The sequence below is a fragment of the Hibiscus syriacus genome, unplaced genomic scaffold, assembly GCF_006381635.1.
Source record: "Hibiscus syriacus cultivar Baekdansim isolate YM2019G1 unplaced genomic scaffold, ASM638163v2 tig00110369_pilon, whole genome shotgun sequence".
NCBI classification, from domain to species: domain Eukaryota; kingdom Viridiplantae; phylum Streptophyta; class Magnoliopsida; order Malvales; family Malvaceae; genus Hibiscus; species Hibiscus syriacus.
The window spans coordinates 32,343-104,431 of NW_024062706.1; the positions used below are offsets into that span (position 1 = coordinate 32,343).

Here is a 72,089-nt window from a genome sequence, read left to right on the forward strand (position 1 = left end):
GCTTCCTTTCTCCTTTTTTTGGTTGGCCTTCCAGGCGATCTTCTCAATTCTAGACACAGAATAGGCTTCATTTCAGTGACAGGAGTCCATTGCTTAGCACCTATTAATAAAAAAGAAAGAATTTATAAAATTAGCATGACATAAATTATTTAGGTATATGTAAATAGTTGAGTAGTTCACCTTTGAAGGGACAAATGAAATTAGAATATATTGCAAGCTGTGTGGATTTGTGGTAGCATGTATGAACATAAGGTTCAAGTCGATCATTGTGCAGTTGCATGACTGCTACTGTATGGATAAATGAGATGCCTGTCAGGTCCCATTTTCTACAAGAACAAGAGTGGGAGCCCATGTCCACCACATGTTGGTTTCCTGGACCACATTCAACCTGATATTTCAACCCTCCAGCATGTGTAGCCCAACACCTGCATATATCAATAAAAACAACATAGTTCGACAGAATATTTAAACATTCATAATGGTCTGTACATCTCAAATGGTCTCAACATATCTCAACATATTTCAACAACATATCTTAACATACTTGATAGCATATATTAGCATATCTCAATGAAATATTAAATTTGAAAAGAGTTACCTAGTTGCTTAATCAATTATAATGTTCAACTTCTTCTGAATATTTGGACATAATGGCCCATTAATCTTTTCAGCTGCTTTATATCTGCAAACAATTATTCTCATAATTTTGGTTCTAATTAGCTCCATCATAGTAAGGATGGGCTTGTCTCTAGCTTCCAAAATGATCTGCACAATATATAATTTGTTAAGAGTTATAGAAAAATAATATATATATAAAGAATACTATAATAAGATTACCTTGTTAAAAACATTCACAAAGGTTATTGAGAAGCATGACAGATTTAGTAGTGGTAGAGAAGTGTGCTTTGTATCACTGTTAAGGGTTAAGATGCTTCAGCCACTCAAATGCATCATTAGAAAAAGTTTTCAATTCTGTTATGGCATCTTGGAATTCTCTACCATAAGTTGCTCTAGCAGCTCTCCACAGTGCATCCTTAAGAGCTTTTCCTTTGTGATCTTTTTTTAAGTTGGCATAAATATGCCTTACACAATTCTTGGCTTCAGCATTAGGGAATAGCTCTGCCACAACTTCAACAAGTCTATACAAGGATAACTTAATAAATAATTATGATAATAGGCTTACTAATTTATAATAAATACAAAAGTTAAGAACATAACCTTTTGTCTATCAGACATAAAACACCATCCATATGAGTTGTCAATGTCCAAGTCTCTTCCAAGAATTTCCAGAAACCATAACCATGAATACTGATTCTCACTCTCCACAACAGCATATGCTATGGGATAGATTCCACCATTAGCATCGGTACCAACTGTTGCTAGTAAGTAACCAACATAATAACCCTTCAAGAAATACCCATCAAGGCTGATAATCCTTCTACAACCTGCTTTAAACCCCTCTTTGCAAGCTTGAAGACAATATACATTCTTTGAAATAGTCTATTATCTAGTTTGCAAACAGTTGTAGTTCCAGCATTTGTATTCCTTAATTCAAGTAAATATTCATAGATCTTTCCATATTGTTCTTTCAATTTACCTTGAATCATTTCTAAGGCATGCTCTCTAGCCCTTCCACATTTAGTCAAAGGACAAACTGTCCCATAGTCAGTCATCACATCTTGTTTGAGGGAAGTCAAAGAATAATTCATATCAGACATGAATTTCTGAATATATTTCATCCCAATGAACCTATAACTGACATTCTTATTTTTCAACAAATTAGCACAAGTGTGTTCGGACTCGTAAGTCTTAATCTGCCAAGTGTTCGAATCAGAATCATGTGAATGCAATGGGGAAGCCCATAATTTCCATGGATAACTCATATGGATGGTGTTTTATGTCTGATAGACAAAAGGTTATGTTCTTAACTTTTGCATTTATTATAAATTAGTAAGCCTATTATCATAATTATTTATTAAGTTATCCTTGTAGTTACTTGTTGAAGCTGTGGCAGAGTTATTCCCTAATGTTGAAGCCAGGAATTGTGTAAGGCATATTTATGCCAACTTCAAAAAAGATCATAAAGGAAAAGTTCTTAAGGATGCACTGTGGAGAGCTACTGGAGCAACTTATGGTAGAGAATTCCAAGATGCCATAATAGAATTGAAGACTTTGTCTAATGATGCATTTGAGTGGCTGAATCATCTTAACCCTCAACAGTGGTCCAAAGCACACTTCTCCACTACTACTAAATCTGACATGCTTCTCAATAACCTTTTTGAATGTTTTAACAAGGTAATCTTATTATAATATTGTTTATATATATTATTTTTCTATAACTCTTAACAAATTATATATTATGCAGATCATTTTGGAAGCTAGAGACAAGCCCATTTACTATTATGGAGCTAATTTGAACCAAAATTATGAGAAGAATTGTTTGTAGATATGAAGCAGCTTAAAAGATTAATGGGCCATTATGTCTAAATATTCAGAAGAAGTTGAACATTATAATTGATCAAGCAACTAGGTAACCCTTTTCAAATTTAATATTTCGTTGAGATATGCTGACATATGCTATCAAATATGTTAAGATATGTTGAAATATGTTGAGACCATTTGAGATGTGCAGACCATTATGAATGTTTAAATATTTTGTTGAACTATGTTGTTTTTATTGATATATGCAAGTGTTGGGCTACAGATGCTGGAGGGTTGAAATATTAGGTTGAATGTGGTCTAGGAAACCAACATGTGGTGGACATGGGCTCCCACTCTTGTTCTTGAAGAAAATGGGACCTGACAGGCATCCCTTGTATCCATGCAGTAGCAGTCATGCAACTACACAATGATCGACCTGAACCTTATGTTCATACATGCTACCACAAATCCACACAGCTTGCAATATATTCTAATTTCATTTTTCCTGTCAAAGGTGAACTACTCAACTATGTACATATACCTAAATAATTTATATCATGCTAATTTTCTAAATTCTTTCTTCTTTGTTAATAGGTGTTAAGTAATGGACTCCTGTCACTGAAATGGAGCCTATTATGCCTCCAGAATTGAGAAGACTGCCTGGAAGGCCAACCAAAAAAGGAGAAAGGAAGCTGGTGAAGGAAATAAGAATGTACCTAAATTAAGTAAGAAAGGTTCGATGGGAAATTTCTCTAAGTGTGGTAAACCTGGACACAATAAGAGTACCTGTAGAAGAGAAGTTGGCAGTAACAGGAGTCTAAACCAACATGAATCATGATCCAGCCAACCACATACACCTGACCAGCCATCCCAACACTCAACTACAATGCAACGACAAGCTCGAACCATCCAACCTACAAGGCAGCAAGTATTAAGGCCAAAATCTACAATGAAGCCACTTAATCCACCTACAACAGTCCATTGGATGATGCCACCATCTACAACAGACCATGCAATGTCTGGCAGTTAAGAATCTTATGTTTCTAACCCTCACAATCAAGATTTGCACACAACATCAAAAGAATGAAATGGGTAGTGTTGATGGAACTTTTTGTGTAGTTTACCTAGGAACTTGACTTACTTTGTCATATACCTGCTTCTGCTTGATTGGCTTTAATGCTTAGCCATTCTTTTTGTAAAGTTTACTTATGAACTATCCATATTTTGACATGAATTAAGCTTTAGGCTTAATGTCATATTGAATTAGAGCAGGTTTGACAAATTATTGTTCTTACTTGTATTTTGACTTGTATCAGTTTATTGATAATGAAATAGATCATATTTTGGCATTTCTTTATAATATTCATTTTTTAATTATTCTTGTAGTTCAATGCAAAATGAAGAAAAATTAAATGCACAATGCAAAAAATCAAAGTTTATAGACATACAAAGGAAGAAAAATCATTGCAAAATAATAGAACCATAAGAATTAATCTGGAAACACATACAAACTTCCATTACAAAGCTTTTAATCCACCATTCAAATAACATCATTTTCATTTGCTAACCCAAAGCTTATAGACACATAAAATCAAGATAACAAGCCAAAAAAATCCTCTCATTTCTCCTTTCCCTTTCGACTTTTCTTAATTTCTTCAACAACCCTAAGCAAATAAATCTTGCCCAAGACACCATGGGAGGATCCATCCAAACAAAAAAACAACATTTGTACTCATCTTTTTCCCATAGTTTTGGCAACCAAAAAACCTCATCCCATAATTTTCATTCGTCCAAGTCGTCACCACCTTAGCTGGTTGTCCACAATTACAAAGAGGAACTTCAATAGAGTCTTTCATCTTCACCTTAGCTAGCTTTTATCTTGGGAAGGATTTGAGAAAAATTTCAACAAAGAAAAAATATGAAGGAAAAGAGGTAGATTAGAGTTAGGGATTGGTTTTATTTAAAGGGGAGAAGAAAATGAATGTTAGAGTATTTCTCTCTTCCACCATAGCATTCCAGGTAAGCATCTAACGTTCCATGTGTGTTTTCCGTGACGGCTCCTAACGGCTATTAACGGCCAGTGACCATTTTGTGACAAACGATAACGTTAGTAACCAATTTGTAACTTTTTAAACATTAGTGGTGAAAATGAAAACTTACCCAAACATCAGTGACCATTGGCGTAGTTTACCCTTTTTTAAAACAGTGCCCTGAACTAGATTTGTTAGAAAAATACCTCAAACTGTATACGTAAGACTATCTCATGTCCTAAGAAAATATATTAAAGGTCTCGCGTTGTACAAGACGCGAGGTTTATCCAATGTGGATACAGCTTTTAGAAAGTGCAATTTAATATTTCAATTAATGAACTCGTGTTATGCATAGCGGGAGGTTCCCGAGTTATCGAAAAAATATTATTTTCTCAAAAGATTTGAAATTTAAAATTTGATTCCACAACCTCGCATCTTAGAAAGCACGAGGTTCTTCTACGCGTATACAATGCGAGTTTTCTTTTACCTCGCTTCGAGGTGCGAGGACCCTTATAAATAAGGCCCCAAAATCGAATTCCTCACACCTTTCTTTCAAAAAAATCTTTTTATCTCATATTTTCTCTCTTATCTACTCCATTACAATTATTATGATGAGATTACTGAGGGTTGATCGAATGCATGCATTCGATTATTGACAGACAAATCTGGAGGTAATTTTTTGTTTATTTATATATTTTGAATAATTTATTTATGTATTTCAAAAAATTTATTGATGTATATATTTATTTCAAATAATTTATTTATTTATTTGAAGGGGTATGGACGTTCATTAGTGTGTTATATCAATCGTTTCACGAACTCTAATTAAGATATTCTTTTGTATTGACACGAAGCTGGTTTTAGTTATGTTAGCACTATAATTGGTGGCATGAAGTTGCATCCTTCACTGAAAATGCATTGCTAGAACAGTAAAGATCATAGACGCACACATTTCATTTTCCTTATGGGAACCCTTGAAGATGTTGCATTCATCTTGGGTTGTCAGTTGATGGAACGGCTATTACCGGTATTATTGATGGATAATAGGTTAGCTTGTGTGAGGAATTTCTCAGACTTACATCGACATATAGCGATAATGATGGAGGGAAGATCAAGATTAGATTTTTAGACGATAATTTTTCGCATTTACTCGTCAATGATGCTCCAATAATTAAGAAAGTAATTTTTGGAATCTACCTTTATTTATTTTGATTTTTTATTTATAAAATTGAAATTTTATTTTAGTTTATGTTATTGTAATTTTTTACCATAATTTTTAAATTTATTTGCATTATTTTTATTTTGTAGCGATTTACTCGTGTTCATATTTTACGAGTTATTAGGGGATCTTGATACATAATAAATCTCTGAACAAAGTGCATATGATGTGGTTGTAACATCTACATATTTTGTGGGACTTTAAATATAAGAGTTGGGGATCGACAATATTGGCTTTTTGTTCTGAAAGCTATGTAAAGTTTTTTAGCGGGACAAACAAGTAATTGGAGGTTGTTTGATATAGTTACAATCATGTACTTGATTTCGAATATCTTTTTTACAGTTGATTCCAATATAATCAACCCCATTTGAATTTACACTACTTCGAAGGTAATTAAAAATAACTATGTTTATATATTTAGATTGTTATATGTTTTTTGGGGTTTTACAAATAATTATATTTTGTTATATAAATGATAGGTGGATTGTTACAGTAACTTAAGTCCACCTACAAAGAATTCTACTTGATTTTAGATTGTTAATCGATAAAATGACAGGTGAGGTAATCAATTTCATATTTTGTAAGTTAAAATTATTTTTTAATTCATGTTTATCTAACTTAGTTTAAAAATATGGGTAAACTACTTCAAGTGTCACTCACCTTTAAGCTCAAACTCGTTTATACCACTAACAGTTCAATTTTACCGATTTTAGCACTAATGTTTACTTTTAAGTGTAATTATGTCACGCGGCCGTTAATGATCTATCGAGACAATAACATGGCAGTCGTGCGTCATGTGACATTGTTGATATGACAACATCACCAAAACGACATCGTTTTAACATGACTGTGTTTAGGGCTAAAAACCCTAAAAACATAATTTTATTTTGAGAAAAAATAATAAAATTGTAAACTTGAGGGGATTTAAACTTAAGACCTTTAGTTACAAAGGCTAAGCTTAACCATTATGCCAATTTAAATTTTTGATATGATTTTACAAACAAAATATATATAACATGAGTCACGTATTTCAAATATTATTTTCTTAAAAACCCATAAGATTATTAAAATTCCTAAAAAATGTCTTAAGTTCCAGAAAATCTCAAAAACTCCTAAATTCTTAAAAGTTCCAAAAAATCCTATATTATTGAAAAATTACAATTACTATTATTATTATTATTATTATTATTATTATTATTATTTTCAAATGTTAAAAAATATTTTATATTGATTTTATAATCAAATTTAAATTAAACTCTATATTATTAAATAAGAAGATTTGATAAATCGATCTAAATTTATAAAATTTTATCTAGAGCTGGACTCGTACCTATAAATTTATCGAATTTTATACATATTCAATTAGAATTAGAATTAGAATTGAACATTTGTGAACATCCTCCATTCTCTTCCTATATCAAAACCTACCTCGTCCAAAAATAATAGTTTAAGGTATAAGGTGCTTTTAAACTTCTAAAGAAATAATTTTTTTATTTGTTTCTTCCAATTGAGTATTTAAATTAACAAATTTCATTAGTTGAGTTATTTAACCAACAATGTTTATCGTAAATAGCTATTACATTGATGCAATTTTTTAGGAATTTAGGAGTTTTTTAAGATTTTCTGGAATTTAAGGTTTTTTTGGAAATGTTAATAATTTTATGGGTTTTTAGAAAATAATATTTGAAATATGTGACTCATGTTATGTATATTATGTTTGTAAAATTATACTAAGAATTTAAATTAGCACAATGGTTAAGCTTTAGCGTTTGTAGTTAAAGGTCTTGAGTTCAAATCCTCTCAAGTGCACTAATTTATTAAACTTTCTCAAAACAAAACTGTTGTTTTGGGGTTTTTAGCTCCAAACACTTTCATGCCAAAACGACATTGTTTTGGTGAGGTTGCCACATCACCAACGTCACATCGCACGACTGTCATGTCATCATCACGTTAGATCATTAACAACATAGTGACATAATTGCACTTAAAAGTAAACGTTAGTATTAAAATTGGAAAAATTGAAATGTTAGTGGTATCTGAAGTAGTTTACCCTGGAAATATTTGTGTAATTCTTTTTGACGCCATACAACAATCATGTTATTAGATCGTGTACTCCGGTTGAAATAGTTCTTAGTCTAGGCGTTTGGATATCAATGGTTTAGTTGATAGTCTATGAGATAGTCAAGCGGCATCCTATTGATTGTGTGTTGCTGCAATTTAACTATGTTTAAACGATTCTATTGCCACCACATGACTTGGACACCTTGCATCAGGTAACACGACAAGGGAAGACAGATGTTAATTGGGAGATACATCAAGAGGAATGGGTGATGTAGTGGACGACGATATTAAATAGACGACCAGTTTTTCAATCCATCTTTGATTACAGTGTTTCAAATGACTACATGTTGTGGTACAAACAATATGGGAAGCCACATATACTAAATGAAGAGAAGTGAACATGAGAAATTTATTTGTCTCCCCAAAACTGTTTGCAGGAGGGGAATCAAACTGGAGTAGAAAAAGACATGCTACATCCTCGTCATCAGAAACGACACATGCACCTGCATAGTCACTAGCAAAGAATTAGATACCGCTAACACCATTTGCATTCACCCACTCGACTCAGTCAGCATTTTAGTATATGCCGACTTTGACGGAAGATTTTTTCACCAACGCATGATGTTCCTGTGCAGCAGTGGTTGTCCCTTCCTATTGTCTTTCTGTACATATTCAACCATATTATCTTTCACTTCCATCTGCATCTGTTCCACCATTGGCAAAGAACTTCAGATGCGGCAGTTTTGAGCAGAAGTTGTTGCAGAGCACGTTCTACATCGGTCTCAGTCCCAATGCTAATGGAGGTACTGGACATATAGATGGCGATGATGATGATAATGGTGGTGGTGGTGATGGTGATGATGTTGATGATGATGATCATTAGTTGTTGTTTTTTCTTAAAATGAAAAATATGTAATGTTTGAAAACCTTATTGTAATTTTTTTAGTTAATCGAACTCCAATTTCTCTTTTTTTAATCGAACTTGTAAAATATATTTAGTTAATTGAACTCCATTTTTTGTTAATCGAACTTGTGATTTTTTTAAATAGTATTGAAAAATTATAGCTTTTTATGTTTAAAATTATTAATTTTTTAAATAGTATTCGAATATAATGTTCAATTTTTTTAATTATTAATTAAGTTTTGATAAATCAAATATTAAAAATGTCAATCAAATTATCCTTCAACAATATGATAAATTATTTAAATATTGATTTATAAACATGATAAAAAATAACTACGTGAAGTTACGGTTAATTGAAAATGAATATAAGAGGAATCAGAAGATGTTTTTTGTATTATGTAGAAATGTCTGATGAAAACAAAGATGCTTCTTCCACTTGGTCATGACGTTAATAGGTGTAACATAGCAGAAATGGCTCTTCATCATCTTTGTCTTGGGACAACCGAGTTGATTTTGTGTTACTTGATGAAGATGTTTCTTCCTCAAATTTTACAGTCAACTCAATGTTCATACCACCGACACATTTGTAAGCCCTAAACATATTTCGAATGTCCTTCCTATTTGATAAGGTTAGCATGTAATGTGCTTCAAGATCGGGCTCATCAACGAAAACTTTCGCTTGTAAAAAAGAAATAAGTCGTGTTGTAGATATTTTAAGCTTTGTTGAGATCAAATCATACAATTCATCTCTCTTGATCTTTGTGTTGAAGGTAGTGTATGAATACGTTCTAGAATAGAACACAGTTGCAGAAAAAAAATCTTGCCATTAAATTATTTTTTACGAAGATATTCGTCTAAGATGATTATCATATCATTTATATAAGTAGATAAATTTAAATAGCCTTACACATTGCAGAACACGAGGCCCATTTTCAAGTCATATGTGTACGGTATGGGTGCTGCCATGTCAAGAATCTATGCACTTTTCACTTTATGCATAATGTGAGGTCTCTACCATGTCAAGAATCTGATTTTTATTATTAATACTCGATGTTTAAATTATCCTTCAACAATATGATAATTAGTTGTTTGGTTTGATGCATAAATACTTTGGGAACTATCACATTTTATGAAATTTATTTAAATATTAATTTTTAAATATAATAAAAAAGAACTAGACAATGTTCTAGTTAGTTGAAATGAATAAAAAAGGAGTCTGATTCCGTTTCTTTATAGTTTAAAAAAATATCTGATGTTAAGTTAAGTTCCTCAATTATTTGTTCTTTCTCCTGATATTTATGAGTGTAACATAACAGAACTGCCTCTTCGTCTTCTTGGTATTGTGACAACTGAGTTGCTTCTACGTTACTTAATGAAGATACTTCCTCAAATTTTACAATCAAATCGATGTTCACACTACCGACTCAACATGTAATGTGAACACAATTGTAAGACTTAAACAACTTCTGAAGGTCGCTTGTATTTGATAAGGTCAATATCTAAGGTGCTTCAGGGTCGGGCTTAACAACGAGAACTTTCACTTGCAACGAAGACATATGTCGTGATGTAAATTTTTAATCTCTGTTGAAGTCAAACCATATAACTCATCTTTCTTGATCTTGGCATTGAAGAAAGTGTAGAAATAAGTTCCTGAATGGAACACGGTTGCAGAAAATCTTACCACTAAATTATTTTTTATAAAACTATGCATTCAATATGGTTATGGTTCGTATTTATAGATTTTTTATTATAAAATCTCATGCCTTCCATACCATGAGGTCATCAATATGTCAAATCAGTTATGTATGCTAGGGTTCTACTACATAAGGAATCTTTGAGGACTTTGTGTTCTACGAAACATGAGGTTTTTATCAGGTCAGAAATCTCAATGGTACTGCCACGTCAGGAATCTCTGCGTATCTCACGTTATACAAAACACGAGGTGTCACTTTAGGTCAGGAATCTCAATAAAAATGCATTTTACAGAGCACAAGCTTCTTGCCTATATAATGCATCCTCTTTTGGTGGCATTCTAAATTATAATATGGGTCTCTACTTATAAGTGGCTCCTCTTCTGGTGGCACAACTTGGCATGAAACTTTGAGATCCTTATGTCAATATCGGTGCTATAAGTTATGTTACTCGAAGAGTCATTTATAAGGATGTCACCTTTTGAAATTCATGGGCAAATCTTTCACATTTTTCCGTCAAACATGACTTTCTCGAGAAACTTCTTGTTTCATCAAAATCGCATTTCACATGGACATGGTGGGTTTTCATTTAATAATTCCCTTAGAAATCATCTTCTTCTGGTTGCGTCCTCAAACCGACCGTTAATCCAAACAAAAAAGTAATTTGAGGGTGTCTGATTTACTCTCCATCAAACTTGTTGGTCTCTTCAACCTTTTTCAAAACGAGTAACATTTTCTTCTCGAGAAACTTATCGTTTATCAAAAGACATCATCTTCTGCTGGCATCCTCTTATTCTATCAAATCGACCATAGATTTGAACAAACAAGTTATTGGAGGGACAAGGTTATTGTTGTAGTCGTGGGCATGATTTATGAATTCTATTTTTACGACCGATTCACTCTTCATCAAACTCGTCGGTCTCATAAACCTTCTCCAATACGAGTAAACTGACATTCTCGGGAAACTTATTGTTTCTAAAAATGCATCATCTTTTGGTGGCATACTCCTTTCAATAACCTAGGGACTCCTTTATACATGAAATTTGGGAAACTTCTAAGGAAACTTCTCGTTTTATCAAACCCACTCGAGAACATATAACTTCCCTCGTACATGGAAGATTCGGGAAACTTCTCATTCCATCAAAACTAGGATCAATCACAGCAGAAAATATTACGTTGTTTGCAATTTATGTATCATAATCATGTAATTGTATTTTATAATATTGAAATTTATGTTATTTTAATTTTTGGTATTATATTTATTGTTATGTTATTTTAATTCTATGACTAGGATTTATTGTGATGAGGATTTAGTCGAATATAGAGAAATAACTGAATAGTCGAAATTATGTATTACTTTTGTAATTACAAAAATATATTCGTTAGTTTTCAATATTTTTTTTGGTTTTGAACCATTTTGAACATGATTTTTACACTGTTTAGAATGTCTCCTATGTGTCGATACTAACCAAAATTGAAATATAAGTATCAATACTACACCTCTAATCTTATAAATGACGAAAAATTTCAAACTAACTTCCGAAAAGTACTCCCCGAACATGTCTATCAAGTCATGTTAGCTTTTTCTTCATGTAGAAAATCAAGCTCTGTAACCATTTTGAACGTGATTTTTACCCTGCTTACAATGTTTCGTATGTGCCGATATTATCCTGAATTGAAAGATAAGTTACAATATTATGTCTATAATCTTATAAATTCTGAAAATTTTCATATTAACTACCCAAAAAAACTCATTGAATATGTCTATCAAACCATTTTAACATTTTCTTCATACACAAAACAAGCTTTGGAACCATTTTTAATGCGATTTTTAACCCGCTTACAATATCACATATGTCTCAATATTGGCATCAGTTGAAAGATAAATTCCAATACTACGCCTCTAATCTTATAAATTACGAAAATTTTGAGATTAAATACTCGAAAAGTACTCCTCAAACATGCCTATAAGCACTTGCGATTTGGGCTGGAAAACTACATACCTCACGTTTTGTATAACGGGAGGTATGTTAAATATCACACGAGATAAGTTTCTCGGGATTTTTCAATATCTCGGGAATCTCACGTTTTGTGTAACACGAGGTCATTAATTAAAATATTAAATTACATTCTCTGAAAAGTGTATTCACGTTGGAGGAAACTCATGCCACGTATAACACATTGTCTTAACTCCCCTTTTTTAAAACGTGAGATAATTCTACGTATGTAGTTTTAGGCTATTTTTCTAACAAACTTGGTTTAAGGGTAGTGTTCGAAAAAAATAATTTATAGGTTTTTTAAAAAGTAATAATACCTCATTTTCATCTCATATTGCTGAAAGAGATAAAGTACTCAACCAGAATTCTTTTTTTGGGGGGGGGGGGGTTGACACTGTTGTTTCAGTTACCCAACGGTTTTGTATTTGTGTACCTTTCCATGTGATATTGTCAAGTTTTGTATCGGTTCCTGTGACTTTCGATTATATTATGGCAGGCTCTGCAATCTGCATGTGGCATTTGCATTTTCATATTGTAATATTTGTTGTCAGATATAATGTATATTGGGTATTGGATTCACATGAGGAGGTCTAAGATGTCACATTCCGTTTGGTTCTTGGAAATTGAATCATGAGTGGGATTGATCCATTGTTTAGCAATATATTGCTGGGAAGCCACAGGCTGCGCCACGCGTTACCACCATTTTCCCACAATAATTCCGCTCACGCTACGAAAATGATACTTCATTTTGTCTTTTGGTATTAACCCTATCATTCCATTTCATAAATTTACTCTCTTGTAAACACTGATTGTGGGGTTTTTAGGTAAATATCAGGATCTTAATTTTAGTATTAGCATTCTTGATTCACCCATTTGGAATGTCTAAGATTTTATCAAACTATTTTAAGTTTATCAATTAAGCTTGTTTAATAAGTAAAAAAGCAATGTAGACTCTCATGCTCTATCTCAAATTAAATATTTATTCTTAATAAAATTTTAATTCTAGCTCTAATCTTAAACTTTAAATTTTGATTAAAAAAAGTAGCATACAAAAATATAAATGGCAATTCTAAACCTTAATTCTTCAACTATAACTAGTACCGGAAACAACTATATCCGTATCTCCTAAACATATATTGATGAAATAGAGTTTAAATGACTTGAGTTAATTATTTTAAGTATTTCAAACTAAATTGAAGTAACCCACAAATTTATTATACTTTCTCAATTTTGGTTGTCCTTTTTTCCCATATGTATGGGGTAAGGAGAGGTAAGATAGTAGGCTGCCCCCAATACTAGGTTGAGAGCAACTTCCGTAGGAGACCTCCGAATTATGAAATGCCCTCCGTGAGACTCGATCCCACGACCTCAATGTTAAGAACCTTGTGCTCTACCTCACTCATTTTGTCATTCAAAAAATAAATTTTAATTAATAAAACTTACCAAAAATAGGGATACTGTACAGATGACTCAATTATAATTTAAAATTTTTATTATTTTATTAATAGGTATTTAAATGGTACAAAAAGTTAAATTACAACTATATTTTTTAAAATATAGAGGTCTAAACTCACGCATTCATATAAATTACGCTACTCAAATTTAGATTATCAACTAGCGAAATATCTTTAAGGATTTTACTCGAGGACGGGCCTAGACAGGGACGGTCGTCCTTGAAAATTTTAAATTTCTAAATATTTTAGATATTTTCTTTGTAGTTTTATATTGAAAATTTGTTTTTATCCTCTTAAAATTTTATACATTTATTCTTTCAAAATTTTATAAGTTCGTCAAGCTAACATAAATTTTGCGTACATCCCTTATTATACTACTATATTGTTTACACTTTGGTTTAATGTAATAAAAGATTTACATTTGAATTTATGGGTCATGTATCCAAACCTCAACCAATAATCTTTATTAACTTTATTTAAAATTATATAAAATTTAAAATTTAAAAAGAAATCTTATAATAATATTAGTGACCCTTTGAAATAAAATAACCTCTGTAATATACAAAAAAATAATTTTCTTTTTTAATCAAATCTTAAGGTCAATAGCAAAAATCAAAATTTATACTATCTAATTACTATGTTAGCACATATTAAATTATTTAAATGGTTAAAGGGATTGTTATTACCCTTGTAGATTCTATGTTAGAACATCAATAATTACAAAGATATTTAAACACTCTTTTGTCAAATAATTAAGAATCTTTCGAACAGATACTATCACTTATAATCATCATAAATTAATACAAAATTATCTTGTTATATCAGATCGAAACTCAAAATCAATAACAACAATCAAAATTCATAAATTTTGAAATAAGATAGAGCTGAAATATAAACTTTATAGTAGTTTTTCTTTTCTTTTTTTTACAAAATGTTTAAGTCAGGAGTGGCTCTTTAAATCCAAGATCATAATATACCTAAGATCCAATTGAGATTTACATAAGATTTTACAGATTACTCATCAAGATTGACAGTAATAAGATTCGAACTTGATCTTATAAGATCAAATTTTTAAATTTTAACCAATTATATTAACCCTCGCGGATAACTTTATAGTAGTTTAACTGATGGTATAGCATTTATGTACGCGTGCTCCATTCATGCTTTAGCATTTATTGTCGTCACTATCCAAGTCCAACCAACAACAATGCCCACTACATCCCCCAAAATATTCAGGCCATCACCACCGTTGTCCTCTGAAACGTGGACAGTATAGATTATCCCAATTTTCGACTGCTTAATGGTCAGATCTCACATCATAGCGGCCCGCTCTTTTCCAATTTGCCCACGTTGCGGGATCAAGCTGGCCCCATAAATATTACTAAAATATTACCTTAAAAGAATAAAGTAAAAAAGACAAAGGGACACTTGGCGGTAGCCAAGAACCAGAAATGGAAATAGGAAAAAATGTATTTCCGTTAATCTTTTAAAAATGATTATATAACAAATAAGTACTTAAAGTATATCCTTTTTTCATAAAAGTATCTTAAGTATTTTTTGTCAAAATAAATACTTAAACTTATATTTTTAGTTAAAATAAGTATCTAAAATATTTTTTGATCAAAATAAGTATTTAAAGTATTCAATTTTTTTCATCTAAATACCTAAAATATTCTTTAATTAATGTCACATGTCAACTTTTTTAGAACTTAGATGTAATTTTTTGATATCGATTTTGACATAAAATATTTTAGATATTTATTTTGACAAAAAAATAACTTTAAGGATTTATTTTGATCAAAAAATATTTTAAATACTTAAATGAAAAAGAATGTATACTTTAAGTCATTATTTGTGAGATAAGCCTTTAAAAAATATGTTTACTTTTAAGGTAAACCATACAATTAGTCACTAGAACTTTCTGTTACTTGTATTTTGGTTATTAAACTTTTAAAATTTGTAAGACAATCATTAAATTTTTAATTCGCTTCAATTACCATCAGTGTCGTTAACTGATGTTAAGAAAAATCGGAATGACACGTTAAAGTCTATCCCAACATTGTTCATCTTCTTCATCACACTATCCTCCCCAATTTCTCGAGTTCCATCAACAGTATTCATCTTATTCATCACTCAAATAGTGCTTGGATTATCAACATCTTCACTGTCCAATGTCGATGATCTGAGAACTATTTAGAATGCAAAGACAAAAAAATCATTTTCACATATTGCAAATACAACCAGATTGTTTAATGATAACAATAATCTGAAGAACAATAGGCGATAAAATGCAAACTTCATAAACGTTCAATGACTATTTGTGTAGTTTACCCTAATTTTTAATTAATCAACTAATTTGTCCTAATTATGATTAATCTATTTTGGGTTTGGTGGGTTCGGATCTTTTCTGTTTTCCTTCAATAATTTGGTACGTTATTATTTGTTCTAATTAAAAAGCTTACGTTTCCATTGAGATCTTCAAGTTGGTGATAATTTTTTGGGGGGGGGGGGGGTTCAAATTCAAGTTGCTTATTGTTGAGAGTAGAGATTTGTTTCCACACATGAAAATGTCGGAATTTACCAGCACTTGATGAAAAGGGAAAAAGTTTGATTTTGATGGCCTTTCTAAGTTAAAACTGGTAAGGATTAGATAGTTGTTTTCATATGATCTCGATTGTTTAGTTTTATTGAAACGTGAACATCCCAAATATAGAAAATGTTTCCTAATATAATTATATGGGAAATTTCTTATTTACTTGGTTCAACTGTATTTATAAAGTTTCCAAACATATATCTTGACTTGATCCCATTTTGTTTACACTACTTTATCCATATTTTATTGGGGGACAAACATGAACTTCAAGAACTTTAGAAGTAACCAGCCGCCGACAGCTGACGCCGGCGGCGGTGGAGGTGATTATAAGCCTCCCGGGAATTATCCAATAAGTAGGCAGCCATCAATCTATTCTCTGACCTTAGATGAGTTCCAAAGCACAATGGCTGGAATAGGCAAGGATTTCGGGTCAATGAACATGGATGAGTTGTTGAAGAACATTTGGAGCGCTGAAGAAACTCAAACAATGGCTTCTTCCAGCGTTGGCCTGGAGGCAAATGGCGGGTTACAAAAGCAAGGGTCTTTGACTTTGCCGAGGACGCTTAGCCAAAAAACTGTGGATCAAGTTTGGAAAGTTATGTCAAAGGAGTTCTCTGTAGGGAAAGACGGGAAGATTGGAACCGGAGTGACTGATAATATGCCACAGAGACAGCAAACTCTTGGGGAGGTTACATTGGAGGGGTTTTTGGTGAGGGCTGGTGTGGTTAGAGAGGATAATACCCAATTGTCCCGGAAGCTTAATAATGTTAATGGCAGCTTCTTTGGGGAATTACCTCAAGCAGGGAGTAATACTGGGTTTGGAACTGGGTTTCAACAAGGTGGAAGAGGTCCAAATTTGATTGGGAATTGGCTTCCTAATGATGGTCATCAAATTGTTATTCAACCTTCCAATTTGACTTTGAACGGAGTTAGATCAAACCAGCAGCAGTTACCTAATCAGCAACAACGGCAGAGGCAACCGATTCTTCCTAAGCAATATGGTTTGGAATATGGAAGTCAGATGCCTTTGCAAAATGGTGGTCAAGGTCTAATTAATGGTAATGTCCAGGGTGGTGATGGAGAGATAGGTTTAGGAAGGGCAGTTGGTGTTGCCACTGGATCACCTGCTAACCACCATCTTTCATCTGATGGGATTGGGAAGAGTAGTGGAGACACTTCCTCTGTTTCACCCGTTCCTTGTGTGTTTAACGGAAGTTTGAGGGGTAGGAAATCCACTACTGTGGAAAAGGTTGCAGAGAGGAGGCAGAGAAGAATGATCAAGAACCGAGAATCCGCTGCCAGATCACGAGCTCGAAAGCAGGTCAATATGTTCTTGATTTCATCTAATGTTTCCATCTTTATAGCTCTTTAGTACATCTTAGAGTAAGGCATATCACTTGGAATATGTAGTATCCAAAACTGTTAGTCTATTCCTTTGATAACGTGCCTATGTCAACTCTGGATCCTATAACCCAGAATTTTTCCGGCATCACCGTAGTTTGCGAAATAGACTAGACTTCACCGGAATTCCGCATTAAGAACTTGTGTTTAATATGTAGTGCCAAGATGTCTCAAAGATTTTGAACTCTGGTTTTGATACACTTCAAGTTACAATTCCCACTCAGTTTGGTCCTGTTATGGCTTTATGAGTTTTCCTAGCCATTGATAGCTATCTGACATGACAAGAGATGAACAACTGAGAAGTCAAGATCATGAGAAGTTATAAGGATCTTTGTTACAACTTACAAGGTAATGGAGCATTTTGAAGCTCCATCATATGAGAATCAATGAAAGCATTGATGTTAATTAACACCCTTGACCTTGTAGATTTTATACTAAAGAACCAACTCTAGCAAAACAAAACAATCTCATCAAATGGTCGTCTGGAATTCGAGTTTCTTACCGTTTTTGCTTTCTTTGCTTTTCAACTAGGCTTACACAACGGAATTGGAAGCAGAAGTTGCAAAGCTAAACAAGGAAAACGAAGAATTGCAGAAGAAACATGTATGTCATTTCCCTTCTTTGTTTCAGTGCATTCAGTTCTTGGCATTACTAATTATTGGTTATGGCGGACACATGCTTACATTCTTGTTGACTGTTCTTGGTTGCTGCAGGCACAAATGATGAAATTACAAGAAAATCAGGTGCCGAGAAGTTCTCTTTCCATATCTCTTTTTATTTGATTACAATTTATTTGATGCCCTACACAAATACCAATAAGCATCGTCGTCCACACCATGTTCCATGGCTGTTCTGTCAGCTTCACTTTGTTTTTATCTATTACATTGTCATTCTCGTTTCACTTTACTGGTATGGTATGGATATCTTATATCATACTGTTTTTATGATGTATGGTATGGTATAAAACTTCTTCGAAGCTCCACGTATATGATTAGCTATTTGTCATGAATGTTCTGATTTTTGTTTAATTGAACACTAATATATATATATATATATATATGAATGTTCATGAGATGAATGTTCTGAAATCTTTACTTAAATTGTTTGATTACCACAGGAAACTGAGATGATGAAAATGCAACGAGGAGCAAAGAAGCGATGCTTGCGCCGAACACAGACAGGTCTATGGTGAATTCAAAAGGTTGTACATATTTAAGTCGAGGGATAATGAACTAATCGGGTGTCAGACTCAAATACTTATTTTTTTCCCCCTTTAACAGTATGTGTTTGCCATGGAAATAGAAACGGAGCTATCAATCGTGTCTTTTACACTATTTCTTACAAGTTATATTGAAGAGTTCAAATAAATTACTATAAATCATCTGTTTTCATTGATGTCATCAATCTCTTGTAAGTTGGTTTACAGGTAGTTGATTATCCGGCAGGGTTCCCAATCGAGTGGAATTGACAATCTTGAGGGGAATGAGCAATCCTGGTATTATTAATCCAGTTACTCCCAACAATCTCAAAAACTAACCTTACTTAGTTTGGACCGTACATGTAAGGCAAAATGAAGCCCCTATGCTTTCACCACCTTCGGTATCACCCATAGCAAAGAGAAGTAATTCTTGTTCGTTTCCTCTGGCAAAACCTGCAATGCCGAAATCAAAAACGTAAACACGATGCATAGTAAACATGTTTAAAGAATCCATTAAGCAATTAAGAAGAGAGTGTTATTATCTCTAGAGGTTTTGAGTTCAATCAGTTGCCTCTATAGGATGTGTTCGTTGTTAATGATTAAGAAATATTATGATAAACATATTTTTTTTAAAAAATATATATAAAGATGTCAGGAAATCGTATTTGTGGCATACCTTTCCGACGTAGAAACTATTGAAGAAGAGGTAAGGTCCAAAATGCTTAAACAATGTGTTTTTATCATCGTAAGGAACCCTAGGGACCATGTCATTGCAGTAAACATATCTGAAATATTTGGCATCAAATTTTCTCATATTCTCCATATATTCCTCAAATTTCTCGTCCCCGATCCTTGGTTGACCAAAGGTGTAAACCCCACCCAATCTGTCTAACAACCATTTCTCCTCGTGTAACATTAGCACTGAAGGAAACAAGATTGCTAAAGCCCCATCCAAACTATGTCCCGTCAGTATAAACTTAGCTTCTTCGTTCTCTTGCAGAATTTCCCTCGGCTTTTCTCTAAGAGTGTAGTAAGCAAATTGGTGTCCGCCATTGTTGACTTGATCGATCTTCTTAGGCCAACCCTTGTTCTTCTGCAAGCCGAGAGCTTGCATGAAATCGTTATGGGCCCTGGAGTTACCCATGGCTTCAAGCTTGCACCAGGAAAGATCGGCGTCGAATGGGCTGGTGCCTCTAAATGCTACCACAAACAAGTTTGGGTTTGCTTGTGTGTCTTGGAGAATGAACTCTTGGGTCGAATCACGTTCTCTGTAACCTGCATGAAGCAAAATGATCAAGGATCAGCATTTTTAATCAATAAACAGCACCCAACACGTAGGGAAAAAACAAGTCATCGAACATGCCGATTTTACAACTACATATTTTTTACATTTTTACTATATTGATTTGACCTTTAGACGGCCGGGCTGGAAGAAGACCTATTCAAAGGCCTAACCCATATTATCTTATACAACTTGTTATAATATATATATATATATAAGCAAATTTTGTCATATAAGAAAATTGTTTTTTCCTGAAATATTTTATTTAAATTATACTTTTTAATAATCTGAAATGATTATTTAATAATATAATTCGTTTAAACTTATAATTTTTAGGAGAATAATATTATTTTTATTAACTCTAAACTATTTAATAGGTTCTACTCTTATTATACTTATATAATGTTTCATTCTTTATTTAAAATGATTGATTTGTATATTAATTAAAAAGAAAATTTTAATTGGAAAATAAAGTATACATGTTTAAATAAAGAAAGTTAGATACATTGACTTAAAACAACAGTGATGTTTATTAACTTATAACGCAAGTTTAAAAGATACTTTTCGTAAATCATACGAATTTGAATGGGCATTTTTCCCGAAATATCACATATATCCTATATTATTTCCTGTCAGGCACCCTTCAGACTATTTTTCACGATCTAACATCCTTTGCAGTAAGGCGCGCCCCTACAGCGCGTTTTACATTGATATGGCGCCACGTGGGGTAAGGTGCGCCCTCTGCAACGCGCTTTACGTTGATTTGGCGTCACGTGGGGTATAGCGCGGGGCAGGGGTCGCGCTTTACCTTTAATGCTGACACGCGTCAGAAAGGCGTGTCCCCTGCGACGCGCCTTAGGTTTAATTACCCACCTACCCCGGTCGTTCACACCCCACCCCCTCCCTATAAATATCCTAATTCTCAATCACTTTCATACCACCAAATCCTCTCAACTTCTCTCAAATACTCTTATATTCTATTTTAACTTTTTAAGGTATATTTTATTATATTTAATATTTTATTTTTAATTTATTTAAGTATATAAAATTTTTAATATTTTATTTAATTAATTTTTTTTTGCATATATAAAATGGAAGAGGTCTATTTCGCTTGGATGAAAATCATATATCGCAACATTTTATTGATACTGTAACATTTTAACGTTTTAATATAATTTAAATTATTAGTAATAATTTATTTATTTATTTAATGCATTATTATTAGTTTAAAAATTAATTTGTGTAATTATTTAATTTTAGGAGAGGGACCGTGTATTAGATCATTTTATTAGGAACCTTAAGTAAGTGATACCTAGCCGTGTCTTGACGTATTTAGTAGAGGTTGGATTCTGTCACGTAGGTAGATATGAGGGTCACTATAAGATATAGCTAGACCTTATTTCTGCCTTAGTGGAGCGGTGGAGGCCGGAGACCCACACACTCCATCTTCTATACGGAGAGTGTAAGATTACACTTGAGGATGTTTCTATGCACCTGGGGTTTTTGGTGGATGGAGATGTGATATCAGGGATGTCGCACAGTTCATGGACGGCTTTGTGCCGGGACTATCTAGGACGTGTCCCGGAAAGTTTTAACGGTGGTCGGATACCGTTAAATTGGTTAGATGACAATTTTCGGTAGTTGAGCGAGGACGCCTCTAATGATGAAGTTAAAATGTATGCATGGACATGCATACTGCAGCTGATAGGAGGGTTGCTGATGCCAGACAAATCGCGCAACCAAGTTCACTGTATGTGGTTGCAACATCTTGGCAACTTTCATCTGGCCGGATCACTCAGTTGAGGCTCAGCAGTTTTGGCTTTCCTGTACAGGGAGATGTGTCGAGCCACTGACTACAAGAAAAATGCTATTGGCAGATGTCTCCTGCTGCTGCAATCTTGGGCATGGTATCGATTGCCCTTTTTATGTCCCGTTGTCAATAACCCATTCGTATTTCCGCTACTATTGAGGTAATTATAAAACTGATTTCGTATATTAATAATTTTATACAGTGTGTAATAAATTTTATTTTCCTTGAATAGGTGGTCTACTGATAAGAAAAATCATCAGGAGCTACCTGATGATTTAGAAAAAATTAGGGTGTTAATCGATCAGAAGGTTGACACACATATATGCATTTTAATGTTTAAAAATTGATTTTAGATTATATTTGTATAATTAGATTATTATTTTGATAAAATTTATATATATTTGTTTTAGTTTGAATTGGTGTCATATTCTAATGATGATGTGAGGATGGTGATCCCACATGAGTTGAGGGGGCCCATTAGATGTTTGGATGGCGATGTTCCCTTTGATCTGTTATGCGATCGTCGAGTGGCACTCCACTGATCATGTGCTCCGGCAATTTAGTTATTTTCAACCAATTCCGGAAGCACCTCGCAATATGGACTAGTTGCATAGCATAGATAGATGCGGCAAGACCGATATAGATTGGCTGGTGAGGCATCATGAGTGGGTCGTACTGTGGGAGGATCGACATCGGCGCCTTCCCCATACAGAGCCCATTTTTACTGACCTCTTGATGGTTTCTGAGGGTTATTATGAGTGGTTCAACAGTAATTGGAAACCATTTCTGCTTTCCGAGGATGCACGAGGGCAGACCTTTCAGCGGCGTCGACAGAGACGTTCACCGACACAACACCATCATCCCCCGACTTGTGGACGGAGAGCAGGTGTTTTCGGTTTATCCTCAGCTACACCAGTAGGACCTTCACAGCAGCCACCATCTACAACGACTTACATACCGCAGCCATATGTAATGTCGCCACCGCCGTTCTCTTACCCGATGCTGTCGCCACCACCGTCACCTGGTTTTATGACAACTACATCAGTTCCTCATCAATTGTTACTTGATGACAGCAAAAGTGAACATGTTTTTCTAGTGTGTCCTGGGTTTCTATAATACCCACATCTTCTGTCTTGTCTAGATCTTTCTCGAATATCCATATCACAATGAATTCGATTGGATTTTGGACGACCACGCTCCCTCAATAAAGATGGATTTTGTATAATCGGAAGCCAATCCTGAACCTCATCAGGGTCTTTGTCATTACCTATAGAGGGGAACTCAAATTCGTATACCTTAAAAACTTCAGATAATAGGTATACAGGATTCACAAAACAGTTATAGTCTTAACGTGTATGCGAGCAAGCTGCTATCACATGAGAGCATGGATACTTCAGAGCTTGAAAAAACCCGCAGTCACACGTTTTGTCCCGTAGATTTACTCTTAATGACGTAGCTTCAATCCCTTGAAGAGGTCGCGGTAACTCTGTGACACGAAACATTTCATGTCTTCTAGAGAAGCGTGTTACAGACATTCCATTTGATGCAGCAATTTTTTTTTGTAGATCTGCAACTAATCTAGGGTGATAGACATGACCGCCTTGCATCCAGGTTTGAGATTGTCCCCCGAGCTTCACAAGAAACGCCCCCAAACGAAAATATATAGTTTTTACCAAATCCGCTACAGGTAAGTGACATGCACTCTTTAAGGTTAAATTGATTGCTTCAGCCAAGTTGGTTGTCATGTGTCCATATCGATATCCACCATCATATGCGTTCATTCATATTTCTTTATCGATGAGGCTGATGTAATCGTATCCTTCCTCGTTTTTCGCCCGCAAATCTTGAAGCATTGATTCAAACGTTTGAGGAAGTAGTTCGTAACCTGATCAAAAAATGTATAACTTACTAACTTGCTTTATTTGCAAAATTAAAATGATCGAAAGAAAATAAACTACATCAGTTTCACTTACCCATGCGCACAATTAATTGTCGTTCATCATTCTTCTTGTACCTTCCATGGTAATTCACAACAATGTGTCGGAGACAATACCTATGTTGGACAAAGGGTAGTTGCCACATTGGACCCAAAGACTCCATTACTGCTTTGATCCCAGCTCCGCGATCTAAAATGACACAGATTTTTTTCCTCGTGATAACATGTGCACGTAAGTTTCGGAGGAAAATGCCCAAGAATATGTATCTTCTCCTTCAACAAGAGCAAAAATAACTGGAAGAATGTTGCGATTGCCATCTTGGACAATTACCAATAATAAAACTTGCTTGTATTTTCCATACAAGAAAGTCCCGTCGATCTGAACCACAGGCTTGCAATATTTGACAGCATTAACGCACTGTGGGTAAGTCCAAAAAACCCGGTAGAATTGGCATCGATAGCGAAGAACTCGATCATTATGGTATGCATAGGAGGTTTCGTAGTCCACAATTGTCCCATGATTCAACCTCTGCATCAGCCTAAACCAGCCTGGAAGTTCGTTGTAAGATGCATCTCATTCGCCATGGATTTTGACAATGGCATTTTGTTTTGCCAACCAAGATTTTTTATAGGAGACAGTGTACCCATACTGCGATTGTATAGCTAAAATCAACACAACAACAACTATATGAGAGCTTGATTTTACCATGGACATGATGGTTTGGCATATCACTTCAGAGTCCAAGTTGGGATGATCTTGGTTGACCCCTCCAGCACAACATGTGTGAGGACCGTTGTATATTGTTTGTTCTCATCTGTTTTTTTTTCCTCTTCCTCTTCGATACACGAACCATCCAATTGCATCCGTTTTCGTGTCGGGCACAGTATCATACGTATTTTTATGTCGTGGAGCGGTCGACTCTCGATTGAACATAATTACGGATATTGTAATTTTTTATAGCCATCATCGCTTTTTCTTTGCTTGAAAACTCCATGCCTAAAGATAACTCACCATTGGGCCTGTAAATGAACTGAATGTTCAGTGAACCGTTCATGAATCGTGCGGCTGGAAGTTCGTTTATGTGCGTTTATTTATTAAATGAACGAACATGAACAAGATTTTGTGTTCGTTTAATTAAATGAACGAACATGAACATAGGTCTCGTTTGTTCATTTACGTTCGTGAACGTTCGGTTATGTTCGTTTATGTTCGTTCATTTATGTTTAACCCAATCTTCTTAAATCAATTTTGGTGACCAATTTGTAAGTATCTTAAAAATATTAATTAATCTGATATTCTGATTACCAACTCCATAATTAACCCAATTTTATTTGGAGTTTAAATTCAATATGTTAACACATGAGGCATATCACACCTATATTCATTTTCCCCCTTTTTTCCCAAATCCTAGTGTCCACTGAAGAGTGGAGACGATCGGTGAAAGCTTCAAAAAAAGTTATATTATAGTGCAATCTGAAGTTTTATAGGTTTGTTTTCATCTCTTTCTCTGTTTTATTTGGCTTAATAGTTGATATGTAAAGTAATTGTGGGTATCTTCACATCTAAAACTCAAGAAAATATCATACTTCTTTCTAGAAATAGATGGGAAGATAAAGGTAACAATCAGAAGTATATGAGCATCAGTAAAGAGAAAAATATAGAGAATTTGCCAAAAAAACAAAACAAATGTTTCTATGCAATTTCTGAAAAAGAGTGTAATAGCGGAAGTAATGGGTTTTCAAGGAAGAACCCATTAAAAAGTAGAAAATACACTTTGAAAATGAACTTTTGTTTTCATAGTTCTTGTGTGACCTTTAGTTGTGGAGTAGACTTTAGGTACGTTAAAATTTTGAATGGTGGTTTAGCAATAATATCAGTTAGATATGTAGCATCGGATTCGGATCTATGTTATTGCCTTGTAGTCCAATTTGTACTGTTCGAAATCTTCATGCTGTTAAATTTTCTACTCTGCCAATGGAAAGGATCATTATTAACAAATTTCACTAAAGTCTGACATTGATGTCACAAAACTTTTAGCCGGCGAATTTATTAGAATAACGTAGTGGAAAATTATTGTTCATATGTAATCATGGACCACTAAGATAAATGTTATAGCGTTAAATTAAAGTCGTGTGAATCATTTAATATCTTTAAAAGATCGATCAAAATATCTGATATCTTCAAACATTTCATCACTGCTAATCAGCTCTTACGCTATTTATCACTGTAGATTTGGTTGATTTGCATTATCGACTATTTTTCATGAAAGAACAATGGAAGAAAGGGTCTCCAACGTTTATGTTCGCTTATGTTCGTGTTCGTTTATGTTCGTTTATTTATTAAATGAAGGAACATGAACAAGCTATATTCCTTAATGAACGAACATGAACAAAAAAAATTTGTTCATTTATGTTCGTGTTCGTTTATTTATTAAATGAACGAACATGAACATACCTCTGTTCGTGTGCGTTCGGTTCGTTTGCAGGCATACTCACAATTATTTATTGATGAGTAATATCCATAGTTACCGAGATGAGGCATATCCGCAAATTCTGGCTCGTACATTACACCCTAATCAGCTTCATACATGTATGCTGGAGGGTCAGTTTGTGCTACATTTAATGGAACTTCATCTACATTATCATCATCATCGGAGTTGAATTACGGTGATTCTGGGTGAATTAATAGTCTAGTCTCAGCACCATCCGCACCAAGCTCACGAAGCGGTTCTTCTGGTGGAGATGATGGTTCCTCCATGCTCTCCACATTTAGGTCGAAGAACCTACTACTTGCAATCCTTCCCCTTGAACTAGAAGGCATATCGACATTGAGATCGAAAAAGCTCACAGTCGAATGCCTCCCCTGGATCTTGAAGCCATCGTGTCAAATGGAAACCGCACAGATTGTTGCATCGATTGCATCTCCATATTAAGGTCAAAGAAATTTGCAGGACGCGATGTTGCCATATGGATTATTCGTGGACCCACATCGGTACATATCGTAAGGAGTTACGGATGAATGTCTCCCCATTGAAGTTGATGTGATGGCACCATGATGCAGATTTCCCATTATGGCGTTAAAATCATTACACATTACTGTAATCGGGCTATCAACTTGATCAGCTTGTTCAGCCAACCCATAGTGGGAGCTTAATGACTGACCCCGAACAACACGCACTTGAACAAACTTTGCATACATCTCAATATCACCGTCTGAATAATTACTTTGAGAATCAGCCATCATTTCAACATCATCATTGTTCGATAGTTCGAACGCTGTATAAGTTAATGGCAACAATGATGTTGGAAATCTGTACTGCAACAATGACATTTTTCTACTACTTACAACATGAACCTTCCTCGAAATCTTCGTTATCAGCTCCTCAAGAGTTATGTTTCTCTTGAATGATATTTTAACATGCCCATTTGATACGAAAACAACGCCGGTTTCATCTTCTTGAATTTTTTTATCATAATAAACAATAGCTAAAAGTCACGTCATTCTTAGAGTTTAAAAGTGCGACAATATTATATATGTAAAAAAACAACTGAAACAAACCTAATTAAATAAATAATATATGAACGAAAATATAACACAATAAATTTTTTACGCATAAACGTAAATAAATTAAAATATATATTTTTCTATTATTACCTACACCGCAAAAATATTTCGACGTATGCTCCCGCTTTCCCCTTGAACTGGCACAAAAATTAATTGAAAATAATTACTATAATATTTTTTTCAAATTATCATAATAAACAATAAGTATAATGAAAAATATTATAACAAAGTTACCTTATAACGAAAGATCGAACGAACTTCTGAATTAAATATAAGAGGATTGTCGGGTGTTATTTACTGGTTGAAATGATTGTTGTATTAATTTCTCGGTTGAGAGGGAATTGTGAGAGAGTTTACGGGGAGAGGGCTATTTATAGCCGAGAGAGGATGCTTTAAAACCGAGAGGTCGAGGTAAATAATGCAAGGTGTGGTCCTTGCACCGTGCCTTGCATTATGCATGTATGATAATTGAGCATGTGATAATTGAAAAGCGCGGCCCTTGACCCGCGCTATAGCCCTACGTGTCGTAAGGAGCGCCCTATGGGCCGCGCTTTAGACACGTGTGTCCATGTCAGTGTAAAGCGTGTTGTAGGGGGGCGCCTTACCCCACGTGGTGCCATATCAGCGTAAAGCGCTGCAAGGGGCGTGCCTTACTACAAAGGGTGTTAGATCGGGAAAAATAGTCTGAAGGTTGTCTGATAGGGAATATTATAGGGTATATGTGATATTTCAGGAAAAACACCATTTAAATATGCAATGACAATTTATAATTCTAAAATAGAAAGAGAGTGTAATCTTTTAGACGCAGTCTGGGAATTACGACCGATCCTAGAAGATCACATGTCGTATTCAGAAGTTCTTTTCATATTTAAAATGCAACTCAAATCCATCTCAGTAAATAAGGACTATGTAACGGAAAAATACTAAAAATAACCATCATAAAAGTTCATACGATAAATATACAGGATAATGATGTCGGGATACAAAATATCGATAATACATGATACTTAGGTAGTAATAAACACATGTCACCTAAAATAAAAAAGAAAAGACGTGAAAAAATATACATTAATACAAAACTGGAGAAAGATCACTCCTCATGATACAAAGTATGCTAGATCCTACCCCCATTCGAACACCAAAATGTGTAGGTTCCCCTGAACAATACACCCACATGTACACCCGGTAAGGACCTTATACTGATAGTATAAGGGCATACAGTAAGGACTTACCCTGTGCACAAAGCAAGAGGAGCTTGCGGTATGGTCTTACAAATAATATACTAAGCCTAAGATACTTTCTCCAATCATACCCCCCAATAATAATAAAAGTGCATGTATTTGAGTAAGAATAGTAATTTTAATTATTTAATATTAAAACATGTCATTTATCAGAATCAGATACAGAAATACAGTAACCAGAGATCATGCTAGAAGCATTCGGTAATTTAGATATCATGTGATCGAAATATAAATCTCATAATTTTTAAATAGTTCAGACAAATAATCAAAACAGTATTGTGACAGCAATAGGAATACACTTGAATCGATCTGAGTAGTCTGAGACGGTCACCTACTCTCGGGTCTACCTATCGTTTCTATAACAATGCTAGATCCTATGAATCAGAATAAGTAAAATAAGAATATTAATTAAATAAGTAATAAACTTTAATCGAATAATTTACAGAAACCTATAAGTAGCTCTCGAAGAACTCGGATCGGGCGGTTTTGTGGGGTGGGTAGTGACAAACCTAGACGGCCCTCGATCAGGGGTATCTCATATACCTTCATAAAAATATAGCCTCGGATTAATTTCATAATCAAATCTTGAATAAAAGTGTAGTAATGCTAAAAATACTAAGCATTTTTGGATTAACGGGCTCGATTCGTGGCTTTCGTATGAGAATTTGGCAAAACGGACTGCAAAATCAGACTCAAGATGTTGAACAACGTCAAGATTGAGGTTTTCAAAAAAAAGTCAATGCCAGTCAACAGTCAACGTCGGCGATCAACGACTCGACACGACGCGACTCAGCTCCGCGTGGCTCAGCTCGATCCAGTTCAGGTCAGTTAGACCAATTTGGTTCAGTTCAAAAATGACTGATCTGGTTGGGCCGGTTCGGTTGGGTTTGGGCCAGACGAGTGTACGGTTTGGGTCAGATAAGGTTTATGGGTCGGGTTGACCCGCTTCTAGACAGTCCACCATGCGATGGATAAGCCCCATGTGCAGAGGTAGCACGTGCGACGATATTTTACGACGGGAAAAAATATGAAAAAAATCCTAAAAATTATTTTAAGGGATTTTGAGTCACTTATGTAGTTTACCACGGTGAACAACGAAGAGCCCGATTACGCTTCACCAAAAAATTATTTTGCATCACCCCTCAACACATCTATAATTTAGACGATAAAACAACCACTATTGGACTCACAACGATGCAAGGAAACTAATGGTATAGGTGGTGTCATTAACGAAGTTTCGATCATCGACGAAATAACGTTTGAAGATTTTAGAGAGAGAAAATACTAAATATGGAAAATTAAAGAAATAATGAGAATAGTTTCCAAAATGGAAATTTTCAGGAGAAAAAAGGTTTCTATACCCAATAAAAAGAAAATGGTGTAATTACACCTCAAGTCTTCCAAATTTTAAAACTTTCAAATTTGGACCCAAAATTTATTAAAATTTAATTTTGGTCCCCAAATTATAATTAAATTTCAATTTAGTTCTTAAAATTAAAATTAAGAAAAAATTAAGCCCTAATTTAAGGTGTGACAACTCTCTCCCTAAAAAGAAAGTTAACCTCAAAATTTATTTAGCCTAAACAGATATGAAAATTGAGTCTCCATCGACTCTAATATCTCTCAGGTAGCCTCTATAGGACCACGATTGCTCCACTGAACTTTGACCATCAGGATCCGCCTATTTCGAAAAACTCTTTCATCCTGATCCAAAATCTAAACAAGCTTCTCATCGTAGGACAAATAAGGTCTCAACTCTACATCCTCGATCTAAACGACATTACCCAGATCCGAACGGTATTGATTCAACATAGATACACAGAAAACATCATGAATGCGGCTAAGCTGGGGAGGTAGTACAAGCTTATAAGCAACAAGTCTGACTCTCTTCAGAATACTATAAGGCTCAATGAACCTCGGACTCAACTTGCTCTTGTCTCCAAATCTCAACATCTTCTTCCACAGAGATACTTTCAGAAATACCTAATCTCCAACCTTAAACTCATTATCCTTCCTTATTTGGTCAGCATAAGATTTTTGTCTATCAAAGGTCTCTTTCAGGCAATAACGGATCAATCTGACAGTATCCTCAGTCTCCTGGACTAACTCTAGACCCAACATCCTCCTATCATGTAACTCAATCCAATAGATAGTAGTATGATATTTATGTCCATACAGAGCCTCATACGGTGTCATGTGGATGCTAGCCTGATAACTATTATTGTAAGAGAACTCGACTAATAGTAAAAAGTCAACACAACTACCACGAAAGTCAATCACGCAACCCCGCAGCATATCCTCAAAAACCTGAATCACTCTCTTAGAATGATCATCAATATATGGATAGAAAGTTGTACTAAAGTTTAAAGGATTACCTAGAGCAGATATAACACTTTTCTCTATAGATATAGTGTCTCCAAATCTTCAAAGCAAAACCCACTGCAGCTAACTTCAGATCGTGTGTGTGGTAACTGCACTCATATGACTTTAAATGATGAGACGCATAAGCTACAACCTTCCCATCCTGCATCATAATACATCCCAATCCAAAGTAAGAAGCGTCACTGTAAACTGAAAATTCTTTCCTGACTCAGGCTAAATCAACACTGTGGCTTCAGTCAGAACCGTCTTCAATTTCTCAAAGCTAGACTGTTGAGCTTCAAATCAGATAAACGGGACCTCTTTTCTCAACAGCTTCGTCAAAGGAACTGCTATGATGGAGAAACCCTCGACAAACAGACAACAATAACCAACTAAACCCAAGAAGCTGAGAATCTTTGAGACATTCTTGGGTTGCTTCCAACTTAGAATAGCCTCTATTTTACTCGGATCCACCCAAATACCCTCAGTAGATACGATACGTCCCAGAAAAGTCACCTCGCTAAACCAAAACTCACATTTGCTCAACTTGGCAAACAAATTATTCTCCCTCAAGGTCTGTAGAACAATCCTCAAATACTCATCATGCTTTACCCTGTACACAAAGCAAGATGAGTCTGCGGTAAAGTGTTACAAGTAATAGACTAAACCTAAGATACATTCTCCAATCATACCCCCTAATGATAGTAAAAGTGCATGTATTTGAGTAAGAATAGTAATTTTAATTATTTAAATATTAAAACATGCCATTTATTAGAATCAGATACAAAAATACGACAAGTAGAGATCATGCAAGAAGCATTCGGTAATTCAGATATCATGTGATCGAAATATAAATCTCAAAAAGTTTAAATAGTTTAGATAGATAGTCAAAACAATACTGTGACATCAATAGGAATACACCTGAACCGAACTGAGTAGTTTGGGACGGTCACCTACTCTCGGGTTTGTCTATCGCGATCAGCGACAGTGCTAGATCCTATGAATCAGAATAACTGAAATAAGAATCCTAATTAAATAAGTAAAAAACTTTAATCAAATAATTTACAGAAACCTAAGAGTAACTCTCGAATAACTCAGATCGGACCGTTCTACAGGACGGGTAGTGCCGGACCTAGATGGCCCTCGGTCAGGGGTATCTCCTGTACCTTCATAAAAATATAGCCTCATATTAATTTCATAATCAAATCTTGAATAAAAGTGTAGAAATGTTAAAAATACTAAGCATTTTCAGCTTAATGGGCTCAATTCATGGCTTTTGGATTAAAATTTGATAAAACGAACATCGAAATCATACTCAATATGTCAAAAAAGTCACGAGGAAGGTTTTTGAAAAAAGTTAATGTCGATCAACGGTCAAAGTCAACGTAGGTCAACGGTCAAAGTCAATGGCTAGACTTGGCTCAACTCAATCTGGTTTGGTTCAGTTAAGAATAGACCAGTTTGGTTGGGTTGATTAGGTTGGGTTTAGGCCAGACAGGTGTACGGGTCGGGTCAAATACGATTTATGGGTAGGGTATGCGGGTCAGTTGACTCGCTTCTAGACGGTCCACCATGCGGTGGACAAGCCCCACGTATAAGGGCAGCTCGTAGGGGCACGTTCGACGCCATTTTGCGACGGGGAAAAATAAGAAAAAAAATCCTAAAAATTATTTTAAGGGATTTTGAGTCGCTTACCTAGCTCGGTTCACCACGGTGAATGGAGGAGAGCCCGATTACGATTTGCCGAAAACTTGTTTTGCGTCACCCCTCCACATGCTGATAATTTTAACAATGAAATAACCACCGCTGGACTCATAACGATGCAAAGAAACTAATGGTATATGCGATGTCGTTAACGGAGCTCCGATCGTCGACGAAATAGCGTTTGAAGATTTTAGAGAGAGAAAATACTAAAATGGAAAATTGAAGAGAGAGGGAGAACAGTTTTCAAAAATGAAAATTTTGAGGAAAAAAGGGGTTTCTATACCAACAAAAGGAAAATGGTGTAATTACACCACAAGTCCTCCAAATTTTAAACTTTCAAATTTAGACCCAAAATTTATTAAAAATTCATTTTGGTCCCCAAATTATAATCAAATTTCAATTTAGCCCTTAAAGTTAAAATTAAGAAAAATTTAAGCTCTAATTTAGTGTGTGACAGAAAGAAAACTTACCATTCCTCAAATTATACAACTTTACAAATTTCATCTGCACCAACAATAATAAGGATCTCTGTTACCTTTTTTAGGAAACAAAAATTTAATAAACCCCACACACATTTATGAAATTTTAAAGTAGAGTATTTAAATTTGTTTGAGATAAATATTTTAAATATGAATATTTAAAGAAATCCAAGCAACGTATATATAAAACCATTATAAGTGGTAAACGAACCTTCCAAAGTTGGGTAACTATGGTTTGGACGAAGGCTTCATTCTCATAGGATATCTTGGAAGCCATTGCAGACAGCGCTGCTTTGTATTTTGGGTCATCTGCTTTAATGCTTTCATCTAATTCCGTGCGGATGTCAGCGCTTCCTATGCTCGATGTAAACATCGCCGATGATCTCTTTGGCCATTCTAATTTCCCTGTACCATAAAACCGAGTCTATGAATGGTTGTTTTTTGACCTTTTAAGCGACAAAAACAAACTCAGCTTCATCCAAGATTGATTAGATATTTTTTATAAGCTATAATGAAATGATTTCTTAAAGAATATAGACAAAGGCACTACAAGAAAATATACCTTTAATGACACACGAACGATGACACACGCTAATTTATGACTTTCAAAACATGTGTGTCATAAAAAAAATGTAATGTTTTTTAAAATCTGAACGATTTATGACTTACAATGATGTGTGTCATATTTAATAGTCATAATCTAAAAAATTTACAAAAACACGGAGTATAGATGAATTTTGTATGTCATCTTTAGGAGTCGTATTCTAATTCCCCCCCTTATTTTTCATCATTTCCCGCGCGCTTGATCTTCCTCCATTTTTCATCAGTTCACGCCGTGCTTCCCCCCATTTTTCTCTGTTTCCCCTTTTGTCTTTGCATCCTCCCACCGGTTTGGCCATTCACCACAACGCAGTCGAGGGAGTCAAAAATCAAGGGTTTCCACAGGTAATCCTCGTTCTCTATTCCAACATTTGTGGGTTTGTTGATTTCTATTTTCTCTGATTTAATGGGTTTGATGCTTTTACTTCATATATGTTTTTTTTGAATCGAGATTTGTTGCATGCATGCTTGTTTTATTTTCTATTATTTGTTTAATCACTACTGATTTGTTCATTTCATTCTTCGTTTAAATGGGTTATTTCGATTTTTTTACCTCAAAAAGAATCTTGTATCCATTACTCTCTTCCGAGTCCAAGCGATATAGGTCTGAATGACCCTACAATAGTATATATTTCGAGGATTTTTGGAAGGTTATATTATGTTTGGGATTCTTTTGTTTAAAAAAATGAGTGAGGGAGGTGCCTCTGCTTCCCAGTTCCCACATATGTATTTCATTCACTAACTAGAATGGTTCCAAGTTTTACCTAATTGTCATGTTTCAGATGGATTTACTTTTGGTTGCTTATGGCTGCGGTTGTTGACTTTTCATTAGTGAAGAGGCTTTAAATATCTGGTTCTGTCCTTTGCATTGGTACTTAATGTTTCACTAACACAACTTTTTCTGCCTTTTTCTGCTTTCTATGTTGTTTGGATTCTTCTTTTCATTTGAAGTATCGGTATCTGAAATTTTGTGTCGGACATATAAATATGTGGATATGACCTCTAATGATCTTCTAAATGCATAGAAATAAATTTAAAAAATCTAATAATACCTGTATTTGACACTCATACTTACGTTCGAGTAGCATAGTTTCCTTTTTATTGTTTTGCTAGTTTAACTAAACATTCGCTCTTGAAATTTAATTTTTGTTTTTGATAAATGTAGGTTGGCATAAGTTTGGCACGGATGTTATCATTGGATGGAACATGACATTCCTTTGCTGAGTCTCTCTCAAGAAATGCCCCATACATAATATCCACAGTTCTTTGGGTATACTGGTTAGTGGCATCTTATCTTATTATTTATTTTAGTCGAATTTTGTAACTATATGTTGCTCCGACTTTTCATTCTTTTCTTTAAGTGTTTATTTCTAACATTTTTGTCTATCATATGGGTACTAGCAAATGACTTTTAAGAATCTTCTGTCCAATATAATCGTTTCAGACATGTACTCCAATCTGATGCTCACACCCGAATTCAAGTATCGTAAAATACGATTATTAACTTAGATTTAGGCAACATTCTTTAAATGATGATTACGAATATAGGCAATGAGGCTTTCTCATGTTACAACCATGTGCTTCACAAGACAGAGATTTTGAGGCTAACACCAAGAACGTTAGAAGATATCGAATAGGCTAACACCAATAATTTATCTAACATTGTTAGGGTTTGTTCCAGTTTCAAATGGGTTTTCTAGATTTTATGAATAGGTCATGACCCTTGAACATTGTTCTATAGCATAGTACAAAATGAATTTGTTAGGGTTACTTTGTACTCGGTAATTTGGGGTAAACATTTTGTTCTTCATATCTTACATAAATATTTCATCAATCATCAGTTATAAAGTTGTAGTTTTGCTAATACTTTATAATTATTTAGGTTGGTAAGTAATGGTCGATGGATAAAGCATGGATTTCGTCTGATAGGTTATCTGATGCATATGAAGTGGGTGTAAACATCTTTCTAGACTTTGCACAAAGTAATGATCCAAATTCAAATCTTATTCGATGTCATTGTATACATTGTATTAATTTGTGGCACCACTCAATTCAGACCGTGCGCTATCATCTGTTTGCCTATGGCTTCGATGAAAGTTATAAGGTTTGGTCTTTTCATGGAGAAAGACAGCCCAATCTTGATTCTAGATGCCCTAACAAATCTATTCCTCCCGACTTTGATTATACAAGAGATATGCTACATGATGCCTTCAGAGATGTAGAAAAATAACCTGATTCATTGAAGTCACTTCTTGAAGAATGTGAGAAGCCACTTTACGTAGGGTCAAAGTATAATGCACTTAGAGGATTATTGAAATTCCAACATATCAAGGGTCAATTTGGGTGGTCTGAGGCTAGTTTTGAAGTATTATTAGGTGCCCTAAAAGATGTCTTACCATTAAACAATAGAATACCTAACTCCCTATATGATGCCAAGAAATTGCTAAAAGGAGTAGGTCTACAATATGAAAAAATTCATGCATGTGAAAACGATTGTGTTCTATTCTGGAAAAAACATAAGGATGCTTCTCAATGTCCAACTTGTGGCACATCTCGTTGGAAGAAGAATACCAAAAACGTACCTTCAAAAAGTTTTGTGGTATTTTCCTCCCATCCCCAGATTTAGGAGAATGTTTTCGTCACCATAAATGGAACAAAACTTAACTTGGCATGCACAAGGTCGGGCTAATAACGGTATGCTAAGTCATCATCGAGATTCCCCCTCTTGGAAGCTTGTTGATAGATCGTGGAAAGAATTCAGAGAAGAAAAATGGAATCTTAGATTAGCCTTGTCCGCTGATGGTATCAATCCTCACAAGTCATTAAGTTCCAAGCATAGTTATTGGCCGGTTATCTTAATAACTTATAATCTACCCTCTTATTTTTGTATGACAAGAAAATTCATGATGTTGACTCTATTGATATCATGTCCAAAACAACCTGGTAACAATATTGATGTCTACTTGGCACCATTTGATAGCAGATCTAAAACTCTTGTGGGAAACTGGCGTGAAGACATATGATGCTTATATGAAAGAATACTTCAATCTAAGAGCAATTTTACTTTGGACTATAAATGAATTTCCTGCATATGGTAATCTTTCGGGGTTTGTTACCAAAGGTTATTATGCGTGTCCAATATGTTCAGAGAATACTTGTTCACAGTGGTTGCCAAATTCGAAAAAAGTATGCTTTCTTGGTCATAGAAGATTCCTGCCACTTCAACATCCTCTTCGTAAAAGAAAAAAATATTTCAACAATCAACAAGAGGATGGTGTTATAAAACAACCATTATCAGGTGAAGAGATTTACGACTATCTGACGGGGTTTGAGACTTCAGGGGGTAAGAAGACAACGTCTAAGAATAAAACATCAAAAAAGGAAAAAGAAAGCATCGATGAGAGAGCTAAATTTTGGCACAATAAATTGATTTTTTTTTAACTTGAATATTGGAAGAAGTTGCTCGTTCGTCATCAGTTAGATGTTATGCACATAGAGAAAAATGTGTGTGAGAGTGTTTATGGGACATTGTTGAATTTGCCTGGCAAGACGAAGGATGGGTTAAGAGCACGACAAGATCTTGAGGTGATGGGCATTAAGCTTGAATTACAAACTCAACCAAGAGGGAATCGTACTTGGCTTCCGCCTGCGTGCTACACATTGAATACCACGGAAAAACACCAGTTTTACGAGACCCTGTCTACCATAAAAGTGCCTAATAGGTACTGTTCAAATTTCAAGAATCTCGTGTCTGATGATGTATCAAAGATGAATGGTTTGAAGTCTAATGATTGTCATGTACTGATGCAACAACTTCTCCCTTTTGCAATAAAGGGGGTGTTACATGTGAAAGTGAGGAAAACAATCATAGGTTTGTGTCATTTTTTCAACGTGTTGTGTAGTAAAGTCATTGATGTTAATAAGCTAGGCAAGTTACAAAGTGACATCGTATTAACTTTGTGTTTGTTAGAGAAGTATTTTCCTCCTTCGTTTTTCGATGTCATGATCCACTTGATGGTGCATTTAGTTAGAGAGGTGAGGTTATGTGGCCCGGTTCATTTTAGGTGGATGTATCCATTTGAGAGATACATGAAAACACTCAAAGGCTATGTACGGAATCATCATCGACCCAAAGTTTGTATTGCATAATGTTATGTGGCAGAGGAAGCCTTGGAATTTTTCTCAGACTACTTAAAAAATATGAAATCAATTGGCAATCCTCATGAACGTGTTGATGAAAGAATTCGCACCGGCAAACCTTTATCACGGGGTACAGTCGAGGGTGTAGATGCTAAGCTACTTGATGAAGCTCATCTTTATGTATTACGAAATACTGCTGATGTGGAGCTGTATATAGAGTAAGAACCACTGTGTCTTCTTTGTACTCTATGTAATGCATTAAACTTTTTCTAACTTCTAATATGATTCTATCTTCAAATATTATTTAGGCAACATATGTTGGAATTGAATGATCATAACCCCCGTGCCTCTCGAAATAGTAAATGGTTGCAGACTCAGCGCAGTCGAACATTTATTAGTTGGCTTAAGACCAAGGTTGATACACATTTCGCTAACGGGGAAGACATTTGTGAGAGTGTTCGTTGGTTGGCCAAAGGGCCAAGTTTTGCTGTGAAGAAATATAGCGGTTTTGCCATAAATGAGTATCGGTTCCATACAACATCTCGAGATGAATCAAGAACAACTCAATGTAGTGGAGTATCTCTAGTTGCACATGTTATGCAGATTGCTAGTGCAAAATATTCCAATCCCATGTATGGAGCTGTTACTTACTATGGTCGTATACAGGAGATATGGGATCTTGATTATCGCATATTCACTGTTCCTGTTTTCATGTGTGATTGGGTTGATAGTCGTGGAATAAAAAAAGATGACTTTGGATTCACAGTGGTTAACTTTGCTAGGCTTGATCACCAATCTGAACGCTTACTTGTTATATGATGTAAGTGCATAATTTTAATTTTATTAAAACACAATATATTTAATCATCGTACTTGTCTAATGTTAATATATAGGTACTTGTTTGAGGAAATCAAGAATGGGCCAAAAAGAGATCATGGAATTTGTTTTATGAGCCCGTCTGCAATCTCGCCATCAGGACGTAAGGCAAAATTCAAAAATAGCGATGAGGCAATTCGAAGCGTTGCAGATCGATTGTCTCTATGAAAGGACAATGACATCGTCCTAGTGCCATATAATCCCGGGTTTGTTTTTTCATTTGATTTTTCATTTGATTATCAATATATTTTAGTAACTTAATTTGGTTTTTCGTTTTTATAGAAGACATTGGGTGTTGGCGGTGATATATATGAAAGCAACAAGTTGTTATTATCTTGATTCCTTAGGGCCTACCAATATCCATCAACAGTTGAAGCAAGTTATTGATGCGTAAGTAACATAAATTATCGAAACATTATAGTATATTCTTTGATATATTTCATCAATTTTTATAGGGCAATGAAATTGTACAATGCTCAAAGTGGATCTAATAAAAGGGTTAGCCTCAATTGGATCAATGTTTTGGTGAGGACTTCGAACGATCATTCCTTGTTTAAATTGCAGCTTTCATTTTGACTAATCGTTTATTGTAAACTGTTTGTAGTGTCCCCGTCAGTCGGGAGGTACCGAGTGTGGATATTATGTTTGTAAGTTCATGAAAGAGATAGTCGAGAACGGACTTCAAGTGCTGGTTAATAAGAATGTAAGCAAACTTTTCTGATACACATCTGTCATATCATACATACACATTAGTCACAACTATCATATGGACTTGAAGTAGGATGATATTATTGGAAATTCATCTACGATAACATCTTGTATATTCATATTAATAAGAATTGTCATGCTTTTTTTTTATTTCTGCTGAAAAACTCATAGTTAGATGCTATTATAGACTTCTAGTTATCACCTTGTAGTTTGAAATGTTCTTTTATTTTGATGATTCATGTTTCTGTATGGAATGGAGGTTATCGTTTATAATTTGAAACAAACTTAAAAATATTGTGAATTTAACTTAGTGAAAGATTACATTGATGGTAAACTTCTTGTTATTTGCTTCTATATATTGATAGATTCTGTTGTAATTAATGAGTGAATTCTTGAATCTAATTACACGTTTTAAGCATGTGGCAATCGATACTATTTGTCGATATATGAATCAATGTCTAAAGGAACAATTTGAAATGTTCGGTGGAGTTGTGAAAGCATTTGACACGTAGTAGCACTTAAAATCCAAAATTTGATTTTGTCAAGTACTATAGACGTAACAGGAACTCTCTTTTGGTTATTATTTGTGATGATATTGTTGTGAACAAAGTTGGAATTTTTTATAATGCTATTGATTTTATGACTTTGCATAATGTTATTATGCTTCAAAGAATGCATATGTAAAATTGGTCATTTTAGTACTCTTTAATAGTTCATTATATACTTCACTTTAAATAAGTATAAATTATATACTTATTTCATATTTTTTACTTAGGTTGGCAATGGGAAAAAAGAATACACGGATGATGACATTGATGATATTCGCAAAGAATGGGTATCTTATGTGGCAAACTTTATTAAGCCTTGATATTTTGTATCGACATATGATTAATACAATATTTTTGATAACTTAATGTAAATATATGTATGCAAATGGATTGCTTATATAATATGGTACATAGATTTAGTATTATAAGGCATTCAATGTGATTTAGTTTGATTATTTGTTAATCTACAATATATATATATATATATATATATATATATATATATATATAATTTCTGAAATACAATCACGACACACGAACGTTTGTCGTCTTTTTAAATGACGTATGCTTCAATGACACGCAATGTAAGTCATATATGCGTGTCATAAATTTATGACACACAAATGTATGTCAAAAGATTTATGACGGGGGCTTCAATGACGCGCAATGTAAGTCATACATGCGTGTCATAAATTTATGACGCACAAATGTGTGTCATCTTAATTTATGGCGGGGGCTTTAATGACGCGCAATATAAGTCATACATGTGTGTCATAAATTTATGACACACAAATGTGTATCATATTAATTTATGACAGAAGCTTTAATGACTCGCAATGTAAGTCATACATGCGCGTCATAAATGCGCGTCATAAATTTATGACACATAATTGCGCGTCATAAAAAATTCATGTCGGTGGCTTCAATGACAGGAATTTGTGTGTCATCCGCACCCATAGATGACGCACAATGCACGTCATTAAAGGGTATTTTTCTTGTAGGGAGGGAAACTCGGGTCATAAAATTGATCAACTAGTTTACCAGTTGCAAGATTTAGTAGGAAATGAGAGGGGCCAGCGTTGGCAGATAAGAGATTAAGCCACATCTCGATGGCATCCCCCATAAAGGCCATAGGCTTGGTTGCCCAAAAGAGGAGTTTCTGAACAAGAACAGACACGAAGATGGTCCACCGCTTTCGAAAGCTTCGATGTTGGCTCCCACTCCCTGGACAATCTATTTTTTTTTTTTTGGTACACACTCCCTGGACAATCTATGAATCTTCTATTTTCCAATTGAGGCGACAAAAGTAGGCTCAGCAGATCAAACAAACTTGCCTTTTCTAGTTTAAGTAGAAAAGCATCGTTTGCAAAAACGTTGTTGAAAAGCAGCCATGGCTTCCAAGCAAATGAAGAAAGATATTGTTGGTTGGTGTCCAGGATGAATTAATTCGAGGGAATAAGCAAACTATTTATATAAATGGAGATGCTTTAGCTTATATTTATCTTTCCTTCATTGTTGGCATCCGTTGAAGAATCATATATCAAGTAGCAAAGCGTTGACTAAGTCAAGGGTCCTTTGCGACGACTGGGTTGTTGACTTTTCTTAGATTACCGGTAAATTAAATATGGAGAAAGAAAGCATAATGTTGGAATGCCCCCAGCTCACACTTTCTCTACGATATTACTATTAATTGATATTTATTTGATTAGTCATAATTATAAGAACCACTCTTAATCTAATGTATTCTATTATTAAAAAATTACACAATAACTTAACTTTTTACATTTTATAACTTTTCTTGACCCAAAAGTGTTTTTTGCTCGCATTCTGTTTTCCCAAGGAACAAGGAGAAGGCAACCCATGTAGCATGACCAGGCTGCTCATGCCTCAACAAGAGCCTATGAGCCCAAAAACAGCTGGAGTATAGGTCATCTTGGCAGCCCAAGCAAAGTTCACTGTATAAACGCTCCAAGTCCGGATCCATTGTCTTACTCCTATATGATCATCAAGTATTTGTCTAACAATAATGGTTTAGTCTTGAGATCCATTAATTAGTTAAGTGTTTAAGGATATTGATACTCTCTTACCATATATGGGTTTATATTATCTCTTTATTTAATTAGAACAGTTATCATCAATATGATCACCGAGATACATTTAATAATGTTTTAGTGGAACTTGGAACAAATTAAAGTTTAAGCAAGATCCATCAACACATTGTATACTATATATTAAAGGGTGGAAAGTATTGTGATAATTGGGAATAAGAAAATAAAAAAATAAAAGAAACCCCCTACTTGCATGATTGAAATCCCACCCAATTCACACGTTTCCTATTCCATGCCTATTTTCTTTTTTTCTAACTAAACAATGTCCAATATACGGAATCCTACACCGTCTCCTTTTTTTAAGAGCAATTACACAATCTTCTTGTTTCGAGACCATTTTTGTTCATGGCCGGTTGCATGAGTGATGGGGACCTAAGATGATCCGAGGATCTAAGCTGGTGACACATCGGTGATGTTGTGGCTATGATTGTGATCTGCTTCATATGTTACAACCAGCATCGTTGGGTCATCTAGAGCTCGCTCTACATGTTTCCTTGCAGCGCAGCCTCTGACGCTGCTGCACTTGTAATAGCCCCTGAAAGTTGTCCAAAGAAACGAGTCAGGCGGGGTCACACAGCCTTTACAAACGAATTAACCCGGTAGGCATAAATAAAAGTCAATGGCACTTGCTGTTGAAAACAAAAGGATATTAAGTGCAGGCTTGAATTTATTGTGTATTTGGGGCATTTGGTAAAACAGGTAACCGGCTAGTTAAAAAACCCACAAGAAAACATAAAATGTAACAAGTTTTGATCGGTTAATTGAAGAGGGCAAGAGCAAAGTACTAATCTTTACGAACCTTGGATGAGGGGAACCCTTGATCGGTTTCTGTCCATATTTTCGCCACGAGTAATCATCAGGAGGTATATCGGCTATCTTGCTGCTAATTGCAGCAACTCTGATGACCTTCTTCACTCTTGACTTCCTAATGAAAATTGAATCAAAAGGTTCAGACTTGGGAATCAAATCAATTGAACGATTCAAATTGCACCTATGACCCCAAAAAAGAATCTCAGAAAACCAACCTTTTCTTGGAGCAATGGCAACGGCCATAGGATGAACCACAGTTAAGAGCAGTAGCATCCAATGAATTACACTTCCTTTTCAAAGAGGAAGACATAGTTGAATTCCCAGCGGACAAAGAACGCGAAGATGAGAAATTTATGGCACTAGCCGATTCATTCTCTCCAAAACACCGGTCTTTGCTCTCAAATGAGTACTGCTTTTTATGGAGGCGATTTGGAGGCAAAGGTGGCAAACTACAGCTTGGGTCGAACAAAAAGGCTTGAAAGCTGACTCTTGATATTTGGTTACTTGGAAAGGAGACCCAGACTCTTGAATCTTGTCTACAGCTTGTTGTGAGTCTTGTTTTTGGTGAAAAACAGGGGCTCGTCTAAATCGAGCATGGCCGATCCTCGGTCGACCTAGTAAAGAAATAACCTCTTTGAAAGAGTTAACAGTCTTGTCTGTAACAGCTTGGATATCCATGGCCGACTCCGAAGGAGAAAAGGTTTTCAAAGGAACATCTTGATCGAAAAGCTCTCGACTTTTAGACATCAAATTTATCAATTCTTCAACAACTTGAATCCCAGAATTTGAAGCTTCTTTCAAAGCAGTTTCCACCATTTTTCCTGCAATATTACCACCGCCGGCACCACCGTATACCATCATCAATTCAACAGTCATCTCTGATCAACAAACAAAAAGCTCAAGCCCACCACAAATTTGATAACGAAGAAGAACCAGAAGCAGATTTCGAGATTTATAGAGAAACAAAAAACTCGATATCAAATGGGGGGATTAATTGAAATAATGTCAAAAGAATAGATAAAAGAAAAACTCAAAGGAGCAGAGGGTCAAAGTAAATGCCCTATGTAGATCAGTTACATGTATACCCAATCAACACATTCCACGTGCTGAATAAATTGTCAGCACATTGACCAAGTCGGATAAAACAACCGTTGGATGGGTGACCGAATCATACGGAGAATCTCATTTTGGTTGGAGGCAGCGAGACAGCGGTGTTGACTTTAAATCGCAAATGAAGAAAATAATGTCAATGGTAGGACCCGCTTTCACCGGAAAGAAGAAAATAGTCGTGTTGGATTCTAAGTAGGGGCCACCACTGTCGTTCGATTTAAGATTAAATGAATATTTTCATCATCATTTCTTACCTGATATGACTTCCAGCTGGGCTTTGAAATGTTAAGGAGACTAGAAAATTTTAAATATATTAATTGTTACTATTATTAAAGAAGACTTTGTACAGACATTAAAATTGGGGATCAAGTCAAGAGTTTGCACCCTAATAATCCTCAATTCGGCCATTTTATTGGGCCGGTAACAGGTCTATTGCGCTCATATGAACCTTTACTTTTCTATGTTAAGGTTTCAAGCATGACTTCAGGGATGGCCTTGGGCCTAGGCCCAACAAATGGTAAAATTCTATTTAAGCCTCTATAAATTCATTATTTAGTAATGCAATAAATTTATGATCTAGTAAAGTAATAAAATTATAATTTAATCGTAAAATTATCAATTAATGCAATAAAATTACATTTTAAATTCTGCAACAATTTATAATACAACTTTGATCCCTTAAAAAAATCTCCAACTCATCCCATAATCAAGTAAGATTAAAAATTAACAAATAAATATATAAAACAAAGGCTTGATTTATACATGAACTTTTGGTCAGACGGAGTGATTAAAAATATTCAAAACGACCACAAATTTGAATTCTAGGATATTAATTATTTCCTTTCACAAATGCCATCTCCCAAACATTGGGATACCATAGTAGGACACCTACTCGTATGCCGACTAAACGTGACGAAATTCAAAAAAGGCCATAAAATATTCTTCATCCATACATTGATTTTTTTATACAAATCCACACACCATTTTATCATTGTTACGATTTACATCATTCCGTGAACTATTTGTCTAGGGATAGAATTTTAATTAAATATTGAGGGGGATAAACTTTCTATGTTCGAAATAATAGAAACTAGATAAGTATTTAATTCAAAATTTAAGAAGGATTAAAAACTTAATTTGATTTAAGTTTAAACTAATGTAGAAACTACGATAAAATAAGTTTTTGCGGCGTTTTAGTAGCGTTTTAGGAGCAAACGTCACTAAATTTGTACACATCGTGGGGTTTATAGGTAGAGTACAATAAAATAAGAGAAAATAACTTCAGTGACCGAAAATGCCTTATAATATACGATTTTAACCAACTTTTTTTTGATTTGCCAAATGTAGACACCAAATTTCGACCGATTAACATTATTATATTGTATAATTTCAAATTATATTATATAATAGTGTTTATGTTTATTTTGTTTTTTATATACTACAAATTATATTATATAGTTTTATTAATAATATAATTTACATTCATTTTACAAATTACAAGGACAAACAAACAAGCCAATCTGGTAACCTACACAGACCCGTGAACCAGTCCAAACTGGTTAGGGTTTTACAACCTTAACCCCATCTCGCATCTCCAAGCATCGCATCTCCCCTCAACAGCCACAACAGTCGTTCGATCAACGCAGCCCCGTTTTCTTTCGATCGTTCCTCACGTTTCAACAATACCATCAACAACGTGTGTACCTAGGACTCATCCACAACCAAGCAACAGAAGTTCAGTTCGATTAGGACTCAAAAACTGAAGTCTAAAAATAGGAATTCTAAACTATAAATACTATGTGTAATCAACACCATTTGGGGGGACAGGATTCACAAATCGTTAATCATCAGCAAAAATCATCAGCAGTGCTTTGCATGTATTAGAATCGGAAGAGGAGATACGAAGAATAAGAAAACTTTTCTTACTTGTACGCAGTTGTTTCTGCCCTCGGTTGCTGGAAATTCTTTGGATTCCGCCGAAGCATCGATCAAAGCATTACCCACTCTCTGATGCTTATGGGTTCTAATGCTCGTCTCTCTGCCTCTGCCTGAAGCGATGAATAATATGATTGAAACCCATGTCCTTTGCTAATTGGAGAGCATGACACACGACTATTGCTTCAGCGGCAAAATGGAAAAGTTATTCGCCAGCATCGAAATTTACCTTTGATTATATCTAAAGGATGAGGTTTCCAATTTGTTTTGATTGCCTGACTAGGGCCTGCAAGCTTGGTTGTAGTCACGTGGAAATCATTACACTGTTCATGAATTTGGGCTTATACAAAACGACCCCTCAATTCCTGGTTTTATTATTTTAGTCCTTTCTTGTTTTGTTTATATTATTTCATTTTTTTCATCATTTAATTGATACTTCTTTTATATTATATATATATTATTATTTATTTATTTTTTAATTTTTATTACTTATTTTTTGTATTATATATTTTATATTATTTTAATTTTTTATTTTCTTTTTATTTTATTTCCTTTTTTAAACTAACCTACTTTTTTTCCTTCGTATTATTTTTTATTTTACCATTTAACATTTTTCAACATTTTCAGTGGTAATTTCAAACGATCAAAGGTAAGCAATTCGAATCGAATATTTTAAATTTAATTTTAATTTTTAAATTTTCGTAATTAAAGACAACCGAAAAATTAATTGGTATCGAAAGGGCGATTCAATGGTGCTAATCCTTCCTTGACCGTAACCGATTCCCGAACCCGACACGTTTCTGGTACAACGCAGATCATGTAAGATGGTATCCGACCCGCCTAAATTCATTTTAAAGTGGTCGGTGGCGACTCCAATTCATTTAATCCAAGTCGAAGCCCAATTCCGGGCCCAACCGAAAGACGGTTCCGTCAGCTTGGCGACTCCGCTGGGGATAGGTAAGTGAGTCAGGCTGAAATTAATTTCCGGTTGATTTTTTAAGTGAAAATTACAAGTTTAAATTTTAATTTATTTATTTGATTCTTATTATTTATCTTTGATTATTTTTTCAAATAAATAGTTGTACTAACGTTTTTTAATGATTTCAGATATTTTCAAAATTTTCATCTCTAGCTCTATACCCGAGCTCCAAACCCTTTTAAGTGGGGGCGAAAGCGACGTCTTCGTGTGAATTTATTCATTGTATGGGCCTAGCAAGTAACCTTCGGGATTCATATACCTTATGCATTCGTGTGAATTTATTCTCCGTATGGGCATAAGGGAATGTTTCCTCTCGAGTTTAACTTAGTCCACATAAGCTTGTAATAGGCTTAGGACTAAAGGTCTGGCAAGCCCATGGGGGCACCGGCAAGGAGAACTCGAGTACCTTTTTTAGAACTTAAACCGAGAGAGTACAGGGAATTAGAGCCCACCCCCAAAACCTCATTCCAAACCCTAGGCTGTTTTGTTTTCTGCTTTATTTTCTGTTCAAAGCATGCAAATTAGACAAATATGCTATTAGGATTTGTTTGAAATTAGCATGCGGGATAGAAATCATGTCCGGGTAGGAATATTAAGCATGTTCGGGTAGATATCATGTGGGTAGAACTTTTATTTTTCATGATTATTTTGATTATTTTACCTCACTAACTCTTTTTTTTCTCTTTCATTTTATTTCATCACTTGCATCATTTAAAAGAGGTGTTGATCCACCAAAAGCGTGTTTACTAAACATAAATAATCTGCATTAATGGACAAAGGGGTTGTAATACAAGAGATAAAAATGCAGAGGACAGTCTACAAGGAGACTATGTATCACATTTAATCCAGAAGACGTGGTGCCCGCAATTGAAGAGTATATATTATACTGCATTATAAAGGACTCAATGAATCGGGTCTACATCAAGCACAATGAAAGTCTATCTTTGAAGAACTGACTGGCAGAAGTTGCAGGGGCAAGATGAAGACCACTGATCTTAGGAGTCACTTCAAAGACGACAATGGAAAAATGATAACTGAAATTGGAGACCATTGCTGACGAATTCAAGAAATAGACAAATGGACTTCACATAGTTCCTATCAATTAAGGGCTTCAATGACGTATTCGTTGGGAACAGACTCAACAAAAGATAAATGCCGGAGGTGCAGTCCTTCGAGACTTTTTTTGGGGCAAACTCCAGAGAAGCAAGAGCGGTTCGACAGGTTATTCAACCGGTGACGGATGAAGGCGGAAGACTAGTCATCATGTCAGAAGCTGTCAGAATATTTTTTGTCTCTTAAAAGATAAAACACTTTTGTCCCCAATAAGGATTATTTCTAATAGCAGACACGTTTTTGGATCAATGCCTCGAACATTGCATGCATCATGAATTCCTGCATATTTCGTATTATTTTTTTTTACATTCATATGTCTCATAAAAAATGAGAACATTTCGATCTCATGACGTATAAGGAGCTTTCCAAACAGTTGTTTGACGCACATGTGGTGTCACCATATCAAGAGAAATTCATGAAGTCCACATACCCCAAGTGGTATAACAAGAATGTTCATTGTGAATATCACGGCGGTGTCCCAGGGCACAAAATTAAGAACTGTTACGCATTCAAGAGAGTCGTACAGAAGATGCGTAACCAGAATTGGATCGACTTCAACAACTTGGGAGCATCCAAGTGAGGAAGATCATTTCATCATTTGAGGCATTCTGTTTGAATCTGTTTTTTTTTTTCTTCATTTTTCTCAAGTTTTTGTAAGGACTTTTTAAAGAAATTTATGTTACTTTCAAGATGTTAAGCAATGAATCACATTTGCAAACTTGCAATTCTTTGAATATCATTTGAATTAAGAAACTCTGTAAATGGTTCAAAGTTACAGATCTCTGACAAAGTAACATGATTTAAAATAATGACTTTCTACCTTACCCAGAATATACACTCAAACACCGTACCCTGCTTTTGTAATTAAACCTTCTCCTTTCATAAGGTACGGACAACATGGGGCATCATTTGCATATGAAAATTACTATACTTTTATTTAAGACGTTCAGTGATGATAACGATCTTCACATATGGAATAGTCGAGTAGGTGAATCTAGTTTAGGTCAGTTGCTTGGAAATTGAACTCTAAAGATGAGATTCATTGACTTTTAAAAAACACCTATACTATAGCAGGTTCTTCTTGACAATCTTAAGAAATTAAATCCACAAAAACTGAGCTATTCCGCTAAGGCAATTGGTTATAGAGGAAACTCGAAAGCCCTGGCTTTATGAATAGATTGCGTTCAAACCATGACATTGCTCGGACACTTGGCAACTCGGTGTTTGCTCCACTGCTATTGTCCGGTCGAAGACTTTGTGATGAGATGAACCCTTTAGTGAACTTGATAAAACCGATTATAATATTAAGTTGTCCCTCTAAAGCAATTGGTTAAACGCCCGGCTTTATGGATTCAGCTAGCCAGATAACAGCAAATTAAATCAAATTTATCTAAGCGAGAAATTTTCGGTAATGATGGACTAAGAGAGTTAAGGAACACCTGTTATAGTCAACTTCACACGAGCACTCAAGAATTTCATTTTAGACCGATATTTCTGTACTACCTTTGTTAGAGGAACTTACAAAACTTTAACAAATGGAAGATTTCAGAGGACCGAAATAAATGGTCTAGTAATTGATCATGCTAGTTGTGTCTTTTTATATGCACCCAATTAAAATGCCAAACCAAAAAAGTAGTGGCAATATTTCAAAAAAATGACATTTTTGGGTTACCGAAACCTTAGAAATGATGCCAACCTAAAGCCAACTCATTCATTTGAACATTTGTCAAAGAGCTGTAACTCTGAAAGCATTAAAAAAGCTCTTGATTCCTTTGATATTCTTTGAACTCACATTTATAATTTGATTCAATTGCGAACAATATTTTACAACATTTTTATCATTTTCTCTCCTAAAACAATAAAAACGAGAAAAACATTTTCAAACAGAACAGTCTCAAATATGAAAGGTCTGTAAAGCCAAAGCTCGGGAAACAAATGGGGCACGATCCATTCCAAGGACCAGATTGACAGGCCAAACACGAGACTCCATCCAAGAAATAACACATAATTCATTCATGTTGCATGCATCTTAGACATACTTAGGTGCATCACATTCATCATTTTAGCATACATGATTTTTACAGCTTTTAGAGTCAAGTTTCGACTTCAAGATGAAGAATACTCGATTCAAAAGCACCTTTAAAGATCGATGGTGGTTGTTTAACTCAGCAGCAAGAAGCTACCCCTCAAATAACTTGACAGATTACAAGATTGACAATCAACTTCAGATGAGTTCGAGAACTTATTCAGAACAAATCCAATTCAGCTCAACTCAACAATGAACAACATGCTTCCAGTTAATGTCTTCAAGCCAGATTTCAATTCCACAACGGAAGATATCCGGCTATCAGAATTTATCAGTGGACTTTTCTATGAAGAGAAGTCATCCAAAAATTATATTACTTGGTTCAGACCCGCTCAGGGGAACCACCTGAAGAATCATGACCGGCTTAGACCCATGAAAGGAAGCCATTTTTTTGAAGAAACTATTTGCAGCTTAACTCAAGGCCAGAAGGGCTATCTGCCAACCAAAGACCTTCGAGTTCAACTACGCTCAGCTCCAAGGCACATCATTTGCAGCATATCTCAAGGCCAGAAGGGCTATCTGCCAACCAAAGACCTTCGAGTTAGACTACGCTCAGCTCCAAGACACATCATTTGTAACATAACTTAAGTCGAGAAGGGTTATCTACCAACTAAAGACCTTCGAGTTTGACTATACTCAGCTCCAAGGCACATCATTTGCAGCATAGCTTAAGTCGAGAAGGGCTATCTGCCAAAGCCCCTCGAGTTCGATTACACTCAGCTTCGAGGGCATATCATTTACAACTTAACTCAAGGCTAGAAGGGTTATCTGTCACCAAATACCTTCGAGTTCGACTACACTCAGCTCCAAGGCATATCATTTGCAACACAACTTAAGTCTAGAAGGTTGTTTTCCAACAAAAGACCTTTGAGTTCGACTACGCTCAGCTCAACGTCACATCATTTGCAGCATAGCTTAAGTCGAGAAGGGCTATCTGCCAAAGACCCTCGAGTTCGATTACACTCAGCTTCGAGGGTACGTCATTTGCAGCATAACTTAAGTCGAGAAGAGTTATCTGCCAACCAAAGACCTTCGAGTTCGACTATGCTCAGCTCCAAGGCACATTATTTACAGAATAGCTTAAGTCGAGAAGGGCTATCTGCCAAAGACCCTCGAGTTCGATTACGCTCAACTTCGAGGGCATATCATTTACAACATAACTCAAGGCTAGAAGAGTTATTTGTCACCAAAAGACCTCCGAGTTCGACTACGCTCAGCTCCAAGTCACATCATTTGCAGCATAGCTTAAGTCGAGAAGGGATGTCTGCCAAAAACCTTCGAGTTCGATTACACTCAGCTTCGAGGGCACACCATTTGCAGCGTAACTCAAGGCTAGAAGGGTTATCTACCAACAAAAACCTTCGAGTTCGACTATGCTCAGCTCTTAGGCACATCATTTACAGCATAACTCAGGGCAAGAAGGGCTATCTATCAGTAAAATTGTCGAGTTCGATTCAATTCTGCTCGATGACACCTCAATCACACTACTGTCCGACTGCAATCAAGGTTTTCAAGTCAAGAAGAAGACATGGGTTAACCGTGCCGGGGTGATAAAAACTCACTTTCCGGCAGCATAACTTAAGTCGAGAAAAGGTCTTTAAACCGAGAAAAGACCGAGGCGATAAGCCACATTCCGATTCAAAATCCCGAATTATAACTTCAACTCCATATCATTCAAGATGGACTCGGCTTCACGACGAAAAGGTCATCCGCAACACAATTCGACAGGGAGTTATTCCTAATTCAAGTCAATTTTTAACTCCACCGAGCGAAAATTTGTGTCATTTTGTCTTTGTCCTATTTTTCGTTCCACGAAATAGGACAAAGAGGGGCAGCTGTAGATACCAAATTTCGACCGATTAACATTATTATATTGTATAATTTCAAATTATATTATATAATAGTGTTTATGTTTATTTTGTTTTTTATATACTACAAATTATATTATATAGTTTTATTAATATAATATAATTTACATTCATTTTACAAATTAAAAGGCCAAACAAACAAGCCAATCTGGTAACCCACACAGACCCGTGAACCAGTCCAAACTGGTTAGGGTTTTACAACCTTAACCCCATCTCGTATCTCCAAGCATCACATATCCCCTCAACAGCCACAACAGTCGTTCGGTCAACGCAACCCCGTTTTCTTCGATCGTTCCTCACGTTTCAACAAATACCATCAACAACGTGTGTACCTAGGACTCATCCACAACCAAGCAACAGAAGTTCAGTTCGATTAGGACTCAAAAACTGAAGTCTAAAATAGGAATTCTAAACTATAATACTATGTGTAATCAACACCATTTGGGGGGACAGGATTCACAAATCGTTAATCATCAGCAAAAATCATCAGCAGTGCTTTGCATGTATTAGAATCGGAAGAGGAGATACGAAGAATAAGAAAACTTTTCTTACTTGTACGCAGTTGTTTCTGCCCTCGGTTGCTGGAAATTCTTTGGATTCCGCCGAAGCATCGATCAAAGCATTACCCACTCTCTGATGCTTATGGGTTCTAATGCTCGTCTCTCTGCCTCTGCCTGAAGCGATGAATAATATGATTGAAACCCATGTCCTTTGCTAATTGGAGAGCATGACACACGACTATTGCTTCAGCGGCAAAATGGAAAAGTTATTCGCCAGCATCGAAATTTACCTTTGATTACATCTAAAGGATGAGGTTTCCAATTTGTTTTGATTGGCTGACTAGGGCCTGCAAGCTTGGTTGTAGTCACGTGGAAATCATTACACTGTTCATGAATTTGGGCTTATACAAAACGACCCCTCAATTCCTGGTTTTATTATTTTAGTCCTTTCTTGTTTTGTTTTATATTATTTCATTTTTCATCATTTAATTGATACTTCTTTATATTATATATACTATTTATTTATTTATTTATTTATTTTTATTACTTATTTTTTGTATTATATATTTTATATTATTTTAATTTTTATTTGCTTTTGTTTTATTTCCTTTTTTAAACTAACCTACATATTTTAGATTTTAATTTTAATTTTAAAATTTTCGCAATTAAAGACAACCGAAAAATTAATTGGTACCGAAAGGGCGGTTCAAGGGTGCTAATCCTTCCTTGACCGTAACCGACTCCCGAACCCGACACGTTTCTGGTACAACACAGATCATGTAAGATGGTATCCGACCCGCCTAAATTCATTTTAAAGTGGTCGGTGGTGACTCCAATTCATTTAATCCAAGTCGAGGCCCAATTCCGGGCCCAACCGAAAGACGGTTCCGACACCAAAACGACCAACAAAATCGCAATGTGATTTTCCAAATTTACGTTAGTCCAAGTTCACGTTGCGATTTCTTAAGAATTTTCTCTAAAAAGATAGTATCCGCGCGGACGTGTCGAAGACACGTATTAGCACGACCACGACCACGACCCCGACCCGACCCGACCCGAGACGGGACGGCGGCGGCGGCAGCGGCGGTGCGCGAGAGTCCCCCTAGTTCTCTTCCACTCAACAAGGAAGTGGGAAATCCAAGCCTTAAATACTCATTCCCAATAGTATTTCCAATACTATGTGGGATTGAGCATTGCAAACACTTGGGAATCTTTACACTATCACAACACATTCTTTATTGTTTCAAACTAAGATCTTACAAATGGCTTGAGAATCTTTTACACTATCGCTACACATTTTTTATTGTTTCAAACTCCACATGAATTTGGAATAATTAAAATGTAAACTTATTTTGGATTTTTCACTATCGCAACACTTTTTCACTATCGCAACAACACGTTTTTCAAACTATCGCAACACATTTTAACTATCGCAACACATTTTAACTATCGCAACACATTTTTCAAAATCGCGTTGCGAATCCTACAATCGCGTTGCGAATCTGGATATTCGCATTGCGAATTTGGAAACTGAGTTGAAAAATTAGAGTTCGCGTTGCGATTTTATTGGTCATTTTGGCAAATCGAAAAAAATTTGGTTAAAATCGTATATTATAAGGTATTTTCGGTCACTGAGATTATTTTCTCTAAAATAAAAACATTAACGGCGTTTACGATAAAGCGCCGCAATATGTATGTACCGAAGCGGCAACTTTAACTACAAACTATGCCATTGAAGAATATAAGGCGGCTTTTTTTGTAAATGTCACGACCGACCTGTACTTTAGCACCGTTTTTTGTAAACGCCACGATCGACCTATACTTTAGCAACGTTTTTATTGTAAACGCCACAACTGTCTATACCTTAGTGGAGTTTTTGTAAAAAACACCGTATTTGCACCAAACTTTAGTTGCATTTTTGTAAAAAAAAAAAAGGCCACGAGTGTACATCCACTGGACCGATTGGGTTTCCAATCCTTAATTTCTGATTTACCATTTTCCTCTCGATGCAATTACTTTGAAATTGGAAGCCATCACCTCGACTGTGCATCACGCCTCATTGGGAGGAGATAACTGCATCAACAACATCGGAGAACAACGGTGTGACCCGCCACCCGTCGCCGATGCCGGAAGCTTAAAACATGGCTTGGGATTACTTCTTCATGGTCGATGATAACATGTCGGGTCCGAGCCTGGATTTGGACGACAATCACAACGAAACCGACACTTGAAATGCCAATGCTTTGGAGAACAATGTCACCGGTGTGGGTTTAATCGATAGAAATGAGGTTGAGCCCAAGACGCCGGAGAGGTAGGAGAAAGTGACGGCAATGGCGATGGCTATGGAGATTAATGATGTGAAAGGGAAGCAACCGATACAGATCGAGCATTCGAAAACTGCTCCGGCCGATTTCAGGAGAGTGGTGAAGGCCGTTTCTGGTGTGAATTTGATACTGGTTTTGAATGAGATCGATGACCATTTCTTGAAATCCTCAGAGAATGATCAAGAGGTTTCTAAGATGCTCGAGGCTACTAGGTTTCATTAGCATTCCAATTTTGCCGATAATCGAGTTAATCTGCTTGGTCTTTAAGTTACTATGATGATACATTTTTTTTTACCAAGAATTTGAGTTTTCGATGGTCGAGTTCGATAAAGGTAGCTTAGATCTTTATACTTAATGTGAAAGCTTGAAGCTTGAAACCTTAAGCAAAAGAAAATTGTGTTTTTGAATGATCTAATGGACTTTTTGTCTAAACGGTGGCTTTACATTTAGATCTTGATGTCCTTTACCTTTACATGTTAGAATTTGGCCTTGACCTAGATCTTTATACTTTATTCTTTAGAGAAGAAAAAGAAAATAAAAAAGAAAAAGCTGCAAATTTTTATTGGGTCAAATGGTGCATAATTGAACAGTTGTTTCTTCTTTTGTGTTATTTGGAAGGGTGATAGACACCGTGCTCCCGGTAGAGAAATGCTTTCATGTAAATGATCGGACACATATTAATCACGGTAACAAGTCGGCTGATTGCAGGACATATTGATCATTCTGCGAAGGTAATGCGTGTCATTACATGGAATAATTCTTTCAGAGGTATGACGAATGGTGAAAACGGGAATGATGAATTCGATTCGGAACAGTACGAGACTCATGCCACTGTTTTGGATAAGTTGCTAGCATGGGAAAAGAAACTTTACGATGAAGTAAAGGTATGCCTTTACGTTTTCGCTTTATCTGTTCTGTGCTTTTCGATGGCAGGCTGCTTTCCATGGCAATATGTGTAGATGATAGACATGTTAATATATATATTTGGAATAAATATTGTTGAGCTATTCTTGTTCTTGTAAAATTTAGTACCTAATGTAGTAAGTATCAAGTAAGTTGTATATTGATTCTTTCAAGTAAGTTGTATATCGATTCTTTCATTTCTATGTGACATCTTTTCTTCATAAACTTGTCTGTTACTTTTAGTGTTGCTAGAAGTATCGGATTAAGAAACTGACTTACTGTTTACTCTCTTGCACTTAAGTATTTGAACATCATGAACCAAATTCAATCATGACCGCAAAAGTCGACATCCAATTTTGCAGGATGGCGAACAGGTGGGCAAGCATGTGCATACATCATGATACAGAAAGAGGCGAAGACGCCAACACCAAGGATCCCGTCTCCGAAAGGCAATTCGCAGTCAAGAGCTTGAAAAGGAAGTTGGAAGAGGAAGTCGAAGCTCATAGAAAGCATTGCATTCAAGTGCGGGAGAAATTTGTAGGAAGCCTTAAAATCCGATTGCCGGAGATATTCCATGCTTTGTCGGATTATTCCCATGTCTGCTCCGATGGTTATGAGAAGCTGAGGGCTGTCACTCGTTCACAAAACACTAATGGCGCCCCTTTATAATTATGTATGTATGTATGTATTGAACCGCAGCTCTTAGGCTGGATTATTGTTCTTGGCAATGCAATGTAGTAATCTATTGTTGAATGTTTAACTACATTACATTTCACTTAATATTGAGCTGTGTACTTGAATGTTTATAAACTTCGATTTATTTATGTTGTCAAGTATTTTTTATTTAATTTGAGTCGTATCAAAGTTGTTATTGGAAATTGTTATTATATGATGAGTTAAATTTGGGTAATAAATCAGTCTCGATTAGCGGTGTTAAATGTTTGAATCTATTGCGGCATTTGTAATAAAAACACTGCTAAATGTCTGAACCTATTATAGTCTTTATTGAGAAAACGCAGCTAAATGTCTGAACCTATTACGGTGTTTGTAAAAAAAACCCCGCTATATGTCTAAACCTATGCAGCATTTTTATTTACAAACGCTGCTAATGTTTTCAGCGTTAGTTTTAATGTTGTTTTTTGTGGCGCTTTTGTATATGCCGGGAAAGTTTTTTGCGGCACTTAAAACCGCCACAATAAGACAAAAAAAACGCAGCTATAGCCCCATTCTAAACCTAAAATACCGCAATCTCTCCTCCTCTCCACTCTCTATTCTCTATCTGCTTCCATCTATGTATTCGTCACTAGATTACATAATCAGTTTTAACGAGACATCAAATTTAAACTTTTCTTAATCTACTGTTATAAATGTATGTATATATAAAGACTAAAAGAGGTACTTTAAAATTATATACATTTTGAGTTCAAATTTTATAGATAGCTTTTAACACAAGATTCACATGTGGGCAGTGAAATCTTAATTATTCCTGAAATGAAAATGAAGTTGGAACCAACTACTTCTAAACCATGCATGCCTTATCCGGAGATGTTTGTGGAACCCTAATTATTCGATGCAAGTTGGTACGGCGTAATATGGAGGAAGGCAACCATTTTCGGACACTCGTTTTGGTTCATCAAATTTACAGAGAATCAAATTATTTTGCAGCCTTTTTATGTCAGTAAGAGATTATTTTTCTTATGATTGATAAACCCTAATCATCTGCTGACAACCACACGAGTTTAAGAAGGTGTTGAGATTAAGTTATTAGAACGAAATTACAAGATCTAAATTCAAAACCAGTTTATGTGTTTGTATCAACGATATATAAAATCATAAACTTTCAGTTCATGTTAAAATCCGACATTGCGTGATTTTTCTTTATTTTTTTCATATTAAATTACAGAATTAATGTTATTTAACCTGTTTAAGATTCAAAACCAGTTCAATCATGTAATGGTTAGGAGTAGGAGTACGTTCTCTCTCCAAGTCTTGGATTCAATACGTCGTATACCAAAAAAAAAAACAATCGGACCTACTGTCTTCTTTTTAAACAGTGCCGAAAGCTACCGGGGAGAAACTGTGGTCCAAAATGACAGATTAAATGGAGGCCTCTTTACCTACTCCCACCCTTTAAAATTGTAAATAAAGGTTTATAATCATAATTATAAACTAAACATATAATAAATATTTTTCTTTAAATTATTAACATATAAAAATAATCACTTAAGATCGTACATAGACCCTAACAAAAATGTTAAAAAAATATAATAAAAATGCTCGAATAACAAATAGACCGTAAAAATGAATCATAAATCAGAGTCGAGTGATATGAGAAAATTATCAATGAGCGCAAATCAGTACTGGTGATATCAAATCTAACACTAGGGAAAAAATAAACAAAAACAACGGTAAAATAACTGAAAACATGTGAAAAGATAATATAAAAATATGTCATAAAGAAAAAATTATTATAAATTAAAAAAAAAGAAAATCGAATTTGTTATATAATAAGATAAAAAAAAAAAAAAACATCAACAACAACCAAAACCAAGAGTAATGTTGCAATCCTCGTCTATCAATTATAGATAAATAGATGTTAAGCAACATTTTGGATTTCAAATAGAAAATGCGATTCTAATAATATAGAGAGCTATTCAAATCTTTTATTAAGTAATATATGATATTAATTTAGTTAAAAATAATAATATATCACTTTTTATTTTTTTAAATAGTTATCAATATCTGATTTGTTAACTTTTTAATCTGAATTAGATATTGTATAGGCTAAGACGATCATTCCAACTCAATTTGTTCCATTCGTAAATTTCGGGATTCAAATCCAGACATTGTTTAAGAGATCTAGTATTTCATCCTACCAGATTAATTAGTTATTGGTGTATCACTTTCTAAATGATAATTATTATTATATTTTATAATAATTAAAAATAATTATTAGAAATCTAACATATAATTGATAAATTTATATAATATAAATATTGCATTAATAATCATTGTTGAAAACTTTTATAAAATTATTTTTCTTATAAACTATTTTTTAATCTCGTATTATATTGTACGTGTGACAGAATTTTTTGTGTCTAATTATGATTTTTTAGATTTAATTATGATTTTAATTTATTTAATATGTTAAAATGTCTACTCCATCTGTCCCATTAAATTATACATTATTAATTTTTAAAAAGTTATTTTTTTTAATTTTTATCATGATTGTTTTAAATAATTAACATTTATAAATATATATATATTTATTTAAAACCTATTTGATTTGAGGTTTCTAAAATATATTTTTATATTTTTATAGTAAATTTTAAACTATAATGAGTTAAAATTAATAAAAAAAAAGTTTAACTGAAATAAGCCAACAGTAAGCAGACATTATATAATTTCATAGAATGTTGTAAAGAGGGTATGAATCTTTATAAGTACATGAATTATTAGATATAGATCATATAACTAACGGGTCTACCCTTCTTGTTTCTCAGCAACACTCTTTAAATGGCGACTCAAGAATGTTATTGGAAATGCGATTTTCATGGTCGATACGAATGTTATTGAATACTATATTCTAAAAGAAATTATATCAACCAATTAATTAGATATTTTATTTAAAAAATTTAAAAGTAAATTATTTTTATTTACTTTTTAAAATTATTTTGATTGATTCGATTACGATTTATAATTTTAAAAGTAAAGTATTTTTATTTACTTTTTAAAATTATATAAATATGACGAATTCCAAAAGATATAACAAATATTAGGCCCATAGGACCCACAGACATGGATCTATTAAAAATAATATCTTGACAAAATCGTCATGTAGGCATGACGGGTTCGTCTTGCATAGTAACAAATGTCATATTTCTCGAAATAATATTTGGATGATCTATTGAATTATAATTAATCCACTTGGATTATTGGCCTAATTTTACGGCCTAAGTGATATTGTTTTACATTTTTTTAATAATACCCAAGTGATATTATTATTTATTTATTTTCATACTTACTCAAATGAGATTATTATTATTATTATTATTGTTATTATTATTATTATTATTATATTATTATGAAGATGCCCGAGTGATATTATTGTTTTTAAGGGTTGTATCATATCTCTAAAAGATGACAATAAAAATCCAATAAACTGTCTGCTTTTCCAGTTAACCCCCACAACAATTACTCCATTAAATTTGATTTTAGTTTGTGGGTGTACTCGAAAAATATTTAAATACTTTTTGAAAAATATATAGTATATATTACATAAAATATTTTTATTTATCTGCAGCATAAACGTAATAAAATCTAATATTTTTTTTAAGATATGAAGATATTTTAAAGCTTTGAATGAATGTATTTATATTAATTTTGGAATAGTATACCTTAAATAAATGGACATTAATCACATTTAATAGGTCTTTTTGAAGTATACAATTATAAAGAAAGACATTAATAACGCGTTCACTGATACTTATTCCATATTATTCAAAAAAAAAATAAGTGTTCACTGAACTTTATCGTGTACGGACGTGCCGTCCCCTTCTCTTCGTGATATATATATATAATTCAGTATATATTTTTAAATAGTATATAAATTATAGTTTTGGAATCGTTTTTCAATGGAATTATGTTTCTCGCTGTCATTATGATAATTGTACTTTTTCCAAATATGATAATTGTAAATTGAAAATGGAGTTTATTTTATTTTATACGATTTATTAGGAATTTAAGATATGCAATAACTATAATTATAAGAATATTTTTTAAACTGTATTACAAACTTCTATACTTTTTTTTATTAAAACTATTAATTAACACATTGAATTTTTTTTAAACTATTAAATCAAAGTTTATTATATGACAATCTTAATAATATAAGAATTATAAAATATGTATAAATCAAATTACCTTAGTGACTAAAGGAATGATTGTTATTTCTATAGGTCTTGAGCTTGAGCATTAGCAACTGCAGCATGATTGATTGAGTCTTCATTGTCAAATGGTTGGGGGTATTTTGAATAGAAATTAATTTATAATCACTTATCTTTATAAAAACAAAAAAAAATAAAAGTATAAATAAATATGGTAGTTATTTAAAGCAAGTTGAAATGAACATGTGATCAGCATTTATGATAAGTTAGTTACATAGATACAAAACATAGGGAGAAAATTAATCTTACATGAAGTCTTAAACAATTTATTATAACATAAAGAAACAATTATATAAAACTAAATTTAATATTAAAAATATGAGTAAAATTCGAATAAAAATAATATATATTTAAATAAATACTATTATTTGATAAAAAATTAACACAATCCTCTTCGTGTGAATGGTTCAAAATTATCAAAATAAATTAGTTTATTGATAACTCATTTACTAAAACATGATGAATAAATAACACTTTTAACACACATAATATAAGTTCAACAAATTTATCAAAAGATTTCGGTGATTAAAGTAAGTATTATTGATTTTTGAGATCATGAGTTTGAGCATGTATCTCTAATCTCTACAAGACACCCGTGTGTTGTAAATTATTAAGAAATATTATAACCATATATTAATGTTATAACCTAATATTCTGAACATTTATCAATCTTATAACCTAATTAATATAAAAATTTAATTTTTTTTAAAAGGATAATTGTCTTTGTGAGCCTCCTTTAGTCCATCCCTATCTATAGTCTAGAAACATAGTCAATAATCAAATCATTAACAATCACACGTGAAACTCAATTATGATTAAGATCTTTAAAATATAATAATATAGATATTTGATGATAATTTTTTTATATCTGTATAATTTTATTTAATTGAAGAGATTAATTTTTATATAAACTAGCAAAACAAATAGATGAATCACACTCGCAATTTACGCAAAAATCAGACATAAATCCTATCATCGTTTCTCCTCCTTTTAAGTATGGTTTGAGTTCAAATCCCATGAATACTTTCACTTGTGATATTTGCTTATCTAAAAAATATTTATTCGGAGATGTGTTAATTATATCAAAAATATTTAAAGATATATTATTAATATATTATATTTTGTATTTATGTATGGACATGAATAGTAAACACATGAAAATGGAATATGGAGCGTTGGAGGAGGGGAGTGGAGAACACGCACCAGCAGCCATTTACATTATTATAATGGGGGTTGCCCGCCGCCTATAACCAGCCAGGTGCTCCATGAAACTAGTAGCCCAGCCAGTAGGTCGGCTTTCAATTTAAATGCCATTTCAACCCTAATCTATGGCCATGGGTCCATCCATCCGTGCCTTTTTCCTATTTGTTTTTCTGCTTTGTTGTTGGCCACTGTTTTTAAACACCAAACTGCATGTCCTGCGCCGCCCATTCCACAGCCCTTTTTTATTATATTCATTCGTAATAAAGCAGTCAACTTTATTCAATTAAGTGAGAAAAAAAAAACTGGCTTAAGCATGTCAAGTATCTTATCTGGTAGATATATTAATTTCTGAATTTATGTTGCAATATTTATATGGTTACTGAAAACAATGTATTCTCTGTCATATGATTTTTTGTTCCAACCTCGAGGATCTGCAAAACCCACATGAGGAAAAAACATTAATTACTCTTTCCTAATAAATGAATCACCCTTGGTCCTTGCACATTGGAGTGGCTCTAAAATATTTATTTCTCCTTGTTTTATTTGGCTAGAATAGTAATTAATTGTTAAAAGAGGCCAAGAATAGTTAGGAACTCGAGACAATAGTTTATTCGACTTCCTAACTGTGCAAAAGAATCAATTCAGAAAACCCAAAACCCAACTTTGGATAATATTATAATACAATATCTCCTCAATTACCATATTTATCGGGAGTAGGCGTGTTAAGCTGTTTTTAAGGTTTTTATTATTATTATTAAGGTTGTCCTTTAATAAAAACATGTTAATATATTTTAATATATGATTAAAAAAATATTTAATGCCCCTACCTGTGAGTTTTAGTATAGTTGCAACATTATAGTAAATTATTCGATTAAAAACATATTTGATGCAGTTTTTAAGTAAAATTTAAGAAATAAATTAGTCTAATTTCTGGTGCTTTTTTCCTTAATACTTTGTCACGGGCAAAGACTGACTGCCATCCTTGGGAGTGAAAACAAGTGGGAGTTAAGAGAGAGAGTGGTTGAGATTAAAGAACAGAGAGATAGCCTGATTCTACCCGTATTAAAGAAAAACCTAGATTAAATCAAGTTAAAAGGGATTTTCAAGTCCGCGAGCGTCTATAAAAGGGGCTCTAAAGGTTAATGTTTTTCACATAGCAAAGAAAGAGCATAGGAAAAGAGAGGCTGAAAAAAGGCAGTGCTGAAAAAGAATGGGAGGCTGGGCAATTGCAGTGCACGGTGGCGCTGGTGTAGACCCAAATCTCCCAAAAGAAAGACAAGAGGAGGCTAAAAGGCTCCTCAAACGTTGCCTTGATATTGGCATCTCTGCTCTCCGCTCTAACCTACCCGCCATTGACGTCGTTGAACTCGTCGTATGTTCCCCTTTTCTTTTACCCCCCTTAACAGTTAATATATTTAACGATGGAGATAAGTTTAAAAATTAACATTCAGATTTCACTTTTTTGCTGTCTTTTCTTCTGGGAAATAAATTTTGGGTTTTGTTTTGGTGTAGGTGAGAGAATTGGAAAGCGATCCTTTGTTTAACTCCGGCCGTGGGTCGGCCCTTACAGAGAATGGAACGGTGGAAATGGAGGCCAGCATTATGGACGGCCCGAGGAGGCGTTGCGGCGCTGTTTCCGGCTTAACCACCGTTAAGAATCCAGTCTCCCTCGCCCGACTTGTCATGGAAAAATCACCACATTCGTATCTGGGCTTTTCGGGTGCCGAAGAGTTTGCCAAGAAACAGGTTCGTAGTTTGGTAAAGATCCCACGTTTTTAAATGCTTTGGAATCTCGGGTTCCGTTATCCACGTGTTAGTGTATCTGAGAGTGACAGAAGACAAGTTTTGTGTCTGGTTAGATTAATGGGTTGGACTTGTTGCAGGGCGTAGAGATGCTGGACAATGAATACTTCATTACCGAAGATAATGTTGGGATGCTTAAGTTAGCAAAAGAGGCCAACTCAATCCTGGTAAACATACGTTTAATATTCAGATTACTTTCCTTGAGATTAATGCAGCAGCGGGATAAAGGCTAACGTTTTCTACTTTTCTCTACTCTTTAGTTTGATTATCGGATCCCGACGATTGGCACCTGTGGTGCTGGCGCCGCCATGGACAGTCCTTTGCAGATGAACGGACTCCCAATCAGCGTCTACGCCCCGGAGACAGTAGGTTGCGTGGTTGTTGACAAGGCGGGCCGATGTGCCGCTGCCACCTCAACCGGTGGGCTCATGAACAAGATGATTGGAAGGATAGGTGACTCGCCAATTATCGGTTCGGGAACCTACGCATCCGAGCTATGCGGGGTGTCGTGCACCGGAGAAGGCGAAGCAATCATCCGTAGCACACTGGCGAGGGAAGTATCGGCGGTGATGGAATACAAAGGGTTGAATCTGCACGAGGCAGTTGATTATGTGATAAAGCATAGGTTAGATGAAGGCAAAGCGGGGCTCATTGCTGTGTCAAAAGACGGCGAAGTGGCTTGTGGGTTTAACACCACCGGGATGTTTAGGGGCTGCGCCACCGAGGATGGGTTCATGGAGGTTGGCGTGTGGTGAACGTCCTTAGAGAGTTTCGCTTTTCCGGTGGTTTTATTGGTAATGTCAGTATCTCTAGTGTGTAATTGAAATTCCACCAATAATAAATCAGGATATTTCATTTCACTGAATCATGACAAGCTTTGACGGCTGAGATTCTTATCAAAGGAATTAAAATCTTGAAAGGGAACTTAATCGGGACACCCAAATATGAAAAAATTAACCTTCGATATTTATCTTTGCTTTCAAAAAGTTGCCATATTACCACATGTTTCTGTCGGCAGTGGCCCCATTGAAAACAGCCACTAAGAAAACTCCAACTGACTTCAATGGGCATAATCTTGTATGGATACTCGAACTATGTCCCCTTAAGTATGTGTTTTACATATTGACCGCTAATCCCATTTCCCATCCTTAGCTGGCTCGAATCCACCAAACAAAACAGTGAAAAATTATGTTTTTAAATCAAAGATTCAAACATGTGACATTTCACTTTGCCACTAGAATCCAAACTCTAAAACGACAGCTACCAAGTGGCCCCGAAACATGAGGTGGTTAAATTTATTTAGTTAAAGCACGACACGTGCTGTTTGTAAACACACTACTTTAGAACTAGTGGGACTAAGTATTTGATTAAATCTACTTGTGGGGATATGCATGTATCTTGATAAAGCAGTAAAATCCAATATGAACTTCTTGTTCAACATTGAGGTCCATACATAAACCATGGCATACATCATGTATAGTACATGGAAAAAAAGGGAGCATTTGAAAGCAGCAGCAGCATCTGTTTCTGATTATTTGGTAATCCAAACCCATCAATAACAATGACCACATAACACCATGCCATCCATCTATCTCCTCTGAAAAAATTGTATTTTTTGAAGTTTAAATCAATTTATATAATTATCTGTAATAGGTTATATTGAATAAATTAAAATTTTGAATATCAACATGCATAATTATAGGACTCCAGTTTATAAGGTAAAGTTTCGAGATATGAGTTTTCTTACGGCTTCCACAACTTCTATCATGGAAAAAGACCTCATTTTCCATATATATCGAGTACGCCGCAGCATAAATAATTAAATATCCAAGGTCCAAGGAGTCAATACCTACCACTAAATATTACTTAGTGCTGCCAAAGTTAAGCAAATGTTACTTTAGGTCTTTCTATAATTTTTCTACCAAAACATGTGGGCTGCTGCTGCTGCTGTTTGATTCCAAGAAATAGACTGGAATCTTGGACCACAATACACCCGGTTAGGTCTTTTTCTTTTAAATTTACCTAATTTTCTAATAAAGACTCGTGACAGAATCTTGCACCAAATCCACGTCCCTCCAATCAAACTGTCCCAAATTTTCAAAAGCTACCTTAGTTTAATCATCAGAAGAGGGTATCATAAAAAAGAAAAACAAAACAGATACAACCATGTTCGGTATATACCGCTGATTTTAGATGGTCCTGCAATTTCAAAATTTGTGAAATTATATATTCAAGATTCATACCAGATTCTTTCACCTACTCCCATAATGTAATCATCTTTCCGTTTTCCAAGTGAACTCCCCCAGTTTTGTACTCTTTTAACTCGTTTTCTTTTTAATAGTAATATATTAGTGGAGTACTTCAATACTTTTACAAGTTTTTGTAGCAATTTAAAACTTTGCACCGAAAATCCAACTGATTTTGAGTTTCTTTTCAAACTAAACCCAAATAACTGTGTCAGCATAGATATTTGGTTTAGGTGAGGTCCCTACCGCGAACTATTAATAAGCTGAAGATTGATTCCAGGTGCAATTTCTGAATCTTAGATTCTGAGTTCATATAAGCATTTTATTGTTTATCCTATGCATTAGTATGAATACAAAGAAGTGGTGTAACATTTAGAACCTATAAGCATCTGAAACAAAAGATGATAGAGAAAAGATGAACAATTATGAGAAAGGAAGGAAGAAAAGTGGTTGGAGAATGGTTAGGGTTGAAGTGAAGGAAAGCGTCGGCTAACATGTCTCCAGTCTAACCTGTGCTGGAGTGGTGAGATGAAGCCCGTCTGCTTCCAGAGAAAGTCCCTTGGCGTCCAAGCTTTTCACATTCCCAAGCCCTATCTTTATTTGGGCTCCCTGTCCTGATGCTATAACCACCAGTCAAACATTTTCTCAACGCCTTTAAACAAATATTGTTAATTTCTTTATTAGTCTATATAAATATAATACAATGTCTATTTAAAGATAATTATCAACTATATGATATTGAATGCTTAAACCTCTTACATTCATGTTATTCAAACTATAGACCTCAATAAATAAAAATTATTCCTTTACTATTGAAGTCGTTTGATTAGTGCACAAATATTGTTAATTAACTATTAATTTAGTTGATATTATTGTTGTTATAATATTTATAAATTTCTATTTTTAATATATTTAAATTTAATTATTATTTTGTTTAGGGTAGGGATTATCTTTAATTGAAACATTATAGTTTCTACCTTCAAGAAAGTTAATTGTTAGAGCAAATGATATTGGCTATACTCTTAACTAAGGGAACATACAACGGAAGGCTCTATTCAGGGTTCTGAACCCATTCAACCGCGACTTTGCTGTCGTTTTCCACAATGAGCGAAAACGCGAGAGAAAGAAATACAACAGTGGATATCGAAAAATTGAGTCTGGCAGATATCCAACGGACGATGTTCGTGGATAACCTGAGCCGCCGAGTATCTAGAAGTGCTCTGTGGGAGCTCCGTAATCATCATGAGAAGGTCACTAATGTTTTCATTCCGTTAAACAATAGGAAACCTAGATACAAAAATTCGACTTTTGCGATCGTTCGATTTGCAAAGGCGGACAATTTGGAAAGAGGAATCAAGGGATTAAGTAACACAAAAGTAGATGGAAAAATCATTTTGGTTTCGAAGGCTTATCCCAGTGTTTCAAGAGGTAAAAATAGGATATTTCAGGCGTCAGAGAAACCAGGGTCTGGGAAAGGAGGTTATAAGCGCAAGAATACAAAAAGGCTATAAAAAATATACAATTCAAAGGATACAAGAACTTGTAGAGAGGCTCTTCTGGTGATTCAGAAGCCTCTGGAGTCGGATGAAATGGTGGTTTCAAATCTTACCCAAGAAGAGGTGTCATTCGATCCCTCGGTCTTTTAGAATTAAAACTTCCTACTAAGAACTCGGAATGGATCGACTTCTCCCTAGTTGGAATGATAAATAAATTATTTGACTTGAATTTTGTTCAGAAAGCTTTACATAGTGATGGTATTAAAGTATCTATGGTTAAATCAGAAAATGACCACAAGACGTGTATTATTAGATTTGAAACCATGAAGGATAGAGATGAGGCGTTGTCAGTAAAAAAAGGAAGCTTTGTCTTACTAGTTTGATCATATAGCCCCGCTTACCAATGAAGAGGGGATTCCCTTATTGTTCTTTTTGGTATCATTACTGAAAGTACCTCTTCATTGTTGGCATGTAAGTTCTTTTTGCAGTTATAGGTAACAGATGGGGATCCTTTGTTTTCTTGGATAATTCTACAAGAGACAACGAAGACTTTTCAGTGGCCAAAATGGTCATCAGAGCGGTTAGCCGTTTCGACATTCCTAATTCAATCAAAGTTCGCTTTAAGGGTCGCTTTCGTTATCAAGATTATGGTAAACTTCAATCATCAAGTTTACAATGAAGGTTCTCAGATGATGAGTGAAGACAACTTTGCTGATGCATGGCCAGATTTGGAGGATAGGAAAGTAGATGAGTCTCTCTTCTGGTCAGAAAGAATTACCGAAAAATTCCTAGCAACTGTTCAGTGTAACGGTGAGGAGGACTTGAATCGTCAAGATAATTCCTTAGTTAGGGGATCAAGTTTGAACCCCGAAACCAATTCCCTCGATTCTAGTGAAGATGGTGTAGCATACATGCATGGGGTGCTTTCCGAGAGTAATGACTTTGAAGTCTCTTGTCGTGTTAGGTTTGGTTCGAGTCAGAGGGGGGGCCTACCCGTACAAGGTCAATTTAATAAAAACAAAGGCGATCTAGCTCTAGTATTGGGCCAATATGATTATAATCTTCACAATAGCCCAGAGGAATTCGGGATAACAAAGAACCCAACGATGGTAGCTCAACAGGATTCTCGTGAAGGGAATGTTTGTTCATTTAATCAAGTAGCTCAAAACTCCAGCTCAGTTGAAGCTGTTCCAGACACTTTTGAAGGTCTTGAATATTTAGAGGAAGGCGTGTTAAACGAAAATTGCATTTTGGAAAATTCTGAAAACCCTCTTAGATTATCCCCAGAGTAGGAGGTAAATCTGGAAATCCTCTCTCGTTAGAATTATGGGAAGGAATTATTTTAACGCCGTGCATAGAAGACAGTTGAGGATGAACATCCGAGAAGCTCTGGATTTCCCATCTCTCATGGAATAGGCCTGATATTGTTCACTGTTTTTCTCCTTTAACCGGCTCAGCTGGGGAACTTTTGAGATTGTGGAATGAAGATTTCCTCTTGACCGAAAACAACTAGTCTCGAAGAATTTCATAGCTATAATCGGTACTCTGAAAGAGATTGATTGACGATGCGGGTTTCTCCATGTCTACGGTCCCTCCGTAGATTCAGAAAAACGAGAATTTTGAGAAATAATAAATTGTAATGTCGTAAATAAATTATACTAACTCTATCCTATAAAAAAAATCTTTGACGATGATTATTTTAAATAAATTGTATTTATAAAAGATATCGTTAAAACTACTTGATCGAAAGTTTTTAAAATATATTTTTATATTTTTATCGATAATAAAATTTAGATAATAATTAATCAAAATTTAAAAAATAACTAAAAAATTAATAATAAACGCAATTTTTTAGACAAGTGGAGTATCATATATCATTTAATTATTAGTAAACTTATAAAAGTAATGACTGAATTTTAAAAATTATTGAACAAATCTTTCTATTAATCTACCGATAGTGTAGATTGATGCTAGGAAGATATTAATATAAAAAAGTTCAACCTAGTTAGGCATGTAAACGAACCGAATGTACACGAACGGAGTTATGTTTATGTTCGTTCATTTAATAAATAAACGAACACGAACATAAACGAACAATTTTTTATTTTGTTTATGTTCGTTCATTAAGGAATATAGTTTGTTCATGTTCGTTCATTTAAATGATAAACGAACATAAACGAACACATATGAACGAACATAAACGAACATAATAAATGAAAATAAACGAACAACACAAACAAAAAAAAATAAACTTATTCGAACACAACAAATGAATGTAAAAAAAAAGTAAACAACAAAAATAACAACTTAAAATTCATTAATATAACCTGCAACTTTAGAGTTAATTTGTTCGAATACGACAAAAACATACATAAATCATAAATAAGTTATATGAACATAATAAAGTCTTAAAGTTAATTTGTTCAACAAAACAATCTTCTTGAAATCCAAACAACTTCAATAATCTTCGTAACATATTCAACTTGCCCTCTGTTCGAACATAAATGAACGAACATATAATCTAACGTTCACAAACGTAAATGAACGAACGACCTCTTTGTTCGTGTTCGTTCATTTAATTAAACGAATGCAAAGCTTGTTCATGTTCGTTCATTTAATAAATAAACGAACATAAACTAACTTCCCGCCGCACGGTTCATGAACGGTTCGCTGAACGTTGTTCATTTACAGGCCCAAACCTAGTGGAAAGAGAAATTATAACGGATTAAAATACAATTGGTTATAAAAAGAAAAAAAGTTAATAAAATCCAAATTTATTAATTAATTTCCCTCTCAATAGTCCAAGACATATATTCATAATCTGAAATTCTGCCAACTTGTATTACATTAATCTCCACCGACATCTGTCAGCGTGGAAATTTATTAATATACAATTGGTTACATTAATCGTCCGAAACAGTTTTTAAATGACTTTTCGTGATCCGATGCTAAGGTAGCCAATCCCGATTCGGGATCAACCAGCGAGTTTATTTCAAATTTTATAAGTTTTGCAAGCTGCTAAGAAAGTAGCTCAAAATTCCTGCAAATATATATTTTAATTTATGAAGAAAAGAAAACCAAATGGCATGATACTAATACCTGGAAAATTGGGAGCATAGGAGCCTGCAGATCAGAACGCCAATCATGGAAAAACCTCTTCAATCTGCCTCCGTACAATTCAACATCTTGTTTATGTATTGTATCAATCTCCCCTTGGTACCAAAGCATGGCTTTATATCCTCCTCCACTCTGCAACGCCAGTCGAGCCCTCTTCACCAGCTGCTCATACAAGAACTCCCCTTTTTGCCACCGGCTGATACTGGTCCCTCCAATGGCGCAAGTCACCGATCCCACCAGCCCTATGTTGGGGTCCTTGGTCAATACAGCATTGGCGAACGGCATTCCGGGTCCAATACCATTTGTTTTCTTGGCATCGATGTCTGCATGGATTGGCTCCCGGGCTTCAACCCATGTCATGTTCGCACTCAGCTTGAACATTGAAGGGTTGGGTTGGCATTGTGGAGGAATGTCACCGTCCCATCTCGGGATCCCCGTCGCGCTGTCATTGGCGACCCCTCCTCGACCAGCCATGTTGCTTTGTCCGGCCAGGATGATTATGTTTAACCTCTTTTGAAGTATATTTAACCTCTTTTGAAGTATATTTTGACATGTTATAGGTGTGGCGTGAGCCACAAGAGCCAAGAGAAGGAAGGAAAGCATATGGATGTACTGAAAAAGATGATATCTTTTAGATCATTTCTGCTTTGGACTCTCATTTAGATATTCGATTTGCATTCGTTGATAGTTTTTTCGCGTCGCTCGAGTATGATTTGCGGTTTTGTCGGTGATATTTCAATAGCTTAATCCTTTTTGTTGTGTTTTTGCTGATCCGATCAAATATGTTTGTATCTATCTTTGTCCGAGATTTTTTTATTAGATTTTTAATCTTTCATTGTATGGTTCTTATGGGATCTTAAGTTTCTAGTTTTGTTTCAAAGATTATAGGAAATTATCCTAATTATGTACTTAATTTATGATTGTAATTGTAAATCTTTATTGTAATTTGAGATATTTCTTATTTTAAATAAAAATTAGTTAATTGTATAAAAATGTACGATATAATTATGATAATATTAGAATAGAACTTATTTAATCACATATGGTTTGAATATAATTAAAATATTTTAAATATAATTATGATAATATTAGAAAAATAAAGGTAAAGACACTATCAATAATATACGAACTATGGGTGCCTATGCCATGGCATGGCACTGGCAGTGATCAAGTGTATTTTATTCCAAAGCTAACACGATAATTAAGCTGATAGCACCGCCAGTCCACTTGGCACTTCTCATTTTAAATATATTTAAGCATAGAATCTAATCAATTATGATTAGAACAACATCCTTGGTTATTGTTAAAATATATATATATATA

The 72,089-nt window shown here is 34.7% G+C and overlaps 4 protein-coding genes, 1 long non-coding RNA gene and 1 pseudogene across 6 annotated transcripts; 3 read left to right on the forward strand and 3 right to left on the reverse strand.

The window, feature by feature from the left end:
- Nucleotides 1-16,611: 16,611 nt before the first annotated feature.
- Nucleotides 16,612-19,023, forward strand: LOC120121289 (bZIP transcription factor 46-like). 2 transcript variants are annotated; one of them, XM_039140678.1, is made up of 4 exons: nucleotides 16,612-17,691; nucleotides 18,303-18,374; nucleotides 18,485-18,514; nucleotides 18,889-19,023. In XM_039140678.1, the coding sequence occupies exons 1-4, from the start codon at nucleotides 16,630-16,632 to the stop codon at nucleotides 18,961-18,963; spliced, it is 1,239 nt and encodes a 412-aa protein (XP_038996609.1). In that variant the 5' UTR covers nucleotides 16,612-16,629; the 3' UTR covers nucleotides 18,964-19,023. The 2 variants fall into 2 exon arrangements, with proteins under 2 accessions (XP_038996609.1, XP_038996610.1); XM_039140679.1 differs by having other exon boundaries at nucleotides 18,303-18,514; nucleotides 18,889-18,969.
- Nucleotides 19,024-20,147: 1,124 nt separating this feature from the next.
- On the reverse strand, nucleotides 20,148-33,606 carry LOC120121291. Its single transcript, XR_005515981.1, has 4 exons — nucleotides 33,559-33,606; nucleotides 33,339-33,372; nucleotides 25,933-25,942; nucleotides 20,148-20,235 (listed from the first exon to the last, which is right to left on the reverse strand). It is a non-coding gene; the product is annotated as an uncharacterized LOC120121291 (long non-coding RNA).
- Nucleotides 33,607-36,543: 2,937 nt separating this feature from the next.
- On the reverse strand, nucleotides 36,544-44,048 carry LOC120121290 (annotated as a pseudogene).
- Nucleotides 36,903-38,906, forward strand: LOC120121300. Its single transcript, XM_039140688.1, has 4 exons — nucleotides 36,903-37,290; nucleotides 37,444-37,818; nucleotides 38,110-38,296; nucleotides 38,396-38,906. Exons 1-4 carry the CDS (start codon nucleotides 36,903-36,905, stop codon nucleotides 38,904-38,906), a joined length of 1,461 nt encoding a protein of 486 aa, XP_038996619.1.
- A 19,205-nt stretch (nucleotides 44,049-63,253) lies between the features above and the next one.
- On the forward strand, nucleotides 63,254-64,772 carry LOC120121297 (probable isoaspartyl peptidase/L-asparaginase 2). Its single transcript, XM_039140685.1, has 4 exons — nucleotides 63,254-63,476; nucleotides 63,617-63,850; nucleotides 63,988-64,074; nucleotides 64,168-64,772. Exons 1-4 carry the CDS (start codon nucleotides 63,315-63,317, stop codon nucleotides 64,660-64,662), a joined length of 978 nt encoding a protein of 325 aa, XP_038996616.1. The 5' UTR covers nucleotides 63,254-63,314; the 3' UTR covers nucleotides 64,663-64,772.
- A 1,722-nt stretch (nucleotides 64,773-66,494) lies between these two features.
- Nucleotides 66,495-71,369, reverse strand: LOC120121301 (probable carbohydrate esterase At4g34215). Its single transcript, XM_039140689.1, has 3 exons — nucleotides 70,749-71,369; nucleotides 66,664-66,783; nucleotides 66,495-66,542 (listed from the first exon to the last, which is right to left on the reverse strand). The coding sequence occupies exons 1-3, from the start codon at nucleotides 71,367-71,369 to the stop codon at nucleotides 66,495-66,497; spliced, it is 789 nt and encodes a 262-aa protein (XP_038996620.1).
- Nucleotides 71,370-72,089: the final 720 nt, after the last annotated feature.

What these genes read in the sequence shown, in the direction of transcription:
- LOC120121289 (XM_039140679.1), top strand. Translation starts at nt 16,630, where the DNA reads ATGAACTTCAAGAACTTTAGAAGTAACCAGCCGCCGACAGCTGACGCC. An exon ending in GATCACGAGCTCGAAAGCAG is followed by an intron (nt 17,692 to 18,302) that starts GTCAATATGTTC and finishes CTTTTCAACTAG; the next exon opens with GCTTACACAACGGAATTGGA.
- LOC120121300 (XM_039140688.1), top strand. Translation starts at nt 36,903, where the DNA reads ATGTCTACTTGGCACCATTTGATAGCAGATCTAAAACTCTTGTGGGAA. An exon ending in GGGGTTTGAGACTTCAGGGG is followed by an intron (nt 37,291 to 37,443) that starts GTAAGAAGACAA and finishes TTATGCACATAG; the next exon opens with AGAAAAATGTGTGTGAGAGT. An exon ending in AATACTGCTGATGTGGAGCT is followed by an intron (nt 38,297 to 38,395) that starts GTATATAGAGTA and finishes AATATTATTTAG; the next exon opens with GCAACATATGTTGGAATTGA.
- LOC120121297 (XM_039140685.1), top strand. Translation starts at nt 63,315, where the DNA reads ATGGGAGGCTGGGCAATTGCAGTGCACGGTGGCGCTGGTGTAGACCCA. An exon ending in TTGACGTCGTTGAACTCGTC is followed by an intron (nt 63,477 to 63,616) that starts GTATGTTCCCCT and finishes GTTTTGGTGTAG; the next exon opens with GTGAGAGAATTGGAAAGCGA. An exon ending in AAGAGGCCAACTCAATCCTG is followed by an intron (nt 64,075 to 64,167) that starts GTAAACATACGT and finishes TCTACTCTTTAG; the next exon opens with TTTGATTATCGGATCCCGAC.
- LOC120121301 (XM_039140689.1), bottom strand. Translation starts at nt 71,369, where the DNA reads ATGCTTTCCTTCCTTCTCTTGGCTCTTGTGGCTCACGCCACACCTATA. An exon ending in CTATGCTCCCAATTTTCCAG is followed by an intron (nt 66,784 to 70,748) that starts GTATTAGTATCA and finishes AATGTTTGACTG; the next exon opens with GTGGTTATAGCATCAGGACA. An exon ending in ATCTCACCACTCCAGCACAG is followed by an intron (nt 66,543 to 66,663) that starts GTTAGACTGGAG and finishes CTTTTGTTTCAG; the next exon opens with ATGCTTATAGGTTCTAAATG.